Source organism: Musca domestica, unplaced genomic scaffold (assembly GCF_030504385.1).
Source record: "Musca domestica strain aabys unplaced genomic scaffold, Musca_domestica.polishedcontigs.V.1.1 17, whole genome shotgun sequence".
NCBI lineage: Eukaryota > Metazoa > Arthropoda > Insecta > Diptera > Muscidae > Musca > Musca domestica.
In genome coordinates, this window is record NW_026712230.1 from 1,662,885 (window position 1) to 1,723,832 (window position 60,948).

General features: G+C 36.9%; 2 long non-coding RNA genes across 3 annotated transcripts; both read left to right on the plus strand.

Annotated features, from left to right (window-relative positions):
- Positions 1-52,828: 52,828 nt before the first annotated feature.
- LOC131801563 (uncharacterized) lies at positions 52,829-53,432 on the plus strand. The gene is made up of 2 exons (XR_009341859.1): positions 52,829-52,967; positions 53,037-53,432. It is a non-coding gene; the product is annotated as an uncharacterized LOC131801563 (long non-coding RNA).
- A 552-nt stretch (positions 53,433-53,984) lies between these two features.
- On the plus strand, positions 53,985-55,628 carry LOC131801562 (uncharacterized). Of its 2 annotated transcripts, none has more exons than XR_009341858.1 (3): positions 53,985-54,448; positions 54,512-55,021; positions 55,386-55,628. It is a non-coding gene; the product is annotated as an uncharacterized LOC131801562 (long non-coding RNA). The 2 variants fall into 2 exon arrangements; XR_009341857.1 differs by having other exon boundaries at positions 53,987-54,448; positions 54,512-55,026.
- Positions 55,629-60,948: the final 5,320 nt, after the last annotated feature.

The window sequence follows — 60,948 nt, forward strand, 5'->3', positions numbered from 1 at the left end:
ACAACATCGGCTGAAAGTAACCAAGGCTATATACATTTTTGAAATTCCATTTGGAACTGGAGATATAGCATCAGAATCGGAGGTACCTCCAAAAAATGTAGATTTCGTATGCACACATCTATTGATCAGTTACAGACAAATTTGAAATTAGTGACAGAATTTGGTACAAAAATGAATTTGCCAAATCATATTAAAATCGGTTCATATTAGGTTATAGTCCCTATATATATTCTCATCCCATTTAACATACGTGCATCAAACACGATATGTATGTCCGACTCCAAAGAAATTTAAAAAAAGTGACGGAATTCGGTACAAAAATGAATTTGTCACATAATATTGAAATCGCTTCAGATTTAGATCAAGCTTCCATATAAATTTTCGGTCGATTTTAAATATTTGATGCACCAAACACGATATGTTAGTTCGATTCCAATGAAATTCGAAATGAGTGACGGTTTTTGGTAAAAAAAAAAAAACAATTTTCCTAATGATGTGAGGTTTAGAGGTTGCTTCCGTATATATTTTCGACTAATTTTGCATAGTTGATGCGCCAAACACGCTATATATCTCCAATTTCAATGAAGTTGGGGATGTGTGGCGGAATTTGGTCTAAAAATAAATTTTGTCAATTACATAGAAATAGGTTCAGATTTGGATATCATTTTATTACGAAACATAGGCCCACCACGCCTTTGCAATGGCATAAGGCTAACAGAAACAAGTAAGCAAAGGCTACAGTCGAGCGGGGCGACCGTTGAATACCCTACAACACTATAATAATACAGTTTATATAGGCGAGATACTCGAAAGAATTCCACAAGATTTTGTGACAAATAATAAAAGAAAACCATCAGGTTTCGTTCTCTAATTTTCGAATAATAACAACTTAAACTAATTTGCTCATTTCCAATTTATTGGTGGATGTTGAACGTAAATGGTCTTCCTAGATCTGGAATCAATATTTCCCAAAGACCTATAATCTCTCAGAAGTGGCAAAAGGTTAACATTTATTATTGGTTTTTGACTGAAACTCATCAATATGAGATACAGACATTTAACTATATTCTTCAACGAAATCAGCGTTAACGAAATAGTCAGAAGTGCGTCTTTCATGTATTTGTGAATTCTCCAAAAAGTCACTGGAATAGACATTTTCGTATTTTGTCAACAAAAGTTGTGGGTGAGGGTCGGGCGATAATTACGACCTGCTGACAATTTTGCAGTTTTTTGGTCCATTTCAACCCCTAAATATATGGCGATCATATCCAAAAAGAATAGGCTTTTATTCTGACCCTCATCTTATCTCCATGCAAAATTTCGTAAGGATCGGGCCATAAATACGATCTGTATATGATATCCTGATATCCTAACTACTTAGTTTTGTTAGCTGTAGAAATATTACCAAATGTTTAATTCAAAATGAAAATATGCCAAAAATATGACAAAATGGAAAAAATATGAGAAAATTTTACAAAATCAATATTTTCATCTTTAGAGAGATATTTTTATGCGATTTTTTTAGACGTTGTTTCTTTCCTGCCAAGAGGCCATTCTGAATTAATGAGAACTGTCGAAATCAGTTCAGCCGTTCTCGACATATAAGAGATTTTTCAAGCATATATTCTTTGATAGACATATATATCGCACATATTTTGCTATATATCCGTTTTGTTGGATGTTAACATCAATGTAAAGATCAGAAGTAACCTTGTCATGGCTTTGTGTTTTCGCCGGGATTTAAAATATTCGCGGTTTAATGAAAAATTTTGAATTTTTTCAACACAAAATATATGATCTATTTTACCGGCTAAATATTATCCGATGACCACCCAAATTGGTAGGCTTCTTCCCCGCCCTAAACTCTAGCTACATGCGAAATTCCGCGTCGATTGGTCTACAATTGCGACCTGTATAGCTACTGCAAAATCCGACATTTTTTCAGTATTTGGTCCATTTCAACCCCTAAATATTATGCGATCATCTCCAAAAGCAATAGGGTTCTATTCTGGCCCTACCCGCACCTCCATTCTAAATTTCGTGAAGATCGGGCCATAATTGCGACCTGTAGAGTGATTACAAATTAACATGGACAGACGGACAGACGGACAGACGGACGGACGGACATACATAGCTAGATCGACTCAGCTCGGCGAGATAGGAAGATGTGGGAAACGCATATTTCGAGGTGTTACATAATTTTTGGCCCAATCAAACTTATAATACCCCCAACACATAGTGTTGTAGGGTATAAAAACTCAATTAAACTGTTATGTAGAATATAATTGAGGCTACAATTATTACGAGGAAGTATGTAGGTTCAGTTGTATGAAGAGGAAGTATGTAGGTTCAGTTGTATGGCTACATCAAACCCCTCTAATAGCAACAGAAATACCGTTCAACTTAAAACAATGCAGTTTTCTTGTATATAAAGTGAGCTGAAAAAACTTCAACCAACTTTAGACTGCTGTCATTTCTAAGGCACTCGTCCGACAGCTGTTACAATTATTCCAGTGACAGCTTCTTATATTGTTTACAAGCGTACAAAAGCATTCTGTTGAGAATTTTCGAGAAAAAAAGTTATTCGTGATGGAATTTAAGCGTGATATTTGGCTGGAAAACTACAAGTGGCTATGGTTAGAGCACTCCAGCATTTAAATGTGAATAAATCTTTTGTGTCTCGTTCCATCGCTCGTTACCGTGATAATGGTAGCGTAGCCCGACGTCCAGGAAGTGGACGGAAGAAAACAGCAACATCAGCAGAAATGGTTCCAAAAGTAAAGAAGCATAGGCCGACGTCCAGGAAGTGGACGGAAGAAAACAGCAACATCAGCAAAAATGGTTCCAAAAGTAAAGAAGCGACTTGATCGAAACCCGCGTTGTAGTAGCCGAAAAATGGCTCGTGAGCTGAACATATCGCAAAATTCCATTCGGCAAATATTGAAAAATGTGCTTGGGGTAAAGCCATTGAAATTCCAAAAAGTGCGAGAACTTACACCGCGGTGAATTGCCGAATTTGGTTTTCTCCGATTAGAAAACATTCGTTGTCCAGCAGTTTGTAAACAAACAAAATTATAGTGTTTACTTGCCAAAGAGGTCAGCTGAAAATGTACACCTTCGGTTAGCCACCAGAACTCATGGTGATGGTGTGGGCCGCCATAACAGCCGATGATCGCTCTCCGCTCGTATTAATCGACCGGAGGGTGTATTAGAGCCTTGGGCAAGCAAACATTTTGGCCGCAGACCACGCGCACTCAGTACGCGCCACCTAAATTAGGTTCCTCTCTTCATTTGCAGCGCACAATGACCACCAAAATCTCCGGATACCAATCCGTTGGACTATTGTGTCTGGAGTGTTTTGGAAAGCAAGGTTGGCACTAAAAAATTTCAAAGTGTAGATCACCTCAAGCAAGAGCTTCGCCGGGAATGGGCCAAAATACCGCAGAGCAACATTCCGCCTGCGTGTGACGGGTTCATTGGCCGGTTGAAGGCCATAACTTGTGCCAAAGGTGACAAATTCGAACAAATCTAAACTTATTCAAAAATTTGATGCTATTTATTGCTTTTATTCAATATAATTTAAAAAAATAAAAATTATGGCGTTTGACATCGTTGCAGTTTTTTATCTCAACCTGTCTATGGGAACTATATCCAAATCTGAACCGATTTCAATATAATTTGGCAAATTCATTTTTGTTCCAAATTCCGTTACGCATTCCAAATTTGGAGACGGTATCTGTAATCAATCAATATATATGTACATATAAAACCTAAATTTTTGAGAGGTACATTCGATTCTGATGCTATATCTCCAGTTCCAAGTGGAATTTTTCAATTTCAAAAATTAATATAGCTTATGTTACATTCAGGCAATTTTGTAGTATACTTTGACATTTTCCGGAAAATCTTTGCAACGGGTTTCGAGTACATAAATTACAAACAAACATTTTCCTCTTTTATAGATATAGAAGAGTATGAACGCAAAGAGTACCATAATTCAATTTAGTGGCCCTTAGGAACAAACTAATAGTTGTCCGAATAAACAACTATTCTACAGAGAAACATTTGCCTACCTATCAATGCAATGCATTATGTAAGAATTCAAAATCAGTCTCAATCTACTTCCCAAGTTTCTTAATTTTCAATAATTTATATTTTCTTTGTTTTTCGTCTAGAATTTTGGAACTTTTTATTTCTTGCGGAAATTAACATTTCCCAGAAAGAAAAATTTTGAAAACGTGTCAGAACAACACATACGATACTTTCCACATTTAACTCACCCTCATATTGCGTCGTATGCGAGACCACATCAAAGTGTCTTGTGACGATAAAACCTCAAAATCCTTTCACTTTAAATTTCCCCATTCATATCAACACCCGCTTAACATTCTCAGGGTGGGTATGTTTCAATATCTCTATTAAATTAAAGTAATACTTTCTGAATTAAAGCTTAACCGAGATTTAAAGATAAGACGATGACAATGGCCCACCCGCACTCACACACACGCACATACGACATCTACATCATCATCATGCTCAATCAAACTCAATATCAAAGAGTATTTTAAAAGAATTCTCCAAATGGCGGAATTGCTGCCGTCCGCAATGGCTATGCGGGCAATGTTCCCAGTTTGGCTGCAAAACGATTGCGACAAACAAATCAATCGACTGGTTCTTTGGGCGGATTTTTGCCAAATTAAATCTTAAACTTTTTCACTTGTGCAGACCGACCGACCGCCCTTGTCCCTAACCCGCCAAAAACATTTGCTCTGAATAAAAATTGGCAGCATGAGGAAGGATGAAAGTAAAGCGCAAACCATTTAACCGCATTTTTGTTGAAGCTTTTCACAAAAGTTATTCAGCCGTAACGTCAAACATTTCCAAGTGAAATTCTTCCTTGTGGGGGTACGTGTGTTTCCACAGGCACCCGTACACCCTCAGACATACGCACAAAGCCACATTAGCTGGCTGTAAAACTAGACGGGAGAAGTGTAAACAGTGGGATAATGCAGTTGGGTTTTTTAATTTGAAAAGAAAAGAAACGGCGGCTAAAACATGTCGTCGGCATTAATTTAAATTAAATTTCAGAAAGTTTTGCCATAAATTATGGCCACGGTAATGTTGCCGCTGGGCTATTTGCTCGTCATAATTCGCAGCGTTTAACCTTCACATCAGTCGCCGAGACGGGCATTCGTTGTGAGTTGCTTTACTTTTGCACTTCCCATGTCCCCAGATTGGGTCCTATGAGACACTGGCAACACAAGGCTGTCTGCATACATTAAGCTTTTCATGGGTGTGCATATGTGTTTGTGTACGTATATGTGTGTGACATACAGATTCGGGCCTGTGTGGAAGCATTGACAATGAGTACACGTTTGGGTGTGTGGGGGTGTGTGAGTAATTTCGCATGTGTTCCATCCAAGTTGAGGAATTTTAACAAATTCGGATCCTTAAATGAACACAATTATGTTCTTAAAGTGTCCGTGTAAGTGTCAGAGCTTAAAACTTTTTCTCAAGCCTTTTTGCAGCAAAATTATATTCGCAACTTATGATAATGACAGTTTGACCTTTATGTGTGTGTGTGTGTGTATGTGTTATACAACAATATTGCATCAAATATACTCTATGCTAACAGCTAAAGATGTATTTATGGGTTTTGAGTGTTACATGGTTTCGGTGGTGCTGAAGGGAAAAGGTTTCAGATTGAATTTCTTAAACTTGGAACAATAGACACTAGGACGAATATTCGAAGACTACGGAGTAAAGTTATCCATGGCGGGTAAATATTTATGTTGGGAATTTATGCGAAGTAAATCCTACCAACACTGGCTTAAATTGAAATTGGAGATGTAGCTGTATCTGTATCTGGAGCCTTTTGATCCAAACTTGGCAGATTTTTTTCTAGTCGAAACTTGATCGTATAGTCCAAAATTCAACCTAAATTTATGGGAATATTCAAAAAGATTTTACAATCGTTGAAACTGAGTTGCAAAATTCCATGCCTTTCATACCTTATAATATAAAGCTGAAAGGAACTAATATATTGGAGGTATATCCTCCTCCGAATTAATTTCTACTAAGTTTGACAGAGGCATATGTGTCTGAAGCGATATTTATCAAAATCCATTCCATTTGTGCTCATATTACACTTTTTAGGCATAATAAACGTAAAATCGGATGGATATGTATATGGAAGCTATATCCAAATCTAAACCAATCTCTATGAAATTTAGCAGTTATTTATATACTTTATCTGTTAGGTGGGACTAAATATCGTTATTGTGGAGAGAATTTAACGGCTGTGAGACACTTAAATACAAAATCCGATGAAATATATACATGTACATTTTTACCAAATACACTTTCTTCGAGGCTGAATTCTTTCGTATGGTGCATAATAAATTTTAAATCGAGTAAATATATATATGGGAGCTATATCCATATCTGAACCTATCTGAGCCGTATTTGAAATATTTTCTCGAATATCGTTGCTATGAAGTGCATATTATGGCTGTGAGGGACTAAAGTAACAAATTGGAAGAAAAATATATATGAGAGCTATAACTATATCTTAACCGATTTACACGAAATTTGAGATACTTGCTTCTATGCTCTTCTTGATTACATGTGCCGACTTTCTTCCTATTAAGCCTAGTATTATAAATTTGGTGCACAATAAAGACAAATCGGACAAAGATATATATGGAAGCTATATTCAAATTTTGAACGATTACCTCCACTCCACTTGAGCCAAACAAATGATTTTTGCAAAATTCCATCTCGATCGGGCAATAAATGCGACTTGTACTTTGTTTACCAAAATGCATGGACAGACGGACGGACAGGCATAAATCGACCCAGAATCATCGACCTATACAAATCATCAAAAGGATCTACAGAGTCATAGTTCCTTCTCTGTGTTACAAACAAATGCACAAAGACATAATACCCTTACCATAGAGTGGTGTAGGGTAAAAAAAAACGTGTAAAAATATGTTGAGACCGACAAGTTTTTTTATATTACTTACCATTTTCAATCTAAATCACGCTATGCAATAAAAGCAATTTAAGTACATCCTTTTTTGGCGGCATAGGTCTAACGATGATTCTTTGATAAGTCTATTATATCTCCCTAAAAATGAAGCCGACATCAAGAAGCAGAAGTTTCGTAATTTTGTTAATGTTTTTATAATCTGCGGATACAACAGGTGAATGACGTGAATTAATTATAGGATTATAGAACTGGTGATCTTACAACGATTGATGAATAGGGGATTTTTTAGCATTTATCTTTTTAGCAACACTGGTTTAAAGAGCTCACACAGGTTTCGTGTTTTGTTTCACTGTCAAAGATAGTCGGTTTCGTCCATGTTATTGTATTTATTACATATATATTAATGTAAACATAAAATTGGGTGCTCTGCTAAGATAGTTCGTCGTGTGCTTCTTCTTCTTCTTCTCTATATATATTTTTGTCTCAATGGGTAACTTACGTACTAGCATTGAATTGACGACTTTGGAATAACGATTCGCCAGAAGCCTGCAAAAGCTACCAATGCATTCAGAAAATTTACAAATGGCTGGAGTGTGGCATCCTTGCACCGTACCTCTTCAAAGATGCTTCAAATCTTAATGTAAATGTAAATGGTGAGCGCTACAATGAGATGATATCCAACTTTTTTACACCAAACCGCTCATGTCTACACAGACAAGTCCGCTTCAATTGACGCACTAGAAGACAAAATTGTAGTATGGCAAAATCGGACTAGGCAGATGGGTCATTTGAGGCGCAGTCGCGATCAACATTTGCACAAAATAATCTTAAAACATTCAATTGTCCATTCCCACCGTGGTCTCCGTCACCACTGATGTATTTTATACATACCAACAACAACCATACCAATATCTTTCCATCTCCAAATATCCAAAATATTTTTGGATTCCTTTTATATCTGTAATATGTTTGTTCGAGTGTGTTTTCGAATGAAAAAGTGCACTCAACACTTTTATGTGCTTTTTAACATTCATATAGCTCTTAAAAATCACCCTTTACCACGGAAATATGAGTATACTTTTTGAGAGTGAGGTGATGTTAAAGGAACAAGGTACTTTAAAAAAATATATGATTGCACGACTCTTCAACGAAACCCCTCTTTTTATTCTAACGGACACCCGTCTAGAATTTTCCAGGTATAGTTCGTATGGTCACACCGTCGCCATGAATGCTTAACTGGAATTAAAGACTAAACTGAATATCAAAATGCATTAATATCAGTGGGGAAGATAAAATCGAAGTCGAAACAATTCTACCTCATTATCGGTTTGATCTGTTAAAACCCAGTGCAGGTCTAACAGGGACATTAAACTGAGAAGTCCTCCAAGATTGGAGTGTTTGTCTGTCATGAATAAACGACCTACATAAATTCTCAGTCTTTGAGTAACTAGACCCCTTTTCTATCTTACACACTTCATTAAAAATATTTAATGTTCAGGATTGAAAACAGATATACGCTTAAATATCCCAGCAAAATTACTCATCACAAATCGGGTTATCAATCCATTATTTTCCATTTTAGCCACTAAAAGCTTTTTTATCGACTTAAGTGGTTAGAAAATAGCTATTTATTTCGTCCGCCAAACCATTTTTGGGTTGTAAACGCGATTTTGATATCCTTCAGCACTATGTGTTGGAGATATTATAAAATATTGGTCCAAGTAATAGCAAACAATATATGGATCTTCCTATCTCGCCGAGATGAATCGATCTAGCTATGTATATCCGTCGGTCGGTCCATTTTAAATTGAAATCAAGTTACAGGTCGCAATTATCGTCCGATCTTCACGAAATTTTGAATTGCGGTGGGGTTAGAGCCCGAATAGAAGCTTATTATTTTGGAAGATGTTCACAAAATATTTAGGTTTTAAAATGGACCAAAAGCTAACGACCAATTTTTAATGAGGTTCGAGTTTAGGACTACACTGAAGCTTATCATTTTGGATGGTCTTCAGATAATATTTACTAGCGAAATGGATCTCAATTGTCAGTGAAAAAATACTAAAATTAAAGAAATGACAAATACAAAAAAGTCGCACTTTTGACGTTTACATTGAGGGTGATTTTGTTGACGAATAGCGGAGATACAATAAATCATAAAGTGGATCCTAGATTTACAAATATTGTTTTGAATACCCTTTGACACAACATAGGGCGTAAATATAAAACTTTTGCGGGACAATGTGACAGTATTTTTGGAAGGAAATTAAAATAAAACTGTCAATATTTCATGCATAAACATTTTGAGTGTGAAATTTCTGTTCTTTCCGAGTGAGTAAATTTGGTATCTGACATGGTAAGAAAAAGTACTTAGTCATACCGATGCCTTTTTAGAGATCGTATGTGTTTGGAAGATATTGATTCCAGATCTATGATAATTATTCGAAAATAGGAGCAATAAGGTTCAACTTTTGCTTTTAATGTAGTAGATATGGCGATGTATCTTACGGGAATCTTCATTCTAATCAAAAGGTTTTAAGATCTGCAGAAACTTTACCGCAAATTGTAGTTTTGTAGGGTATCAAATGGTCGGTCCCACCCGTCTCCAGACCTTGCTTAGTTTTCAATGATTATTTTTACTGGGTTATTTTGTCTGCATTAAGAACCAGCAAATATTGCATCCTTTCCATTTCATTGAACAGAAAATGACGTTAATTAAAATAAAATTCTAAAATTGACGTTATGACCCGTAATAGGCAATAAAATATTAAAATTAAATTTGTTGCAATAATTCGGTACTTACCGCATTAATTAGTCGAATGTTCCTAATGGGGGCTGTTGTTCGCTGAGCACCAACGAGCAGTTAGCCAACAGCAAACAATTATTGTAAAAATAATAATTTTGGTAAGCTCGCAATTGGAATTTGGTTAATTTATGCCTTTGATAGTTGCTAGCTGTCCACAGCAAGGGCAATAGAAAGTCTGATCCAGCTGACGAAGAAACCAACGATGCTGAGGCTGGTTGTGATGATGATGATGATGATAGACTCGTGATAATGGAATTCTATTCAACAAATGACAGCCAGACTATCATCCATCATGTCACGAACTGAAACAGTATTAAATCCTAGTGAGCAATGGTCCATTGAGCAGATGGCCGGTTGGGGTGGTAACAGTGGCAGCAACAACAGAAAAATAAATAAACATTCGCACGTTGGCCTTAATGGAGCACCATTAACAACAATCACCAGTCAGTGAGCGAGCGAGAGAGCCTGTCAGACCGCCAGTCGAATAGTCGATGAATTTAATTTGTATTTATCCACACTCTCGGACACACACGGAGCAGTGTTTAATTTCGAATTAATTCACTTTTGTTTTATTTGATTCTGAATAGCAATTTTCTTATCCCATAAAAATTGCGAAATTACAATTTATGTTGTTTTTCCGATTTTCCGATTCTCCGCCTTTTCTCCTTTCGCTTTTATTGTTTACATGGCCACGGCGGGATAGATTCAAATAGTTGAGATTTTTTATTTCTATTTTGATTTGAATTTTGATTTCAATTCAATTGTTTCTGATTTTTTTCTTTCTTTGAAAAACTAAAATGGCAGAAAAAACAAAGAAAACAAACAGACATTTATAATTGAACGGAACTCAGAAAACAGAAGATTCACTTTTCCAATATTTTTCTTTTTCGAAAAGCAGGCACATTTTGCAGTTTATAGTTGATGTAGTTGTTGTATTGTTTGTTTGCTATTGTTTTTTTATTTTATTTTATTTTTTTTTTTTTTTTGCTCTCCACTCTGTGTTTGTTTTATTTTATATCAGTAGTTTTGTTTGTGTGTTTTTGTTTCACTTTTTGTAGGGTAAGTGTTCCAGTAGTCGGCACTTTTAGGATTTTCGGGTTTTTAATCGCTCACCATTCTGAGTGGAACTTTTCAATTATTACAAAGTTAATTTATTCAGATTCGAAATTTTGTATAGTTTTTGCAATAATAAATAAAGTTTTAATAACTTTTTATTAAATTTCATAAATTTGTAGTTTTATTAAAACAATGCTTTTTTGCCAGTAGTCGGCACCACTTGCCAATTGTCGGTATTGCATTTTCCAACAGTCGGCATACCAATTTTTTTGTAAGAATAATTAATAATAATAATAAATTAATTCATAAAATATAATATTTTTGTTTAGTTAAACTGATTCTACGTCTTTATTGTACTTTTCCTAAGAATATGGATTATTGAGGACCTTCACAGACAAAAATTTAATTTTTATTAGAATAAATCATCTTTTCTTAGCGAAATTGTACACAAAGATAGCTGACAATATATTTGAAGTAAACAAAATACATTTAGTTACAATAGTTTCATTTATTTGGGCTTAAAAATAAAAAGTGCCGACTACTGGGACATGCCGAACTAAGGCGCACTTACCCTACATGGCAATAAAAAAATATCTACTTTGAGTCGATTTTCCGTATTTTCCGTAAACAAAACACTTTTGAGTTAAAGAGACCCGTGATGTTGCGATGGATTGGAGGCACAGTGCGTAACTCCAAAAAAACTATCAAGAGTTTTAATCGGAAAATAGATTAACTAAAAAATGCTTTTTGTCAACAAGTTAATTAATCATAAACCTAATAGTGGGAAAATCGATTTTAATGTGGTGTTTCTTAATAATTCCATTTCACTTAACTAGAAAAGGCTCCTCACGGTACATTTTTTAGCCAAAGTAAGCAATTGTAATTAAATTTTCGGAATCTTGTAAAGTTTTCTTACATAGTGCACAATGAAAGCATAGATTACTTAGCAAGCATCAAAATCGGTTTAGAATTTGATTCCTTATTGGTAAACTATATACCAAATTTGCTATATTTGATACCATTTCATATTCATGTGGAGGTAGTTTCGGAAGTGTGTACTCATGTATACGAAAAGTACTAAACAGTACTAAATTTGGTAAAATTCGAATTTGGAGGCACGAATGGAGTTGGAATCCTGAAATGTGTAGGATTGGGATATAGAGGTAGTTTTGGAAATTTCTACTTATATGTACTAATACGTACTGAATTTGGATTTGGGTAAACATACACAGGGTGAGATAAAAAAAGTGCAACAAAGTCAAAGGCATGATAATTTTTTACATTTTTTTTAAATCATCGAATTTTAGAATAAATTTTGATATGTTCGAATTGGTCACCTTTGGCACGAATTATGGCCTTCAAACGGCCAATGAAACCGGAATGAGCTACAATTCTTTAAAAAAAACGGAATGAGCTACAATTCTGAAATTTGGAATGAGAGTCATTGATGGAGTGCAAAATAGATGCACCAAAGGTTTTTGAAATATGAAATTTGTGTATGAAGGTGGTTTTGGAAAAGTGTACTAAGTGTGCGAACTGTACAAAATGTTATTAGATTTGAAAGAGTTTGGTTTGGGATGAACAGATGAAGCTGGAATTTTGTAATTTTGAGTTAGTGCTTGAAATCTAACATTTGGTATTAGGGCCGATGTATATGTGTGGCCTGGGCATATGGAGGTGGTTCCGGAAATGTGTACTCTAAATGAACGAAAAGTACTGAATGGCACTATATTTGGTATTGGTGATAGGGCTGAAATCCCGAGATACATGTCACTGTTGCTGTCTGTGTTTAAGATATGAAGGAGGTATTGGAAATGTGTACTATACATATGTGGGGGACGTTCTAGAAAAAATGATCCGATCTCTACCATTTTTACAACAGATCTTGTGTTGATAAAAATAATGTCGATTTTTCAAGGGTTTGGATGTTAATTTCGCATTTTATGTGCTTCGTGGATATTCCAAAAATTGACTCTTTGTTGGTGTGGGGGGTGGTGTGTTGTTGGGTTACCAGATGGAGTGGACCGATACTGTCCATTTTCGCACCTGACCTAGTACTGATGGAAATATTAGGATTTGCAAAGTTGAAGCAAAATCGGATTATGCTTTTCCTTTCTGTGTAGTTAAATATATTTTTGAAATTTTCGACCTTTTGTGGGGGATGTACACGAAGAAGTGGACCGATATTGCCCATCACCGAACTCGATCTAAGTTTGACAAAAATATTACGATGTACCAAGTTTGGACCGAATCGGATACTACCTTCGAGAGTTATCGTGCGCACCAGCCAGACAGACTGAGGGACGAACGAAACGACGAACATCACTAGATCGACTCCAAATGTCGTGAAACGGATTTGGTCCTAAAAGACCTAAGGTCTAATACCATTATTTCGATGAGACACATTTTGGTCGTATCAATTGATCTATCCCATTTCTAGCCATTTGGCTGAAGGTATAAAAATCCGTTGAAATCATAAAAAAATACCGATACGAAAACGCATAAGCAATTTTTGTCATATGCAACTAAAATATTCAAACACGGACCTTGAAAAATTTCGGGGAGGAACGCCGAACATTGGGACGTACCGTTATATGGGGACTACGCGAAGACGTTTTTTTTTTTCTAATACAGGCTGTAGTACCCATTACGAACTTGTAATAGAAAATAATAAAATCATCAAAATACTTAAATTAGGGAGGTACCATGGACCTGCATGAGCAATATTTTGCCATAGCCTGGGTTCCCATTAGGAACTTCAAATTCCAAATGTGAAAAATTTCCGGTGAAAGTGTGGCACAATACCGAATATCTGGAGGTAAAGTTATATGGGAATTATAGCAAAACTCAAAGTTATACTGATAGTTCTACGCAATTGCCAATTTACAGCAAATTCGGGTTAAAAATGTGACTAAAACCCTTTAATCTGGCAGTACAGTTATATGAAGGTACACCAAAACGCTGACTTTATATAGTTTATTTTCAGTACTAAAAGTCCTGCAGACCTACACACACATCTGAGTAAAAATTTATTTTACCTACTTCATTTTGTTCGGAAGTTAGAGTGAATTCCACAGACGGACGGACCAACATCGTTCGATCGACATAGATTTTGTGCTGATCAATAATAAAGTATATATTAAAATATAATTAAAATGTATATTTTGAGATGTTACAAACGGAATGATAAACTTAATGTACCCTCCGTATGGAAATTAATGACTTATAACTTTAATTTGTGACACTTAAAGCATGTCGTATTCTGTAATAGAATTGTATACACTAATAAATAGCTCCATTAACAGATACCATTTTCATTAGTTTTTCATGCCAAATATTTTTGCACGTTAAAGCCACCGTGCGCCGTGAAGGAAGGCATTTAAATATGTTTTACTGAGTCATAAAGTAATTATTCTCATTTGTTTTGATTGTAAAGTTTGTTTCTTAAATAAATATTTGTTTTTAGCTCTTTCTCTCACCGTCCTCCGTAGTTCAGTTCGACATCCTCTCAGTTGCTGTTCGTTCATCCCATCGAACCACCCACTTGTTCCTACAACTGCAAATGGCCAATTCCAATCAGAACATTTGTTTTTCTTTCTGTTTCTGAGCAACACATCTACAGCAACAGCAACAATAACAATTGTACCTTTAACTTGGTGAACATGTGAAAGATCTGAAAGGATTGTCTGATTAACTTTGAGCCGCCTCCATCCATCGAAGAAGAACAATTAACACATGGCCATTCGAAGAATTCCATGAAGAGTTTATAATCTTTAACATGGAAATGGGTTAATGTGTCCACTTGCAGTGCCAACATTTTGCAACTGTTGGAGCTTGTGTAAGTGGCAATATTTTTACCTAAAAATACTTTTTTTAATATTTCAGAAAAGGAGAGCTATGCTAACTAAGCATAGTTTCTGGTGGCAGTTTATTAGGAAAAACATGAGTATGCATTTTTTCCAACTATGTGTGGGTTTGCCATTCCATCCTTGTAGAATTTCTGATATGTCCTCCCTCCTGAATATCAAACTTTTTATATTCGCTAAAAAAATATTAGATAAATAATTAACAATTTAAAGCATATCTCAAAATAAAATGAATTATAAACATTTCTTATCAGTTGAAACGCTGCGTGATTTCATACAAATCTCCATCTTATATTTCCTTAAAAACGAGCAAGTTATTGCAAAACGTTGTAACGAGCCAGATAAAATAATGTGGATAAGCAAAACGAATTTTTGTGACGAAATAATTCTCGACTCACCGAACTGATTTAATAATTTTAAGTGTCATACAAATTAGTTCAGCTTAACTCAAAAGAAGGCGGTCTGTGGATAGTAAAAAGGTATAAAATATTCATGGTAGAATTTGGAAGGTGAAGTCATGCAATCGTATGTTTAAAATGATTTCATTTTTTTTTTTTTTTTGACAACAACTCATTGTCAAAATTTTATTTTCAAATCCATTGTATATACACAAATCAGAGATGGGAACAGGTTTCTTATACAGTGTAAATTGACAAAGTTCAAGGTCATTCATATCCATGACGAAGCTGGACTTTAAGGGCCTAATTACAGAACACTGCAACATAAAGGCCATGACATCCAAATGTGGGGGGGGGGTTGTGACGACACTGAATACTGCCGGCTTTGTCAGGACGAGGAAGAAACTGAGACGGTGGAGCACTTACTCTGCCATTGTCCAACTCTTATAGGAGTGATACAGTGGCTACTGGGTAAGCAAATTCTACCAGACCTGTCCTTCCTCTCCGACATCGAACCAACGGTCATTCTACACTTAGCCAGGAGACTAAAATGGCTAAGGACGACATACTGATTACACCGTGGATGCAAACCTACTCGCTTCTTCCCCTATCCGTTGTTGATTTCCTTCTCTTTCTTCTATTCCCCTATCTTCTTTAAATTAGGATGAACACAATGGTTCAAAAGATCTCCGAGTGGAGTGGTTGTTTATAAAACCGCGCATCCTTTAACCTAACCTTTCACAAAGTATGTTACAGAATATGCCGAGATGGATATGCTTATTTATAATGACTTCACATTCTTCATTCTACCATGAGTTATGCCCTCAGCCATATGGCAAGAGAGAGTATATATCATTTGATACGGTCAAAGCGTACCTAGTCGAAATAACGGTTTTGATCCCTAGGTCTCTTTGGACCAAATCCGTCTCAGGATATTTGGAGTCGATCTAGCAATGTCCGTTCGTCTGTCTGGCTGGCTGGTGGGGACGATAACACTCGAAAGGAATATGAGATTTGGTCTAAACGTAATACATAGTAATATTATTATCAAACTTGTTACTCTTATAAAATGTGTTGTCATAGTATGATTGCCTTCAAATTACACACATCAGAGTATTTTTATTAACCCAGTGTCTGGTGAAAAGATGGAATATATCGGTCCACTCCTTCTGGTACCTCGCCCACAAAGCGTCAACATTTTGAATATCCATGAAGCTCATAAAACGCGAAATTAACATTCGATTCCATGCAGGCTTAGCACATCTCAATATTTCTATCAATACGAAATATATTATAAAGATGGTAGAGATCGGAAACTTTTGAGGGTAAAACTTTCTCTTCATATTTCACAAATCCCATTATTTCTAATAACACAAGATCTGGTGTGAAGATGGAACGTATCGGTCTACCACTTCCGGTACCTCACCCACAAACGGTTAAAATTTTCGATATCCAAGAAGCTCATAAAATGCGAATTTTTTGTATTAACACAAGGTATGTTATAAAGATGGTAAAGATCGGACCATTTCTTCTGGTATAACAAAGGTCAAAGTTTTGAATAACCAAAGCGCTCGTAAAATCCGAAATAAGCATCTGGTTCTCTTCATATTTACAGATCCCATTATTTAAAATCGAAATTAAAATCTGATTCCGTTCAAACTTGGTACATCTTAATATTTTCATCAATTCAAGATCTGTTGTAAAGATAGTAGAGATCGTACCATTTCTTCTGGTACCTCAAGTTTAAGATTTTGAAAAACAAAACGCTCAAAGAAAGCAAAATAAGCATCCACCTCTCTTCAAATTTCACACACAAACATTTTTGCTAACACAAGATCTGTTGTGAAAATGATATATACCTGCGAACCACTTCTGGTATCTCATCAACAAAGGGTCACAATTTTCAATACTTTATCCGTCATAACTTGCGAAACAAGTCAGCGATTCTTTAGAACTTACTAATTCTAAATATTTCTCTCAAGCTAAAATCTGAGATGAATATGAATATATGAATATAAATGTTCGATTTTCTTCGAAATTTTAGCATTTTCAAAAAATTATCACATACAGGGTTGCCCATATTCGAGAAGTCAATTGGGAAAACTCAACGTGCTTTTAAAACATTAAAAATTGTGAGAAGTGCGCCTTCTAAGAACACCATTAAGCGTTTATACGAAAAATTTTCGACTGGTATTGCTCTTTCTAATCCGAAGAGGCCATATAAAAGTCGACCAAGGCGATCGGCCGAGAATATCGCTGCCGTACGAGCCAGTGTTGAGAGGTCCCCAAGAACATCCCAAAAACGCCGTTCTCAGCAGTTGGGCATGGCTCGGTCCACTTTACAACGGATTATTCGCATTGATTTGCATTTGTTCCCGTACAAAATTCAATTGACGCAAAGAATGTTGCCTGCGGACAAGCCTCGTCGATTGGAATGGGCCCAAAGGTCCGTCGAATATGGGCAACCCTGTATTTCACATAAAGTAAAGGAAGCAGTCGATATAGTCCAAACCTGGAACGTCGCAATATTTATGACATATTTATTAAGGTCCGATACGAAATGGCCAATATTGGTACATTCCTTTGGAATCTACTCCATAGAAGGTCAACTGTTTAAATAATCATAACAAAAGTAAAAATATATTGAACTAATCTAACATTGGTTGAGGTTACCTTGTCTTCTTTTAAAATTGCAATGTCTGAGACAGGATAAATAATATATTCAACAGAATCAGCAGAGGTTAATTTATTGCGTGTTTGCTCGAAGACCTTTTAAGAAATCCAATCTCCGAGAAGTTTACCTTTAAATCAGCATGAAGCAGAGATGACAATTTTATTTCTTCCTACTTTTGCCTCAACATGTCTTAAAGGTACTGCGTAGCTGATGGAAAACCCCTCCATATCGAACTTGTAACCTAAAAAAAAACAGTTAATCATTTTACCCACTGAACCATTTACATTTAATTGATGAATTTCCAATCAAATATATTTATACGTGTATTTTGCTGTTCAAAATAAATTACTTAGAACTGTTGCATGTAAACATTATTTTCATTTGCATAGACGAATTAATTCGTTCAACTTGCAGTCGCTTCTCCCCCTCTGACACCGCTCTCATGCACTTGAACTTATCCGCTGTGCTTGTGGGTGTGCGTGTGTGTGTGTTTGTTTAAAATGCAATTGATTGAAAATGCGCTCATACTAATTTTGTGCATATTTTGTATCTAAAACAGTTCAAATCGATTTTTTCCAAATCCCCCGCAGCCATGGAGTGCATCGCTGCAGGGCGGTACGGTCGGTTGTGGTTTAAATAAACATGACGGAAAACATGAAAAGACGAGAAATTGCAATATTTATTCTTTTGGACGGCTGTAAAGCAGCGGCAACAGCCCCCAGACCCCAGCATTGGCATCGGCATTACACCTTCGATAAAGTTGTTTCATTCGTTTTGAAATTAAACAGAATATTTTATTGAAATGGAACGTAACTCGCTCGGCTGTCAATCGGGGGGGTGGGCAAGGGTATGCGTCTGTGTGAGTGAAGGAAAATTTTATATTGAATGAGTTGTTGTAGTTGCTGTTGTTTTTGTGGGTCTCATGAAATAAACAATATAAACCGAACGCACGGAAATAGATCGACCGATCGTTGCCACAAAATATTTTAACTGGAAAGGAGGGAGGCGGAATAGATGATTAACTTGGCTGGTCGGTGGTTTACGTTATGAAAATTGTACAGCGTAATTGAAAACACAATTATTTTGACTGGAATCTGCAATGCACAAGAACAGATATTGGATAAATGAGAATATTTTTCTTCTCTATCTCTTCGATAGCCATGGCAGCTGATTTATAAAAAAAGGTGATGCTAAATTCAGAACTTTTTTAGTGACAGACATACATTTTGTTAACTATTTAAAAACGGCGTAAACTTGGTTTCGTAACCTTCATCCTCTGTCAAAATTGTCGAAATGTGATAACATTTGAATAGAAGCGCAACATTTAAAAACTCTAACTGTAGAAGAAATGGACGGGTTATAAACGGACTCTAATGTAGGCCATAGACGAAAATCTAACTCGAAAATCTAGTCTGATCACAGAACACAGTGTGGTCAGCTCGATGGTGTGGGATTTAAAGTACAGGTATATTTAGCTTGAAAACCACAAGTGGCTATCGTTAAAAAAGAGTTGCTTCGCTTGACCGCAAGTGGTGAACTTCCGAATTTGGTTTTCTCCCATGAGAAAACATTCGTTGCCCAGCAGTTTGTAAACAAACAAAATGATCGTGTTTACTTGCCATAGAGGTCAGCTGAAAATGTGCACTTTCGGTTGGCCACCAGAATTCAAGCGCCGGCCATGGTGATGGTGTGGGCCGCCATAACAGCCGATGGTCGTGGCATCAGATTAAATGCAGAATATTATCGCGAAAATATTCTGGAGGGTGTATTAAAGTCTTGGGCAGGCAAACATTTTGGCCGCAGACCTTGGACATTCCAACAGGACTCAACACCATCGCACTCACCACACGCCACCCATGAATGGTCAAAAAATGAGGTTCCTCGCTTCATTTCCAGTGCACAATGGCCACCAAAATCTCCGGATACCAATTCGTTAGACTATTGTATTTGGAGTATTTGGAAAGCAAGGTTGGCATTAAAAAATACCAAAGTGCCGATCATCTCAAGCAAGCGTTTCGCCGGGAATGGGCCAGAACAACGCAGAGCAACATTCGGGCAACGTGTGACAGTTTCATTGGCCGTTTGAAGACCATAATTCGTGCCAAAGATGGCCAATACGAACAAATCTAAACTTTGATACTGATTTGATATTGTTTCCTACATTTTTTGCATTCATTCAATAAAATTTAAAAAAATGTAAAAATTATGACGTTTGACTTTGTTGCAGTTTTTATCTCACCCTGTATATTGTTTGATGCGGCCAAAACGTGCCGTGCGTGGAAAATTATAATTCTTATAAAATATTAAAAAAATTGTCCAATTGTCTTAAAATTTTTATTAACACAAGATCTGACTTATACACTGGTGGCCAAAACTAAAGCAACTTAAATCTCAAAGACAATAAATGTCCTGTAACTTTTACAAAAATAAACAAATCGTAATTATTTTTCCAGTTTTAAATGAGGGGTTTAATTTACTTTCAAGAAACTAAAAATAAAAATACAAAAATAAGTTTGAACGAAAAATAATATGTGGAAAACTAAAGTGACCCAATTTTTGCTTGGTCAAAACTAAAGCAACTTTTAATTTTTTATTTTAAAATAATTAAATTTTGGCTAGTAATCGATAGCATTACCATTATTTTTGATAGCAGCTGCACACCTACGAGGCATTGAATCTATAACACGCTCAATTTGATCCTTGGGTGTGCTTTCCCAGGCACCCCGAATTCTTTAGAAAATGTTGTGCTTATTTATTTCCGAATCTCTCTTGATCTTCCTATCTACGATACTCTAAAGGCTTTCTAAGGAGTTTAGGTCAGGTGATTGTGCCGGCCATAACAAAATATGAATTTTTGACTCCCGCAACCAATATTTGACAAGTTTTGATACAAGTTTGGGATCATTGTCATGCTGAAACACACAAATCAGCCCAATATTTTACTCAGCGTAATGGAACAACGTGATGTCCAACACATCTTTGTAAACAAACGGATCCACAACTTCCTTTATTTTATGGATAGACCCAAGTCCATAGAAAGAAAAATAGCGCCACGCCATTTTTGACCCTCCCCCATGCTTCACTGTACCTTTGCCACACTGCGGCTTGAGTCCTTCATTTTTTGGTCTTCTCACCGTAAAATTTTTCACGTCTGAGCCTTTAATATTAAACGTAGACTCATCCCAGAAATAATGTTTTTCCATTCAGCTTGATTCCACTTAATGTTATCGTTTCCGAAAGCCTTTTTGATTTTTTTCAGATATAAATGGTTTTTTGATGTCTTACGGGCACGCAGACCAGCTTCCACTACTCGTCTACGCACTGATCTCGAGCTTATATCCAATGATTGCTCTCTCACCAATCCTGTTGAACTCTTAAATAGTTGTTTTTTATTTCTCTCACAATTTGTGGATCAGTATGGGCTGAAGTTCTTCACGGCCTTCATCCGTTATGGACTGTTACTACTGATCCAGTTTCAAAAAACCGACTTAGTGCACAGACATAATTATGAAATCACATAAATATTTATGAAATATTTCTCGGAAATCATTTTCTGTGATATGTTGTTTTGATAATCACTGATAATTTGCTGTTTTATTCAGGTACAGTATTTGCTTCTAGCCATTTTTAATTTTTTTTTTTTTTTTGGCAGTACTTAAAAAACGAAAAGAAAAACACATACTGTTGTAAAAAACTTCTCAAAAAGGATTTATGACAAGCGAAATTGTCGAAGGAAGCAAAAAGCGATAAATATCATAGTAAAAACCACTGAAATTGCAGCGGTTATATGAATGTACAACAGAGTTGCTTTTGTTTTGTCCAAGCCAAAATCGGGTTAATTGACTTTACCAAACATTATTTTTTATATAAAAATGAATTTTGGTTTTATGTTTTTAAAAAGTGAATAAAGTACCTAATTTAAAACAAGAAAAACTTTCTCATTTTCTTAATTTTTGAAAAAGTTACAGGGCATTCATTCTCCTTGTAATTTCAGTTGCTTTAGTTTTGGCCACCAGTGTATATCGGTCCACTCTTTCTAAAACCTCCCCCACAACGGACCAAAATTTTGAAAAATCATGAAGTACGTAAAACGTGAAATGAGCATTAAATTCCTTTCGAACTCGGCACGTCCCAATATTTCTATCAACACAATACCTCGTATAAAAATGGAATATATCGGACAACTCCTTCTAATACCTCTTCCACAACGGGTCAAATTTTTGAATAATAATATCTCTCATAAAATCCGAAATAAACATCAGCTTCTTTTCAAATTTCACACATCCTCATATTTTTACTAACGCAAGTTCTGATGTGAAAATGATAGATATCGGCCTACCCCTCTTGTACCTCTCCCACAAATGTTCATGGTTTACAATACTTATATCTCTCATAATATGCGAAACAATTCGGCGATTCTTTTCAAATTTTGTATATCTATATATTTTTCTCAATCAAAGTACTGATGTGAATATGGAATTTATCGGCTCACTCCGTTTTTCACCTGCCCCGCAAAAGGATACAATTATGATTAACAATTATTCCCAAAAAAATGAGTAAACATTTAAAAATTTTGATTTTAATTTTTACCTCAAAAACAGGTGAAATTACCTATTTGGAATACCTATAGACGAAAATATTCTATACATATTATTATTATCGGCTATGTTATTAAATTTTTCCGTTCACCTATTTCTAAATCATGTGATACACGTACATTTTATTTAGATGACAGTAATACTCGCTTTTGACTGGTTTTGTTAGCCTACTTTCTTAATATCATCATCAGACACCGACATTCTACTACTCAATATTTCTAAACACAATATATTGAAGCCTACAACCCAAATAACAGCTCGACTTCAACGGAAATCCCCCAAAACACCAACACAAACATAAAGTAAAATCTTGATAAAATACGAGTGGTTTGAGAAGTACAACGTCGCCAGCGTTTTTTAAAAAACGAAATGGGCCATTGCCATAAACAAAATGTAAGCAGGCTAGAAATTGCACTATATCTTACATTGGCAGAAATATTGGGATTTACGAATTCTGAGGTATGGAAGCTACTGGAAAGGAAAATCGTTGAGTTATTTCATATTATATCGATAATATCAGACGAAATGCCAGTAATTGGAATTGTGGAATATATTGGAAAGTTTGAAACACGCAGCGGTTTTATATCAAACAAACGGCTTTATTTAAGTTCTTGAATGGAATGAAAAAACATATTTTTTCATATAAAACATGTATACATACATATATATACAGTACAAGATATGGTTATACATTGTACACCAACACCCCTTCTCAATGTATCAGATATTGTTAACGTAAATACATGTATACATTTAAAGTTAGATAGTTAATCCAATTAAATTCCTAAATTTACAAATTTTAATTTTTTGTAACGGTTTAGTGAAAATATCAGCTAACATATTATCTGTTGGGCAATATTCGTAGCTTATTCTTTTAGACTTTTGCAAATCACGAACAAAGTAATATTTTACATCAATATGTTTGCTTCTTGGATTAATTTTATCTTCCTGCAGTATTTTGAGGCAACTTTGGTTATCTTCATACATTACTGAATTGGTTATTTTGATTCCAAAATCATTAATTAATTGATAAATCCATAACATTTCCTGTGATGCTTCCGCTAACGCTACTAGCTGTGCTTCTGTTGAAGACAATGTTAAGTTCGACTGTTTTCTACTTGCATAGCTTATGATGGCGTCACCAAGTTTAAACACAAAACCGCTAGTAAATTTTCGGTCACTGACATCTCCAGCCCAGTCAGCATCAGCATATCCTTTTATATCCAAATTTGACTTAGAACCAACACACAATTTCAAATTTTGACTTCCTTTCAAATACCTAAACACTCGCTTGACTTCCGTCCAATCTCTTTGACTTGGTTTTTCCACTCTTCTAGATAATATAGACACCGCAGCTGAAATATCTGGACGCGTATTATTTGCTAGGTATAACAGATATCCAATTGCCTTTCTATACAAATGATTATCTTCCAGCAATTTATCATTACCATGTTGAGTGTCCTTTAAATATCCCGGGTCTATTGGAATTGAAGAAGTTTTTGCACCAGATAGTCCGAATTCTTGCAACATCTTAGTAATATAATTTTCTTGGCATAAATAGAAAACTCCTTCATTGTTCCGTGTAACTTCAATTCCCAAATATAATTTTATATCCCCTAGTTCAGTGATTTCAAAATTTTGCTTTATGGTTTTAGCAACATTTTCAATTTCCTCGTTACTTTCGCTGGCAATAATTATATCGTCTACGTAAATTAAGACATAAACAGGTGAATTGTTCTGTTCTTTTACGTAAAGGCACGGATCAGCTTTTCCCCTTCTGAATCCAGAATTAACTAAAACATTGTTAATTTGCAGATTCCAACAGCGAGCTGATTGTTTTAGACCATAGATGCTTCTTTTTAATTTGCATACCAAATTTTCTTTGCCCTTTTCAATGAAGCCCTCTGGTTGTCTTATATAAATTTCAGAATCTATCTCGCCATTGAGGAAAGCTGTCTTAACATCAATGTGTTTCACTTTCATATTTTTATAGCTTGCCACTGCCAATGGAGTCCTCAAAGTTGTTTGCTTTACCACGGGCGCAAACACTTGATCATAGTTTTCTCCGTACTTCTGGGAATACCCCTTTGCTACATATCTGGCCTTGTACTTGGCTTTGTCATTAATGGTTTTCTTTACCTTAAGAACCCACTTACAACCAATCAACTTGTGTCCTTTAGGCATTTCCACAAGATCCCATGTTTGGTTGTCATGTAGCGACTTGATTTCATCATTCATGGCTTTCACCCACTCCTTATTGTCGGATCTAGATACAGCGTCTTTGTAAGAAACAGGATCATTTGCATAGGAAACTTTACACCCATATCTTTTAGGTGGGACGCTTTTGTTCGTTCTTGTTGAAACTCTTCTTTCAGTAGTGTGAGTTGACGCAATATTTTCATGAAATTCTCGTTGTGATTCATCAGAAGATGATGCAGACTCAAAACCATGAAATTCCTCCTCGTCTTCTCCACTTGATATGCCTTCGTTTTCCATATCAGAATTTGAAACTTCCAAGGGTACACTAACCATATTCTCTGGCATTCTTTCAACTTCAATTAAATCACTACCGTTGTGACGACAATAGCGTTTGTTTTAGTGTTGAGTAAACGATATGCTTTCGATTCATGACAGTAGCCAACCAAATTGCATTTGACCGCAACATTATCCATCTTTCTTCTCTTTTGTTTGTTGATATGTGCGTATGCAACCGATCCAAAAATTCGAATATGACTTAAGCTTGGTGTTTTGTTGAACCATAGTGAAAAAGGAGTAACATTTGCAACGGAAGTTGGAATCCTGTTCTGAACATAACTTGCTGTGTTCACAGCTTCCGCCCAAAATTTTACATGAATTTCAGAATCATTCAACATGCAGCGAGCCATCTCCATCAAACTTCTATTCTTTCTTTCGGCTACACCATTTTGTTCCGGAGAGTAGGGAGCAGTTAGTTGATGAATTATCCCCTTTGATTTTAGATATCCTTCCATTTTCTTGCTACAAAATTCACCTCCACGATCAGATCTTAATATCTTCATTCGTTTACCAAATTGATTTTCCGTCATTTCAACAAATTCTTTTATTTTATCAAAAACCATATCCTTGGTTTTTAAAAAATAAACATGACAGTATCGGCTGTAGTCATCTATCATTGTTAAAAAGTAACGATTACCACTCGGAGTTGTATTCTGCATTGGTCCGCAAACATCCGCGTGAATTATTTCCAAAATAGTTTCGGATTTTGTTTCTGACACTTTTGGAAAAGACTTTCTTGTTAATTTTGATTGTGAACATACCTCACAAGCAGACGAACATGAACATTTCTTTATATTCAATCCAGCAGCTAGACCTTCACTAGCAGTAGTCTTGATCGCTTGAATATTTCTGTGACCTAATCGACGATGCCACTTATGAATGCATTCCGCTTTGTCACAATACAATTTATTCGCCATTTGACTACTATTAAGGATATACAAATTATTCCTCAAACTTCCTGTAGCACAAACTTGACCATCCATCAATATTGAACAGCTATCCGAATCAAAATGCACCTTGTAACCTTCATTTGTCAATTTCCTTACTGACAGTAAACTTCCATCAAGTTCTGGAACGTACAAAACACCTTGTGCACATATTTCTTTGTTTTTACAAACCAGACGACATTCACCAATACCACTTGCTTTTAATTCGGTACCATCAGCCAAATATATTGAATCATTTTGTTGCTTATTCAATCTGTAAAATGACCCTTCATCGCAGCACATATGGCAAGTTGCAGCCGAATCTATGAACCAATTATGTTCCTTTCTTTTCGACGTAACACCGAAACAATGATTTTTATTTTCTTTATTCTCCGCAACATTTGCTCGATTTACATTCGGTCTTCTGTTCGGACAATTTTTCTTTATGTGTCCCATCTTACCACATGAGAAACATTTTGGCTTGAATTTCTTTTGCGTTTTAAAAACAGTATCAGCCATTGGAGCAGCTTCAGATTTCCGTTTAAATTCTTGAAGCAGTTTTTCCTTTACCAAATCCACGGTTAAATCAGTCTCCGGACGCATCTCCAACGATGAAACCAAAGAATTGTATTCCTCCGGCAGGCTTCCAAGCAAAAATGCCACCGTCTTGTGCTCACTAATTTCCTCACCAAGGTCATTTAAACGATCCACAATATCCATAAATTCCGTGATATGTTCTTCCATCGACTGACCTCCTTGTATTCTCTTTGTTGACAGTTGACGTAGAAGACTTACTTTATTTGTTAAATTTGACTTCTCGTGGTGCTTCTTTAGAACATTCCAAAATTCTTTAGCTGTCTTAAGCTTCTTGATATGAACTTTTTGAGATTCTTCCACCGCTAAACCGATTGTCGCCCTTGCTTTTCCGTCACGAATTAACCATTTCGCATCAGGAGTACTTGGCACTTCTTGAACGATGATATCCCATAGTTCCCGTTACAGCAATAGCAGCTCCATATTGAATTTCCAATTATGATAGTTGGAATTTGAAAGCTTAGGAAATTGCACATTTGTTCCATTCATTTTTGCCGTTAAAAACACGAATTACTGATTTAAATTAATTCTCGCAAGACGAATTTAAATTCCCGATATATTCCACGTAACCTCTGGGCCTATAACCTATTGGAAAGTTTGAAACACGCAGCGGTTTTATATCAAACAAACGGCTTTATTTAAGTTCTTGAATGGAATGAAAAAACATATTTTTTCATATAAAACATGTATACATATCAATGCCTACTACATTTCTAAACAAGGTAGATATATATACAGTACAAGATATGGTTATACATTGTACACCAACAGAATATTAAAAGGTTTTTTAAAACATTTTTTAAACATTTAAAAAAAATTATTTGGTTACAATTTCGATAATCAACTAAATTTGTCGATAAATGAACGACGAAAATAGAGCAGTCGCCAAGATTACCGATATAAACAATGTTCTTAGTTATACCCTCCACCTTGAAAAGTGAAATTCTAAGTCGATTTAAAGATGTTCATCTGTCTATATGTGCGTATGTCTGTTGAAATCACAGTACAACCCACATTATTAGACGTAGAGCTTCAAAAATTGTCAGAACAATTTGTATAGTGTCTAGGATGGTTGGTATTGAAAATTATGAATAGCCGCACATATAACGATACACACCGATATTCTGTATCCTAGTCACATTTACCCACGAAATTGTTTCACATTTGGTATTAAAAAAGATTTGTTAAGAAAAAGAAAAACATTTTCAATGACTGGACGGAAGAATGCAACTTGCAAGAGTTGGATGCTTATATCGCTTTCTTTGAGCGTTTTGTTTTGGTAAATCTTGAACCCTATGTGGGGGAGGTACCAAAAGAAATGGTCCGATCTCTACCATCTTTACAACAGATATTGTGTTGATGGAAATATTGAGATATACTAAGTCTGAATGAAATCGAATGTTAATTTCGCGTCTTATGAGCTTCATAGATATTCAAAATGTTAACCCTTTGTGGGGGTGGTACCAGAAGGAGTGGACCGATATATCCTATCTTTACAGCAGATTGCTTGTAAGTAACAATAATTGGATGTGTGAAATATGAAGAGGACCGGATGTTTATTTTAGGTTTTATGATTGTTTTGGTAAGTCAAAACTGTGACCCTTTGTGTGGGTGGTACCAGAAGGAATGATCTTTATAACAGATTTTGCGATTATGCCAATCTAAATGGAATCGGATGTTAATTTCAAGTTTTATGAGCTTCATCAATATTCAATACGTTGGCCCTTTGTGGGAAAGGTATCGGAACGAATGGACCGATATATTCAAACTTCACACCAAACCCTGGGTTAATAAAAAATATTGTCATGGATGTAATTTGAAGACAATCGGACTTTTACTTCACATTTTATACGAAATTGTCACCCTTTGTGGGGGGTTACTTGATGGAGTGGACTGATACTGTCCATTTTAGCACCTGACCTAGCACTAATGCAAATACTAGGATTTGCAAAGTTGGACCAAAATCGGACCATCCTTTCCTTTCTGTGCAGTAAAATATTTTTTTGAAAATTTCGACTTTTTGTGGGGGAGGTGCAAGAAGGAGTGGACCGATGTGCACAACTCCGAACTCGATCTACGTTTGTTTCCATGTAGCCGATGTAGGTCCACGTTTCCATATACCTCCCGATATTCGGTATTTTGATAATTTTAGCGACATTATTCACCGAAATTGTTTCAAAGTTGGTATTTGAAGTTCGAAATGAATACTACAGCCTAAGACCGGAAATTATCTGTGCAGGTCTTGCACGTCTTCATATAGCCCCCATATAACGGTACCTCCCAATATTTGGTATTTTGATGATTTTAGCTACATTATTCACCGTTTATTTCATGTTTCGAGTTTGAATATGGTAATGACTTATGACGAACTAAGCCTGTGTAGGTCCACGGCTATATTCGGGATTTTTAAGATTTTAACAGAAATTTTAACGGATTTTATTTTTTGAAAATTTCCAAATTCGTTCCTGATGGTGGAGGATATTCAAAGTTCGGCCCGGCCGAACTTACTGCTTTTTAACTTGTTTAAATATATAATTAAATCAAATTTACGACTTCTTTCTTGCCACTAGTGACTCACAAATGACAAGCTCATACAAAATGTCTATAGGAAAAAAGCATTACTTGTCTACACTTGGTCAGTAGTACTGGTCTGTTTTTTTTCTACAACGTAGGTATCAAAATTCGACTTTTATGGCAGTATTTATATATTCTATATGATTGCACTTGTAAAATATTAAAAATGTTGGCATTTTATTGTTTAAAAATAATCGCACTAGATCCGAGTTTAAATATTAGTACACAAAACTTGGCGGACCATTTTTCTGATAAAGAACAAGGCAATTTCCAATCGCCAAAAGTTTTTGTCATTTATTGTCTACTGACAGTAAGGAAGACAATTAACCCAGTTACTATGTTGTAGTAAAACGCAACTCAGATTACTACCTCATTGAGCTCTTAGACCACTTCAAATATGAATGAAAAACTCACGATTTTACTCAAAATATCGAATGTTGTAGATATCGATAGTTTGCCCGATCTAATTAGTGTCCAACTAGTATCATTTCCTACAGGGCCATTTAAAAAGATCACAACCGATTACCACATGCCAAATTAAAACAAAAAACAAGAGCACAAACTATAATAACAATATGAATGTGATTGCTGCCACAGACAGCACAGAGATCGATATTAGTAGCAGCAGCAGCGGCGGCGGCAGCATCTCTCCCATGCCCCCAAGACTCAATTAGGAATTCCTCTCAAAATTAAAATAAAAACACTCGCACAATATTTTTTACTTTGTTTTTCATCTTGCTTTTTGTTTCTGTGTTTTAATTGTTTTACACCTCACACGCGCCACACAATAATCATGCGAACACAACTGAGAACATTTTTTTTGAAAATATTTCTTATTTTATTCACTGCTGGCTCATCAATTGTTGTTGCCTAGCCGCTGTATCATTCAAAACATAAAATTGGTTGGTAGGTATTGTTTATTTTATTTATTTGTTTTTTTTTTTTTTTTTTTCTCTTTTTTATTTAATTTTATTAATTTAAGGTCGTTTCTTGCCACAATGTAGATCTTGTTGTTTCAATTGATTTCTTGTGCTTCTCGCTTCCGATAGGAATTCTTAATTCACACTGGGTGTATTATTCCCACATTTCTGATTTCTTTAACGATTTCATTTTCATACTTTTTTTTTTGCACTTTAAGCAATTCTCCTTCTGCGTTGCATTTCCGAGTCGATTCGATGCACGTTTTATTTAAAATTTTGTCTCCCACATTTGTTGTGATATTGAGAAAAACTATTAAAAATAGAGAATTAAAACGGATACCGTCGGGCGTGCTATTGCAAACACAATAAACGCCAGTGTTCTTTTCTTTTTGTTATTTTTTTTTATTGCCTTTTAGTTTTGAAATTCTTATTCACTGTTTGCCCGAAAGGAAATGACGAACGAACTGAACGCGGCGAACTCCAATTTGCTAATGTGAAACGTCGTTCAATGCGAGAGAGCTCCAACCATGGTAGAAATACCAGGTAACAACATAGGCGAAAATTACAACAAAGCAACTTTTTTAGAAACTTGATATGTCAAAGTTTTAACCAGGGCGAATTTATTTGAAGTATAAAATTTGGGGCAAATTGGTTTGCACCAATCAGAACTCTTCATTCTGAAACATTGAATAAGTTTGTTTTGGTTTATTCATATGTATATATTAGTTGAGATTAGTATATTTTTTAACATATAAACTGAAAATACTACAATAACTGGAAGTGTATACGTATTATACCATCAGTCATATTGCTAGAGAAGGTCTGTATAATTTCATATGACCAAAATGTATCTGATCGAAATAACGCCTCTTTCGACGAAATCCGTTTCAGGACATTTGGAGGCGACCCGTCCGTCTGTCTTGCTGGTGCGTACGATAGCTGTAGAATGGATCATCATCCAAACATAGTGCATCGCAATATTATTAACAAACATATTGCGGAGATGGGCAATGTCGTCCCACTTCTTCCGGTTCCTCCCTCACGACATTTTTAACAGCACAGAATCCAGTGCGAAAATACAAAATATATGTTATGTTATCACTTATTTTGTATTCTCTTAATAAAATAAATAATTCTCCTTGTAGCATTAGATATAGGTTTTTAAGAAATGTGTAAAGATTCCAAGTTATCCTTTTGTATTAGAATTAGGGTTGATGCTTTGCCATTAAAAGTGAGTAAATAATAAATGTACATATATGCGTGGAACTTGTGAATTTAAACCTGTGTGTAACTACGGTGGATCTATCGGAATTGTGTACAATATAAAGGTCCACACTTTATTGGTATTTGAAATCTTTAACTGCATTCTCCTACCGATCTCAGTCGTTTTGTAGTTTAAAGTGGAACATGTTTGAATCCAGATACTTTTGTATAAAAATGTTTTCTTAGGTAATGGTGGAGGGTATTCAAAGCTCGGCCCGGCCGAACTTAATGTTTTTATACCCTCAGCCATATGGCTAAAGAGGGTATATATCACTTGATACGGTCAAAACGTGCCTAGCCGAAATAACGGTTTTAGACCCTAGGTCTCTTTGAACCAAATCCGTTTCAGGACATTTGGAGTCGATCTAGCGATGTCCGTCCGTCCGTCCGTCTGTCTGGCTGGCCGGTGCGCACTATAACTCTCGAAGGGAGTATCCGATTCGGTCCTAACTTGGTACATCGTAGTATTTTTGTCAAACTTAGATCGAGTTCGGAGATGGGCAATATCGGTCCACTCCTCCTGGTACCTCCCCTGGTACAGCGCATGGTAATAATTTCATTCTACAACTTATGCCCGATATATACTTTGGGTTGAAGTGATGAGAACATATTTTGGTGTTTGGGTTTAAAGTGATTCCACAAATCGCACTCCACTTCAACCTCTTCGTCTCTTCCTTGGGTACATTGAAAAATGTTGCTTGTCGTTCACTATCCTTTCTTTTGCAAACAGCACAGCACCTCATATTCTGTTTTTTTTTTTTTTTTTTTTTTTTTATTTGAATTATATCACAAAATTTGATTTTTATATTTTTGTGTTTATTTTTTCCTCTATGATGTTTGAATTTCTGTTATGTATTTCTGCGGCGAATTCGAATTACAACAACTTGTTTGACATATCAAGTTGACTACAGCTGGCCTGAAAGGGTTACCTTGTAATTCTACCATGGCTCCAACCGTTTCGTACGAGTATTTTCGGGGGGATTCTCGCATTAACCGAAGTTTTGTTTTGTTTTGGTTTCGTTTCGTGTGGTGCGTCTGACGTACAAGTTGTTGTAGTTGTTGTTGTGGGTTCGTTTGGTGTGTGTGAGTTTGCTTGCTTTTTCGTATTATTTTGTTTATGTGCAGTGGGGGGATTCATGGTATCCCCGTATCCCCAATTCCATGTTTGCACTGACATGCCAACAGCTGTTCATTGTTGTTACGAGCAACACGGCGCGATCTGCCAATAGCGTTCTGCTCCATATGATGTGGAAGGCAAGAATATCAAAAACATAAGAGGTTGCCATTAAATCTAACTTGCCATATGTTTCTTTTTTTTTCGTAAGCTGTAATGTAACAGTCAAATGTTTGAATTTTATCGTTACGTATTAGATTTATCTGGTTGCACCAAAATTTGTTAACATTTGTGTGTAACGGAAAATCGTTTGTTACAAAAAAATTTTTGGAAAAAAGACAGTTCTTTTACTGAGAGTTTGCAAATTGTTACCGGAATTCTACCTTTACTTTTATTGTACCCAGGATACAATGAAAAGGTTAGGTTGAGCTACCAGCTGATTACAATATTTTCTAAGTATGGCCTCCTTCTGTCAATATTGGGTCTGTTCCAGAACTGTAAGAATATAAACCACGTTGTGATATCGTCGATTATGATGTGATATAAGCATTTGCATATGTATTTTTTGTTTTTAAAAACAAAATATTTTCATAGTCAAAAGATTGGAAGAAATCTATATTGCAGGGCGCGCATTAGAGATATTAACCAGTTTTGATTAAACAGTTTGGATCATATTTTTGAAAGAAAATACAGACATTTCATTCATTTTGAATGATAAAAAAATATGAAATAAATGAAAAAACTTGTTGCATAAATATTTGAATAATTCTGACAGGAAGCGGTTATAGCTTCAGGGCTGTATTTGTGTCGTTTTACGAAACTGTTGTACCTCCTTTCTGTACAAAGGTTGAACCATAGGCAGACCTATTTATATAAACTAGAGTTTGGGTACATGGCCCAATTATAAAGTTGACTAGTAGACGAATTATCCAAAACAACAACTCTTCGTCTTCATTGAGGGTACATAAGCAGTCTGTTAAATTATAAGGGTAAACGACGGCAGAATCCGCGTGCGGCTCTGCCACCCCTTAATGATATGTGAAAAAATATGCCATGCAAAGACTTCTAGCTGCTTATGCACTCACACCTTATCTTTTCGCCTCGGCACAAGAATAATTCAGCAAATTTCAGTTTTGCTTGTTTTAGATAATAAGAATTTTGTGTAAAATGCGAAAAATAGAAATAAGCTACGTTTAAGATTCTTTGTCGGATTTCCATAACACGGGTCTAATTATACCGTTATAAAGGTGAGAATACATAAAAGGCTTCTGTGACTGGCTTCTTTGGAGAAGAATGAAGGAGCGTGAGGTGAACAAGCATAAATGATGGGGCCGAAATCGAACTAAGTCAACCTAAAACTTCTTCACTCCGATGATTTAAACCAGTCAAGAAAGCGTTTTATTTATTCTTACCCTAAGACATGCAATATTAACTTCAACAAGCAACATTGCTATTATTATTGTTTTGAAAGCCATTAAAGAAAATATGGGCATCTTTATGAAGCACTTGAGATCCTGAGTCCGACAAACTTAATTCCACCATAACACAATGCGGGCTCCCAACCAATTGCATGCATTTGGGAAATCAATACAAGGTAAGATGAAAAATCCGCAACCCACTTTAGACTGCTGTCTTTCTAAGCCCTGGTCCGACAGCTGTTAAAATTATTCCAGTGATAGCTCATTATATTGTTTACAAGCGTACAAAAAGAGCATTTTGGTGAGAATTATCTAGAAAAAAAAGTTATTCGTGATTGAATTCAAGCGTGATAGTGTGATTTCTTTATATTTGGCTGGAAACCCACAAGTGGCTATCGTTAGAGCACTCCAGCATTTAAATGTGAATAAATCTTTTGTGTCTCGTACCATCGCTTGTTACCGTGATACTGGTAGCGTAGCCCGACGTCAAGGAAGTGGACGGAAGAAAACAGCAACATCAGCAGAAATGGTGCGAAAAGTAAAGAAGCGACTTGATCGAAACCCTCGTTACAGTGGCCGAAAAATGGCTCGTGAGCTGAACATATCGCAATGTTCCATTCGGCAAATATTGAAAAAAGAGCTCGGGGTTAAGCCATTGAAATTCCAAAAAATGCAAGAACTTACACCTCTACAGAAAGAAAATAGACTCAAAAGAGCTAAAGAGTTGCTTTGCTTGGCCAAAAGTGGTGGACGGCCGAATTTGGTTTTCTCCAATGAGAAAACATTCGTGGTCCAGCAGTTTGTAAACAAACAAAATGATCGTATTTACTTGCCAAAGAGGTCAGCTGAAAATGTACACCTTCGGTTGGCCACCATGGTGTGGTGTGGGCCGCCATAACAGCCGATGGTCGCTCTCCGCGTTTTTTTAAGTGGCTTAAGTCATCGGCTGGCTTCTTTGTAAAAGAACAAGGGAGCGTAGGGCGAGCAAGTATGAATTATTGCGGAAATTGTCAAACTAAAACTCTTTTACTAATTTACGTAGGAGCCTGCCGATGTTGAAGCCAGTTTAAAAAGCTTTTATGTATTCTCACCTTAACAAATGAGAACATTTATTGAAAATATCAATCATTGCTTAGTTAGCAATTATTTTTTTTTTCGAAATCATAAAGGAAAATTGTGTTATCGTGGTAAACATTTTTATATTCTGGCATTTCCGGAACAGAGCACTTGTTTAAATTCGTACAGTTCTGGCACAGTTCATTAATAAAGACAAAGTTCCAGAACTGCAAGAATGTAAAAATTTTTACTACGTTAACCGAATTTCCTTCCTTAATTATTTTGAAAAAAATTGAAAAAAAAAAAAAACTAGTGGATTGTTGCAGGTTTTGGAACAGAACAGCTAATGATCATACCCTCCACCAAAAAGATCCATGTTTAGGTCTAGTCCCCATATAACTGTATCCCCGATATTCGGGGTCGATGATTTGTGCCACATTTTCACCGGAACTGAATTAAATTTTGGTATTTAGAGTTTGAGTACCGTTACCTTCCTATATTTGGTATTTTGATAATTTAGCTCCATTTGTTAGCGGAATTATTTCAAACTTGGAGTTCGCAATGTGTACTATTCCACATTTTCATACAGGTAAATATTCGTACATAACTGATATTTGGACGTTTTAAAATTTGTGCGGCATTTTTCGTATTTTACATTTTGCAAGTTCCTTCCAAATGGTGCAGAGTATTGAAGGTTCAACGGCCGAAATTGGCTGAATTTTTACTTTTTTTCAAAATTGTTTCTATTTTTAGTTTTTTTTTTGTTTTTGTATGTTTATGAGAGCGAGTAAAGATAGTTTTTGAGTTACTGAGAGTTTCCATATTCTTACTGGGATTGAAAACAGCTGTTGTGTGACCGACAACACTACTTAATTAAAATCCAACTACTTCATCGTTATCTCACTCTACTTTTCTCCTGGGTTTTAAACCTGTATTGAAAATGTTTGATACTACGTGTGGTTAAGTAATTGTCAGTGCTTGATGGTTCATGTGATAAATCAATTCGATGTTTTGGCAGGGAAACTTATATATAAATTGTTTCAAATTACATTTTTATACCCTCCACCATAGTATGGAGGGTATATTAACTTTGTCATTCCGTTTGTAACCCCTCGAAATATACATTTAAGATCCCACAAAGTATATATATTCTTAATCAGCATTAAATTCTATGTGGATTTGGCCGACCGTCTGTCCATCTGTCCGTCCATCTGTGGAAATCACTCTAGCTCCCAAAGAAATGAAGTAGGTTGATAAAATTTTACTCAAATGTGTATTATGTCTGCAGGACTTTTGGTATTGAAAATAGTTGATGTAGGTCCACGTTTTTGGTATTTTGGTGATTTAAGCGACATAATTCACTGGGAATGTTTCAAATTTGAAGTTCGTAATGGGTACTACAGCCTATGACAGAAAATTGTATGTGCAGGTCCACGTCTTCGTATAGCTCCCATATAACGGTACCCTCCGAATTGTATCAAAATTGGTGTTTGAAGTTCGTAATGAATACTACAGCCTAAGACAGAAAATTGTCTGTGCAGGTTCACGTCTTCGTGAACCCCGATATTCGGTATTTTGGTGATTTAAGCGACATTATTCGCCGGAAATGTTTTAAATTTGGTATTTGAAGTTCGTAATGGGCACTACAACCTATGACATAAAATTGTCTGTGCAGGTCCACGTCTTTGTATTGCCCCAATATAACGGTACCTCCCTATATTCGGAATTTTGATGATTTTAGATACATTATTCACCGATTTTTTTTAAATCAAGTTTCGCTTTGAATTTTATGATGGTTTATGACAAAAAATGTCCATGCAGGTCCACGTCGGCATTTTTCGTTCGGTATTTTTAAGATTTTAACAAAATTTTTAACGGATTTTTTTTTTTGAAAATTGCCAAAATCGTTCCAAATGGTGGAGGGTATTCAAGGATTGGTCCGGCCGAACTTACAGCTTTTTTACTTGTTGGTCATGCTTAATTTACAAAAAAATAAATATTTCAAAAATCTTTCAATATCAAATATCATTTAAAATTTGTAGATTTTCAGATACATTTCAGAATAATTTTGAATCTTCCTCTAAAACACGGATTAAAGGATTTTAATTGAAAAACTATTGAGGAAATTCTAGAAGAAGTACTATTAAATAAATTATTATTTTGACCGAGGTTAGTATATGGTAAGTTTGACCTATATTATTTAGTATAATTGAATGTTTTTTCAAAAGAAGGCACTAAATGGAGTATTGGTTTTTAATTTAATTTTATTTTTCAGTAATGTCCTTTAATAATATAAATTCAACAACACATCAACACACTTCACTTGAAAACTTTGCCATTCGTTCTTCTTTTATTGAATATCATTTAATCATACTTCAAGTTGTTCTATAATATATTAAACTCTATTCGATTACAATTCGTATTTTCAAATATCCGATCCGAGTTGACAGCACGAAAATCCGCAAAGAACTGATTTCGGTTTCATGCAGTACTTTCACTATCGATGAGAATGGGAGTTCTGCTTGGAATTTTGGAGGCTCTCACAAAATTATAAGGACATGCGCTTGGCATGCCGACCTTCTCCCTCCTTTTTTTGAAGACATAAACAAAAGCAACAATGTGCTTTTTTGTCTAAAATGTGCCAATGTGAACTGATGTTTGTTTGTCCACCTCAACCCATCATTCCAATGAGCAACAGACACGCTCAAAAACAAACAACATGCCAACAACGCGGAGTATAACGAAGAAGGGTAGGCAAAAAAGAATGAAAAAGTGAAAATATGCATTTCCGTACAGGTATCCTTGAGACTTGAATGCGGCAGCCTAGGTTATGTCGACTGCCTTGTCTGAGTGTGTATTGGTGGCACAATTAGTATAGACGGAAGTTCTCATTTCCGTTTGCACCCATTTTGGCGCACGGAAGCAGCCAAAGTGAAAAGTAATATATGGTAATGGCTTTCCATATCAGCGATGTCCTTAATTCCGATAAAGTTTTGTTTGTATTGTTCCAAAGAGCACTCACAAACACAAAACCGAACACCACCAATGCCAAACCGCCACATGATTTTCGAAAAGCACGTGCATTCGCTTTACTCTCTTTACTTTACACTCTCGCCGTGCTTGTTTGTGTGTGAGTGTGCAAGTCAAAGGAGGAATTCCATTGGGTTTTGCCGGGTTTAGTGGAGGGAGGGAGGGACGCAGGCTTACAAAAAAACTCAACAAATAATCCATGACCTAACACAACCGGAACATTGTTTGCGGCCATTGTTTTATGTTTGGCTTTCTAAGCTCCACGACTCGACCATGCCAGCCAAATATAATTTTTGGATCACTGTCCAGATGGCAGGCACCCGTTTTCTTTTTTTGGGTTAGTGGGTGGCTGGTTGGCCAAATGTTTTCCAGTCACTGTCACTGGCTGCCAAGAAATCTGTGAAAAGTGAAAATGCTATGGAAAGTTAAAGCCTGTGTTTATATATATCACCAGCAACCAGCCATATTGAGTCCTTGTCGGCCTTTAATGGTGGCAGTGACGTCACTGTTGGCGGCACACAGTAAGCACCACAGGCCTGTTAAGTTCGATCGAAAGCGTGACGCTTAAAAAACACACACATACACATACAAGGTCGAGCGAGTCACATCAAACAAGGTCGAGCGAGTCACATCACAGCACGACACAGGACACATCACAAATGAAACCAACTTTTAGCAAGGATATGAAAAACTTATTTCACATAATTTCCAATTAGTTGAGCTGAACTAATGAACAGCGAACGTAGAGAAGATATTTGAAAAGAGCTTAGCTGTAATTACGGAGAGGAACTTTGAAAGGGCAAAGCCAAATGATTTGCACCACTACAACTTTTGTCAAGGGAAGCAGGTGACGATTTGAGAATGTCGCGAACACATTGAAGTCAGCCATGCAAGGACATCCGTAATGAAGACACATTATGTCATTGACACACTGGATTTTGGGTTCTTTGAGGTGAAGTGTTTTTGAAAGAATAATTACACATTTGCATAGGCACACGCAGGCATGTGAATGTGTTCAATTCTGGTATGAAGGAGAGAGAGAGAGAGAGAGAGTGGCAGCGATGCACATATGGTTACTGAATATAATAATGCGACCCGGATGTCTTTCAAATATCCTATCCTATACCATCACAACCGCACAAAGCTAAGTGAATAAACCGAAAGGGGGAAAAAAACTTGATTGCAAAAAGGTAAGGTAGAGCTACCAGCTGATTAAATTTTTTTTTCTAAGTGTGTCCGACTTCTGTCAATTTTTTGTATGTATTAATTGTTTTGAAAAATAAAAACAAAATATTTCCGAAATCAATTATAGGAAGAAACATAAATAGCGGAACGCGCATTAATGATATTAACCAAATTTGCCACGTGATTGAAAGATTTAACATTTAGGATCATATTTTTGAGAGAACATCTAGGCATTTCATTCATCTTTCGCGCTATTTGATCATTAGAAAAATAACCAAAAAGTATCAAATAAATGGAAACAACTTGTTGGATGTAATTTTGAATAATTCCGACAGGAAGCGGGCATAGCCTCAGGGCTGTATTTCTGTAGTTTTACGAAGCTGTTCTACCTCCTTATTGTACCATTTATGCCACGATTCTTTGTTGCAATAAATATTTGCATCGATGCACTGAATGGAGGCGTCAATATATTAAAATGTTTCATTAGTGCTACGAGAACTTAAGGTGAGAATACATACACTTTTTGACTAGCTTAAGTCATCGCTTGTGTTTCCTGGAAGAAAATATAAAATGATTTACTGTTTGAAATTTCTATATACTATCATGGTACAAAAAAAATAACAGCTGACATTTAAAATGTAGATCCTCTGCGGGAGAGCTACCAATAGAATAGAACAGTATTGTCCATTTGGCTTATGGCCTTAGTCTGATATAATCGTTGGAGGTGGCAGGTTTGGGTAAAGTGTATATACATTTTTAAAATGCTCAACTTTTTCGGAACGTTACCAGAAACAGCTGGTCAACATACCCCATATACCTGATTTTTGAAGTAAATCGCTGATTTACCTCACATGTATAAAAGTTAAATTTATTCATATTCATAAAAAGTGGGAAGGTCCATGGGAGTCGGCCCATAAATCTCATATTCAAATCAAATCCCTTGTTGCTAAAAATATTGTAATGTACAAGGTTTGAAAAAAAATCGTTGATGTGTTTCGCATGTTTTGAGAGTTATAATTATTCAAAAATTTGACCCTTTGTGAGGGAGGTGCCAGAAGGAAAGTACCGATATATTATATCTTCATAGTGGATCTTGTGTAGTATAAGGCTGTTTCAAGTTGCCTCTTGTTTGTTTATATTGATCCGTTGTGGGGGAGTTCGGGGAGTTGTGGAAAATTCGTTCTATATGTTTCTCATGCCTGCTGTTGTGTTTGTAAAAATATTGGGATTTGAATACAGTAGAACTATTATTTCACGATTTATAATAGTTATTATTATTCAAGTAATTGACCCGTTGTGGGGGAGGCATTAAAATGAGTGGGCCGATTTATCCCATCTTATTCAAAATGTTGACCCTTGTGGAGAAGGTACTAGAAGGTGTGAGCCGGTATATCCCATTTTCACAACCTATCTTGTAATGCTTAAAATATTGGGATGTGCGAAATTTAAAATGAAACTGATGCATATTTTGCATTTTATGAGCCTTATAGATATTCTAAATTTTGACCCTTTATGGGGAAGGTATTCATCGGACCACTCCGATATATCCCATCTTCATAACGTATCTTGTTCTGGTTGAAATATTAGGATGTGGTAAAAATATTGATATGTGTGAAATTTGAAGGGAATCTGCAGCATATTTCGCATTTAATGAGCGTTTCCGATATTCCAAATTTGGACCCTTTTTGGGGGAGGTACTAGAAAGAGTAGTCCGATTGTGTTCATTCTCGCAATATAACGATGTAAAAGGTTTGGACCAAATCGGATACTCCCTTCGAGAGGTATCGTGCGCATCAGCCAGCCAGACAGACAGCCGAACATCGTTAAATCGACTCCAAATGTTCTGAAACGGATTTCCTAGGGCCTAAAACCTTTATTTTGACTATGCACGTTTTGGCCGTATTAAATTATATATACCATCTCAAGCCATATGGCTAAAATATCAAATAATGTTTTCTTATAGCACCTTAGCACCCCATTAACACTATCTTTTAATAATTCTTTAAAATTTGGATACTTCCCTTCTCTTTGGAAGAAATCTTACTTAATTCCATTGTATAAATCAGGTAGTTTGTCCGATGTATCCCATTATAGAGGTATTGCAAAATTGAGTGTAATTCCAAAATTATTGGAAAAAAGAATAACTGACATATTTTAATACAAAGTCGAGCCCATTTCATGTCTTTAACAACATGATTTTCGGGCGAAGTGGTCGACTATAAAAAAAAAAAACTTATCCAATTTACCTCCTTACCTTTTAAATAGATTTATCAATGGTATGCAAACAGATAAAATCTGTACAGATTTTAGAAAAGTGTTTAATCGTTTCAATCACTAACTTTTAATGTATAAACTAAATCACATAGGTTTCAGTAATAAATTATTGTCGTGAAAATCATCGTATTTATGAGATAGGACACAATTAACTTTTTTTGAGGGTTACCAATCTAGTTTTTTTTTAAAATACCATCGAGTTTTCCGCAAGGAAGTCATCTTGGGTCGGTCCTTTTTCTCTTATTTATAAACGGTTTGTCGACTTCAATAACATACTCCAAGCTACAGATGTATACAGTAATGATGTAAAGATATTTTTATAATGATGTCCAATTTTTAGAAATGGCTTGTTTTCGTGGTACAATTTAAATTTCATGGATTTAAATCTTAAAAAATGTACACATACAGGGTGAAATAAAAAAATGCAACAAAGTCAGACGCTATATTTTTTTATTTTTTTCTTTAATTTTATTGAATGAAAGCAAAAAATGTCGGAAATAGCATCAAATTTTAGAATAAATTCAGATTTGTTCGAATTGGTCACCTTTGGCACGACACGCTGCCCGAATGTTGCTCTGCGGTATTTTGGCCCATTCCCTGCGAAGCGGTTTTTGGTATTTTTTAGTGCCAACTTTGCTTTCCAAAATAATCCAGGCATAATAGCCCAACGCATTGGTATCCGGAGATTTTGGTGGCCATTGTGCGCTGGAAATGAAGCGATTGTGCTGAGTCCTGTCTGTCCCAAGGTCTGCGGCAAAATGTTTGCGTGCCCAAGGCTTTAATACACCCTCCAGAATATTTTCGGCATTTGTTCTGATGTCACGGTCAGTTAATACGAGCATCGCTCTCCGCTCGGAGGTTATGGCGGCCCACACCATCACTATGGCCGGCGCTTGAATTCTGGTGGTCAACCGAAAGTGCACATTTACAGCTGACCTCTTTGGCAAGTAAACACGATCATTTTGTTTGTTTACAAACTGCTGAACAACGAATGTTTTCTCATCGGAGAAAACCAAATTCGGCAGTTCACCACTTTCGGTCAAGCGAAGCAACTCTTTAGCTCTTTTGAGTCTATTTTCTCTCTGTTGCGGTGTAAGTTTTTGCACTTTTCGGAATTTCAATGGCTTTACCCCGAGCTCATTTTACAATATTTTCCGAATGGAATATTGCGATATGTTCAGCTTACGAGCTATTTTTCGGCCACTGCGACGCGGGTTTCGATCAAGTCGCTTCTTTACTTTTCGAACCATTTCTGCTGATGTTGTTGTTTTCTTCCGTCCACTTCTTTGACGTCGGGCGACGCTACCAGTATCACGGTAACGAGCGATGGTACGAGACACAAAAGATTTATTCACATTTAAATGCTGGAGTGCTCTAACGACAGCCACTTGTGGTTTTTCAGCCAAATATAAAGAAATTACACCATCACGCTTGAATTTTATCACGAATAACTTTTTTGTCAACAAAATGCTTTTGTGTGCTTGTAAACAATATAAAGAGCTGTGTCTGGAATAAATTCAGTAGCTGTCGGACGAGTGGCTTAGAAATGACAGCAGTCTGAAGTTTGTTGCAGTTTTTTAATCTCACCCTGTATGTGGCATTCACGATCTATTTGTTTTTATCGGCTGTAGATAATATTAACGCGAACATTTTAACACCCGTTGAATCCTTTGTCGATCATGGCCTCCTAATGTGTCCCAAATTGTCTTTTAATAATTATATTATATCTATGATTAATAAAGCAAATGGTGTTTTACGATTCAAAAAACGCCGGGCTATAGAATTCTCTGATCCGTGTATTATAAAGCAATTATTTGTATCGCTTGTTTGGCCTATACTAGAATATGCTTCATTTGTATGGGATCTTAGTTATGCAATCTACTTTGATAAAATTAAATCGGTGCAAAAACAATTTCAGCTTTTTGCGCTGAGAGATCTTTATTGGAACAGTAGCTTTGCATTACCGCCCTATACTAGCATACTAAAGGAGATAATACATAAACCGCTTTTCTGACTTACTTAAGTCATATGTTGGCTTCTTCGGAAAAGAACAAAGGAGCGTAATGCCATGTTTACGTTAGAACTTTTTGTAGGGTTAACCTACTTTGAGAGGATTTATTTGAAGTGTAAGTAATGGATATGACAATTTTAATCCAAATCCAGTCGGTTAACCCATTTATATATAAACGTACTTTAAGGCCAAAATCGAAATAAGTCAACCTAAAACTCCTTTGTTTCTCTACAAAGAAGCCATCAGATGACCATTTTGCACATATGTTTATTTTTCCAGTACGCAGGTTAAGTTCGTAAATGGGCCATGTAGGTCCACGTTTTCGTATAGCCCCCATATAACGGTACCTCCTGATATTCGCTATTTTGATTATTTTAGCGACATTATTCACCGGAAATGTTTCAAATTTGGTACTTAAAGTTCCTAATGGATACTACAGCCTATGACAGAAAATTGTCTATGCAGGTCTTCGTATAGGCTCCATATATCACTACCTCCCTATATTCGGTATTTTGACGAAATTGTTTGAGATGCCGTATTTGAAGTTCGTAATGGATGCTATAGTCTGTGACAGAAAATTGTCTATGCTGGTCCAGGTCTTCGCACAGCTCCGATATAGCGTTACCTCCTTATATACGATATTTTGTTGATTTTAGCTATATTACCGTATATTTCAAGTATCGAATTTGAATATGGTAATGGCTTCTGACAAACAATGCATATGTAGGTCCACGTCGTATAGACCGAAATATAACGGCTATATTCGGTATTTTGAAGATTGTAACAGAAATTATAACGGATTTTATTTTTTGAAAATTTCCAAATTCGTTCCAAATGGTGGAGGATATTCAAAGTTCGGCCCGGCCGAGCTTAAGCTGGGAATACATAAAACGCTTATTTGGCTGGCTTAAGTCATCGGTTGGCTTCTTCGGTAATGAACAAAGAAGCCTAGGGCCAAAATCGAACTAGGTCAACCTAAAACTCCTTTGTTCATTTACGAAGAAGCCAGCCGATGACTTAAGCCAGCCAAATAAGCGTTTTATGTATTTCCAGCCTTACTGCTTTTTAACTTGTTAAACACTGATTTTCACCAAACTAATTATTCTATGGGTGTATCCATGGTAGAAGAATACAGGTGGATGCATCAATTGATATGTGAAAATTTTTAAAATATTGTTTCGAAAATAAGTAAATTTTTATAAGTTTTATTTTACGACACCAATCGGAGGTTGTTATGATAAGCATTTTTCAACAATTTTCACAAATTTTTGTAATTTTTCATTTAACAGTTTAAATTGGTTCGACAATTCATTGTCCCAGCAGCTGTGGCGATACGACTACCTGTATTCTTCTAGCATGGGTGTACCTACAAGTAGAATGTATGTAGATTTCAAATCTTTGTATGATATTGTAGATTTTGGTACTAATATTGAAAAAATAACATCTAGAATATTTATGTTTTTAAATGAGTAGTGGTAGATTTTTTTCACCGGCTGGTAAAATATTTTTTGTAGCTGTCATTTCAATGCCTAAAGAGAGTAGTAAAGAGTAGCGTTGGGAATGTTCGAAATAAAAAAATGAAAATAACTTGTTGCATATAATTTTGGTAATTCTGACAAAAAGAGAGCATAGCCTCAGGGTCTCATTTCTGTAGTTTTACGAAGCTACTCACTTCTCATTGCAGCATGTATACTATAAACAAATTTGTAATATAAAGTCACAAATGGTGTGAACAATGTTGATCTCAGAAAAAAAAATAAAATTATAAGTACTTTTACCGAGAAAGTGGCCAGATTAGGTCGTTTTAATGCACTTACATCAATATAAATACGCTCATGAAAAAAAGAAAGAAAAAAGTTTAATAAAAAAAACTGGCCACTCGCCTTGCCTATCTTCATGCCAAAATTATACCATGTAATCTCATGCTAAAATTAAAATTTGTAATTTCCTGCTTCGAGATGTATGCACAATTTGTATTTTGTGGCAATAACCATAAAATTGTTTATAATTGAAAAATCTCGACATCTACATAGTGTAATATAATAGTCGCGAGAGCAATACGCATCCTAGAATAGAGAAAAGTATCATTTTACGTTTTACCCATGGTAAAATTAAGAAGGTAAAGTCATTTCAAATGAGCATATCCATCATTGACTTTACCTTATTAATTCTACTATGGTTTTACCCATGGCAGAAGAATATAGGTAGACACATCGACACAGCTGCTAAGACAATGAACTATCAAACCAATTTTGGAATTGAAAATGTTGAATGAAAAATTATTTAACTTTGTGTTCGGCTCATGAACAAAATTCCAGCATTACCACATACAATTTTATTTAGATAGGAAAATACAACTCTGAAGTATGATAGGGACATGAAAGTGTGCTTAAAGCATGAAAAGATAAATATGAAAAATCCAGGCAAAAATAAATTAGGAATAAAGATTGGCGTAGTTTTTAGCCCTAAAAACGTTTTGTTGTGTGCAAAAATCATTTTTTCCATTGGCAGGAATAAAAAAATAAATAGTGTAACAGTTTTATTTTAAATTTAACACCAAAAGCATTTGTTTGTTTTATTGTGCGGCAAAAACAGATATAAGAACTGGTGTTTCATGGTTTAACGGTCTATAGTAAAATATTTATTTTGTGTTGCTCTTTTACTTAAGCGAGTGCTATATGTTCCCATCTTTCGTTTTCTGAATGAAGGTGAGAATACATAAAACGCCGGGTAACAGCAAGTGTTGTTGTACAAAAGTCGTAACAACAACCATATAAAAATTAGTTTTTGTACGTAATACAAGTGTCAGAGTTATGTATCCAAAAATGTAAACAAAATAATTAATTTTCAATAAATTATTTTTATTTCGAAAATATACATTTTTTGAATTTGGATTATTAAATTGGAAATGCAGAAGAATAGTTCTTAAAATATTTAATCTTTAAATGATGTGAAAGCATCATTTCCCTGAAAGTATAGTTGTTAGCTGTTGGTCCTAATCTCTCAGCACTTTAAGCAATCGCTAGAAAATCCCGAAAAGGCAACATCACTTTCAAGTTGTAACCAAACAGCATACATACATAAAGTATTCTACATTTTGCAATTTTAGGAAACATGAAATATACGAATAAATTATCTAACGTGGTGTCGCTGTTCATTAACCGCAAAAAAAGTATCCGAACCACTGCCTTTAGCGTTTTGTTAAGTACAACGGCGATTTTTTCTATTATTAGGCATAAAATATGTTCACATTGCCCTGCAGTAAAATTTTATATCAAAAAAGGTTATACCTATTATATATCAAGAAATGGAATTAAATCACAAAACGTCATAACGAGTTTGACACTAGTATTACTATAGAGTCAGATCACCTGGGACTTGCAGTTACCTGTAATGATCGGAAAACGACAAAGGTGCGTGGGCCAAAGTCGAACCAAGTCAACCTAAAACTCTTTTGTTCCTCTGCGAAGAAGCCAGCCGATGACTTAAGTCAGTCAAAAAGCTTTTTGTGTATTCTCACCTTTAATGCAATGGAAATTTTCTATCTAATTACAAATTTTGCATACGTTTGTTACTGTTTAAAAATGATGGAATTTTTTCCTCATGGTAAAATTAAAAAGGAGAAGTCAATTTAAATAAGCATATCCATCTCTGTGTTTTCTGTAATTTACTTCGTCAAATTTCACTGCATAAAAACTGGATTTCCATCTCTGATTTGTCTATTTACAATAGATTTGTAAATATATATTTTAACTGTGAGATGTTGTCAAACGAATAATTTTGAAACAATTGTAAACATATGTTTGCATAACTTTACCTTCTTAATTCTACCATGCTTTACAGATACAAATTGTATATCTTCTAATAAGTCGTCGTAGAGGAACGAAGTAGCTTTAGGTTGGCCTTACGCTCCATTGTTTTTTTTTTCCGAACAAGACAGTCAGAAAAGCCTTTTATGTATTCTCACCTTAAAAAACTTGTTGTTAACACGAGAAAGAAGTGCGTTTACATTAGAGCTATTTTCAAGCTTAAACTCCTTAATAAGATTTTATTTAACACATATCATGGTAGAATAATATAGATAGATGCATCAACGCTTGAGAAAATTGATATGTCAACAACTTTTAAATGTTTTATCAGAAATAAGTAGATCTTTTAATGTTTTGTTTACGACGCTAATAGGAAGTTGTTATAATATACATGGTACAAAAAGTAGGTAGAACAGCTTCGTAAAACTACATAGGCTTTGTCCGCTTTCTGTAAAATGTCCATACAACAAGTTCTTTTAATTTATACAATATATTTCCGCATGAAAAAATGGGAAAAATGAATTAAACGGCTGGATTTTCTTTCAAAAATATGATCTAAACGTTTCTATCTTTCAATTCTATGGCAAAACTGGCGAATGGCTTTAAAGCGCGTCTCGCAATGTACGCGTCTTCCAATCATTGATTTTGGAAATATTTATTTATTTATTTTTCGAAACAATAAACACATACCTAAAATTCGCAGAAGTCGGGCACACTTAAGCTGGGAATACATAAAGCGCTTATTTGGCTGGCTTCTTCGGAAATGAACAAAGGAGCCTAGGGCCAAAATCGAACTAGGCCAACCTAAAACTCCTTTGTTCATCTACGAAGAAGCCAGCCGATGACTTAAGCCAGCCAAATATGCCTTAGGCTGGAAATACATAAAGCGCATATTTGGCTGGCTTAAGTCATCGGCTGGCTTAAGTCACACGCGAGCTTCTTCGTAAATGAACAAAGGAGTTTTAGGTTGACGTAGTTCGATTTTGGCCCTAGGCTCCTTTGTGCATTTCCGAAGAAGCCAGCCGATGACTTAAGCCAGCCAGATAAGCGCTTTATGTATTTCCAGCTTTAGAAAAAATTGTAATCAGCTGGTAGCTCTACCTTACCTTTTTATTGTACCATGATAATATACATTTTTCAACAATTTTTACAAATTTCAATAATTTGTCATTTAATATTTTCAATTCTAATATCAGTTTGTGAATGCGATTACCTGCCCGACTACTACATGATCAATCCCACGGCAGCGGGTTCTAGGATACCGGATTGACCCGAAACAATAAGGTTCCAGTTTCGGCCAGCGGCTGCCAACCCAGTATGTACATGTACATGTTTGTGTTTGTTTATTTTTCTGCATTGGGAGCAGCATATCTCGGAATGCTTGCTCCGGATTTTATTGGTCCGTGCCGGGATTGAGGAAAACCCCGGACCTTGGTTCTGCTCGGTTTGTCAGAACGTCATCCACCACAGATCTGTCTCGGTGCGATGTAATGGATGCAGAGAGTGGGTGCACTTCAAGAACTGTTCCGGATTAAGGCGTTTGCGAGACTACAGCGAAAGGGATTATGTTGCGACTTGCTGCAGTAACGTAGTCCCCAGCGAGTCCTCTTCTTCGTCGTCCTCGTCAGAGACGTCGGAGTATGGCACTCCACCGCAGTCTCCAGAACAGCAACCAACACCGCAGCACCTAACGTCATATGTTGCTGTTCCAACTCCGGATTGTGCATCATTCTTGCAATTCAATTGCAACGGACTCCGAGGTAAAATAGATGAGATAGTGGAATTTATGAGTCGGAGGAATATTAAGATCGCAGCGGTGCAGGAAACCAAGCTCAATGAAAATTGTAGCTTACAACGTTGCAATGGTTACAACGTATTGAGGAAAGATCGCACCAGAAGTGGAGGTGGGGGATTAGCGTTCCTGTTACACCATTCTGTTCAATACAGACCTATCTCGCTTGAGCTAGTCTCTAGTGACCCGTACATGTAGTGTATGGGGGTAGCAGTCAAGTGTGGTACTGCCGAGGTAGAGGTGCTTAATGTGTATGTCCCGCCGGTTAATAGCTGTGAACCGCGTTACTTGCCTAATATAAGCCCACTTTTGGAAGGCAATAACTAGGGGACTTCAATGCCCACCATGAGTTGTGGCATTCCGTCCTAGGTAATGACCAGAGGGGATCAGCGTTGGCAGAGCAGATTGACTGCTCCACATTTTGCACGGTAAACGAGGATGCCCCCACCCGAATAAGAGGAGAGTGTCACAGTTCGCCAGATTTAACCATCGTGTCACCCGGTCTGATAAATGACGTGACTTGGCAACCCGTCATTTCTCTTGGCTCCGACCATCTCCCGATAATCGTCTCCATCAGCAGATCGCCCGATTTCATAACCTCTGAACGCCGCACTTTCCTTAACCATGGGAAAGCCCACTGGCCCGAGTTCAGAGAGTTCACCAACCTTCGCTTCAGAGAACTGCCCAATCCTTCTGATGTTCGGGTAGCTGAAAGGATTTTCCGGGACATCATCAAAGCTGCAGCCGCTCGCTATATACCTGCTGGTCGAATACCCGAGAAAAGACCAAACTTCCCAGCAGAGGCAGCGGGATTAGCAAACGAGCGTGATGATCTCCGTCGTACCAACCCTACTGATCCTAGAATCAGTGATTTGACAGTGGAAGTCAACCGGTTGGTACAGGAGCATAAGAAGAAAAAGTGGCTAGACCATCTGAAGTGCTGCAACATTGGAACCGATATGAGTAAGCTGTGGGTAACGGTTAAGTCGCTCTCGAACCCTGGAAAAAAGGATGATAGGACCTCAGTCACTTTTAACGACGTAACGGTGACTGATCCGAAGAGGTGCGCGGAATATTTTAACCGACAATTTGTCGAGCACCCCGAGAGCGATAGGGCGAAACGAAGAGTACTACGTCGTATCAGATCTCTTCCCGCCGAGGAGGAACCACCACAGTTTACGATGGGTGATGTTGCAAATGTCATCCGTAACGCTAAGTCATCCAAAGCGTTGGGCCCGGTCGGAATCTCAATGGTAATGTTGAAGCAGCTGGATACGCCGTAGTCGAGTACTTAACGAAAGTTCTCAATTTGTCGCTAGCCACCCACATAGTGCCCGAAACCTGGAAAATGGGCCGGGTGGTCCCGCTACTGAAGCCAGGCAAGGATGCCAGTAAAGGCGAATCGTACAGGCCGATTTCGCTTTTGTCGCCAGTAGCAAAGCCTCTTGAGGCTTTACTCCTCCCCAGCATTAGAGGAAGCTACACAGTTGCCAACCACCAGCATGGATTCCGTCCACAACATAGTACCACAACAGCATTACACGCCATTTCCACACATATTAGTAGAGGACTGAACCAGAACAGGCCGTGTGACAGAACAGTGTTGGTAGCCCTTGACCTATCAAAGGCATTTGATACGGTCAATCATGCCACACTGTTTGAGGACGTACAGAGAACTACCCTCCGGCCAAGTTTGAAACGTTGGATAATCAACTATATGTGTGGACGCCAGTCGTACGTGGAATTCCGGAACAAGAAGTCCAAAGCCCGTAGAGTGAAACAGGGAGTTCCCCAAGGCGGGATGATATCTCCGGAACTGTTTAACCTCTACCTTTCCGGAATTCCTCGCCCTCCAAACGGCATTGAGATCGTAACGTATGCGGATGATTGTACGATCATGGCGTCGGGTCCAGTGGTCGATGACATATGCGAAAGGTTGAACCCCTATCTCGCGGAGCTTGCCGCATACTTCCACGCGAGGAATATGAAAATATCCGCCACGAAATCAACTCTTTACCACATGGTCTGCGGAGATGAGAACACAGCTGAATGTTCAGGTCGAGGGGAATCTAATACCGACCACGAACTACCCCAAGATTCTTGGGGTAACGTTCGACAGCATGTTCAAGTCGTCCGCGCAAGCCACAGCTATCTGCGACAAGATGAAAAGTAGGAACAAGGTCCTCAAGGCGCTAGCCGGCAGCTCTTGGGGTGCGGACAAAGAAACCTTGTTGACCTCTTATAACGCGATAGGTCGGTCTGTGGTAAACTATGCGGCTCCAGTGTGGTCTGCGAATACTAGTGCTACGCTGTGGAAGAATATCCAGACCTGCCAGAACGCTGCCCTGAGAACTGCGACAGGGTGCCTCCTCATGACACCAGTGGACCATCTACATGAGGAGGCGAAAGTCCTTCCCTTACGTCAGCATAATCATATGCTTTCCTTGCTGTACCTGCTTGGGTGTTACCGTGAGAGTCATCCCAACCATCATATGGTGGATAACTCTCCCCCACCCAGGCGTGTCAGGAAGGACATACATGATCTAGAGAGGGAGGTCCAGCGCTACAAGAGAGAGCCTCTAGATCAAGAAGCCTATCAGGCAGGTCTGAGTGGCGTTCACACCGATGCAGTCGCGGATGCTATTAGCAGTTATAAAGTGAATGCCGTCCTCGGAGTCCACCCCCCATCCATTGCAGCCGAAGAACGTCAACTGCCTAGACAAACCAGGGTAGTTTTGGCGCAATTACGTTCAGGATGGTGTAGTCGCCTCAATTCGTATTGGGCACGAATTGATGAAGATGTGCGTGACGCCTGCCCGGCGTGCGATACAGGCCCGCACAATACGCTACACCTTTTTAATTGCTCAGCCAAACCTACCCAACTCACTCCAGAGGATCTCTGGCTACAGCCCGTTAAAGTAGACGAATTTCTAAACCTGGAGCTGGAACCAGATTAGCAGAACACAAACACACACATGTACTACTGCTACAACAACAACAACTACTACATGATAATTAAAATCGTTGTTCAACTTCTGTTTAGAAAATTACGTTAAACTTCTAAAATATTTTCATGGTAGAAGAATATAGGTATACGCATCGACACAGCTGCTGGGACAAAGAACTGTCAAACCAATTTTGGAATTGAAAATGTGTTATGTGTGCATATGCTCGGCATACGATTAGGCCATCCGACTGTCACAGAGACTCCCAGGGCTAGGGATCTCAACCCGCCAATCGAATCCAACACACTAACATTGAAAGGGGACTTTACTACAATTGCTCTACTCTACGATATACAAAATAGGAGTCATCATACAGGGATCTCGGTGGATCGATCCCACACTCGCCCACCCTACCTGGATCCAGTATTTCCATTTCTTGCGTTTCTCTGAATCCCCTTGAACCACACGCTTCGAATCACACACTTACTTCATACCACCTTCCCCCCAAGTTATACAAATTTAGCAACACATATTAGTATCTACTGTTTACAAAAGAATCATTTTTAATTTTATTAAAAAAATAAGTTAGCTTTAAATATTTTCTTAATTTTTTTCTCTACTATTTTTTTTTCTTACACTAAAATTGACAAACTGTATGGTATAAAAAAAAACAAATTAAGAATAATACCGGGCTTTCTTAAATCTATGGCTTTAATTACTCGGTAGAAACCAATATATTATCCTTTGCCTTGCTTTTCCCGCGCAATATTCACGCGTCTATACGAAATTACTAGCCACCTAAAAGAGCTCTCTTAACCGGCCTAATTGCCGCTAAAATTCCACGGCCTAAACTATCAGATCGAATCACAAGGACTCAAGATAATTTTACTGTAACACCTCCTAGCCTTTGAAAATAAACGCGGTATTTTTCCCTTACAAACTGATTATTACTTAAATCCTAAGAACTATAACCTATCTTATTACTAAATCTTTATACTGAATATTATATTTTTTTTTCTCGAAATTTATGATTATTAACTCTTTTTTTCTTTTCTTTTAGTTCCAAAAAAGGAGACAGCAAATTTTATGGACGTCACATATATATAAATATATCAAGGACAACACAACGGTAAGACACCTTTTACCTGAGCAGTGATGTATAACGTTATTGATTAATTCTTCTTATCTCTTCTTCCAGTTTACGCTTCTTTCCGGAGGAAACAGATTTTGAACGCCAGACAAACCCTCAAATGAAGCTGGACTTGTTGACTGGTCCTTTTACAATGCCGGCGTTCTGGGCGGGATCAATAACAGGCACAGCAAAAAGCTCAAAGTTGCAGCTGGCCAGTTTACAATTCAAATCTCCACACCCTCAATGTAACTTTTTTTGGCTTTTTTTTCCTGTGGACAACTTGCCACTACCTTGCGTTACCAAAAAGAAAAGGCAATTTCCCGCCGTTGTGCTGACCAAAACCGGACAATTTTCGGTGCTTCCAAAAAAGCTTGATACACCACCGGAATATTCACAATAAAAAAAATCGCAACACACAAATTAAATTTTTCCACTTCTGCACTGCTCTCTTGCTAAGTTTCACCGGTAACGTCTTATTCTTCTTTGGCTTTTCTTATGCTCGCAGCCTTTTATACCCCTCTTCTCAGTGAATCCCGCCAGACGCTCATTTTCCACGAAACACCATTTTCCTGAGCCATTTTCAATTTTCATTCCTTTTTCTTTTCAACTGTCAATAGCCATTTTTTATTCTATTGTGAATTCTCATTTCACCTCACCCCTGAGTCTCTCATTTAAAAATCAACGGCTGTCTAACTATTCGCCCAACCCTTTTCACATACGTTACCAACTCGCCCAAACAACGCCAATTTCCTTTAACCTTATACGGCAGCGAGACATCAGCAAAAACATTTTAATATTTCTCTCGAAATCTTTTGTTTTTCTATTCTTCTGATATTTCTTAAATTTTTATTTCAACGTGCCGTTTTTTTTTTTTTTTTTCATAATCATTCATTCAAATTGTGTCTAAACAAATTTTGATCATATTTATAGTAGGTTCCCACCTACTCAGCAATCATAGGGCTGCCTAGTCACTTCTTAGCCTGAGTCACCCTGTCATTCACTACCTTTATAATACTCTTTTACTCAACCCTGTTCGAGCCTAATTTCGTACGTAGCGAACCCTAACAAACCATTTCCGGCATTTTGATCCCATCGCCACCCAGACTACACACCCCGCAGAAATTACAAGCAAATTGAAATCTCGAAGCATCCTCATCATCCTCACTAAAATCCCAGGAAAACTGAGCAGATCCATTTGAGGACCAATTATGGGATGCACTACCAACAGAATTGGGATAATTTCTGCGGTGGTTGTGGACAGGTTTTGCCAAAAAACACGGCCCCATATATTTGTTGCCTTTTTGCGCCGCATGTGAACGGCCTGCAACAAAACTTCAACTTCGGCCAGAAAATCGAGGACGGAGGTGATGTGCACGGCCGCATTACTCATTTACGTGGGGACATCCCACTCCCTGAAGGTCTCATGCCGGGCATAAGCTCCGAACAGCAGGCTGGTCAAAGCCCTCCCCCTCATGCTGGTAAATATCCCCCATCGAAATAGAACCACATAAATTAATTTATTTTTCTAATCTGTCCATCAGATCTGTGAAACATGTCTTGCTGGTTCGCCTGATAATTCTCGATCCGACACCCTGAAAATATCGTGTCACTACCGAGTCCGGGAAACTCGCTGGTAATTCCCCTATAGCAGGTCAACATTTGGGAAGATCAAAAACGCTCATAAATTTTACAATACGCATTCGGTTATTTCTAAAATCCCTTATTCAGTATTTCTACTAAGACAAGCTCAGAGGAACGGATGTGATTTATCGGCCCACTCCTTTGGGACCTTCACTACAAAAAGGTAAACATCCGGAACAACCCAATAATTCTATCAACCCAAGACCTTGTGTGGAGTTGGAATATATTTGTCCTCTCCGGCGGATCTACACTGATAATACCCACCAGCTTTCAATGAAAAATTCTCCGATTCCATCAAAATTTCACACATTCTTCTTGGTTATGGATATAATCTTCAAAGTTGGAATCTATACGTACTTTGATACACAAATAATTTGATCAAATTATTGAAATCATGGTACAATAAAAAAGTAAGGTAGAGCTAAAAGCTGATTACAATTTTTTTCCCAAGTGTGCCCGACTTCTGTCATTATTGTGTATTATTTGTTTTGAAAATAAAAAAAATATTTTCAAGGTCAATGTTTGGAAAAACGAACACTGCGTGGCCGGCGTTCAAAATATTACCCTGTTTTGTCCTGGAATTGAAGGATTAAACAGTTTGGATCACATTTTTAAAAAAAATCCGTGCGTTCAATAACGCATTCAAAAAATAACAACAATTATCAAAACATTTTGTCGCATACAATTTTGACAGAAAGCGGGCATAGCCCTAGGAATGTATTTCGGTACTTTTTTGTTTGTTTTGAACATTTAATAACTTTCATTCCTTAATAGGTGGTGAAACATTTTGCATGCGGAAATATTTGTGCCTATGCCTGTCTTGTCGTCGTGGTTGCCGAAGAACGGATTTTATATGCGGTATATGCTGATGTGATTGATAGGTAAACAAATACCATAATCGTGGTGTCTACGTGATTGTCTGGTAGAATGTAGTTTTATGTATGTTCGCTTTTTATGTATGGGAATCTTTCATTAATTTATGCCGGAATAAACCAGATTGTGCTATTTTTATCGCCACCGGGGGTGTTTAAGTACATTTTTTTTTTTTCAAATTTGTATGTCGCGTAGAATATTTTGTAAAAGAAATTAGACAGCTGTGATAAACGTGAAACTAGAGTCTGATTAACTTGAATTACCCAATTAGGGGAACAGATCAGCTGATATTTTTGAACCTTAATACGAATGAATTCAGTACGAAGGTGATTTTACTATCGTATTTAGTTTCCTCAGACACATTTTCTATGTTTTGTTTTGATTCATTCGATTTTGAATTAAACCATTGCTGATAAATGTGATATAGAATTGGTAACAAATGTGAAATAGTTTTTGAGAGTTATTTTAGAATTCTTTTTATAAAAATTGGATTGGAAAAGGGGATTGAAAAGACTTTCTTTTCCACTTATCTTTTAAGATCTTTTGAATGACAGATTCCAATCGCCTTTCCATTTAGATCTTCGAGAGAATACATATTATTTCCTATGGGCTTTACTATACGACACTTCGTAAATTTCCGGGCAAACTTAGCATTAAAATTTTTCCCAAAATCGCTAAGAACATAGTTTCTTTTATATACCTCTTGACCCGGAGAGAAAATAATCGTACGAGCCCTTGCGTTATACCTTTTTGCGCTTTGTTGATAAGCCTGATGCATATTCTGTCTAATTTTATTTCGGATTAGTTCCATCTTGTCGTTACGATCTAAATGTATAATTTCATGGTCTGCCAATGAGTGGAGCTTCCGAGCTAATTTATAATCTGAACCATGGGTATACATACTATGACCAAACAGCGCGAAAAATGGCGTTACACCAGTTGCAGTATGAATCGATGTTCTTAAGGCGCACTCTATGTCTGTTAGATACAGGTCCCAATCTCTGTGGTCATTTTCTAGATATGCCCTAATCGCCGCCAATACTGATTGATTGACTCTCTCAGATGCATTCGACTGCGGAGCATATGGAGCTGTTTGGATATGATTGATTCCATATGTTTCAATCATGTCTTTGAAAGTTTTAGATACGAACTGTGCCCCATTGTCGGAATGTATCGTCTCGGGTACGCCAAACTTACGAAATATATCCTCAACCATAAATTTTACCACATTGGAAGCTGTTGCCTCTTTCATTGCCTTAAGAAATGTAAATTTGCTAAAGTGGTCCACCACTATAAATATAAAGGCGTTGCCACTTTTAGACCGGGGGTATTTCCCGAGGAAGTCAACGTAGAGTTTCTGGAAGGGAAGATTTGTCACGACTTCATTTCCGATCTGAGGCTGAGTATTTTCATTGGTAGGCTTTGTCTCTTTGCAAACAGTACATTTAGACACATATTGCCTAACCTGGGATACCATTAGAGGCCAGTAATATTTTTCTCTTAAACGAAAAATGGTTTTTGATATGCCTCCGTGAGCTGACGTAGTTTTATCATGGGCTTGCTCTATTAAAGAATGGGTCAAAGACTCTGGGACCCACAATTTCCACTGAAACTCTTGTGTTTCTGGGTTATAGGACTTGTGATCTCTTTTAAATACCATATTGTCGACAATCTTTAGATCGGGGAGATTCTCCTTTTTATTTGCTATACTTTCTCTAAGCTGTTTGTACGAATCACTTTCAAACTCGGTGGTCTCGAATTCAAAAACCCGATTCATGTCTATTTCGTCGGCATTGGGTAGGCGGGATAGCATATCGGCGACAACATTTTCCTTTCCTTTTCGGTGCTCGATTTTGAAGTTAAATCCCTGAAGTTGCAATGACCAGCGAGCTAAACGACCACTGAGGTCCTTTAGACTCATCAGCCATTGTAAACTAGCGTGATCTGTTATCACGGTGAATTCCATTAGCTCCACGTAAGGACGGAAAGTTTTGATAGCCATCACCGCCGCCAAGCATTCCTTCTCTGTCACGCTATAATTTCTCTGACACTTATTGAGTTTTTTCGAATAGAAAGCGATCGGATGCTCATGTCCTTCGGCATTCAGCTGAAATAGAACAGCGCCGATGCCATATTCCGAAGCATCACATTGAATAAAAAAGGGTTTGGAAAAATCTGCGTGGCGTAACACCGGTGCGGAAGTTAAGGCCCTCTTTAAGTTTTCAAATGCCTCCTTTGCCTTTTCCGTAATTACGAATTTGGGCGATTTCTTCAGGGTATCAGTAAGGGGAGCTGAAAGTGACGCGAAGTCTTTAATAAATCTTCGGTACCATCCTGCTGTACCCAGAAAACTTCTCACTTCCCTAGCACTTTTGGGAATTCTAATTTTTCGAATTGCTTCTACTTTTTCGGGGTCAGTACGCAACATGCCTTCTCCAATAATAAATCCCAAATATCTCAACTGACGAAAACAAAATTTTGACTTGGTTAACCCGATTGTTAAATTCGCTCGGTCAAGGCAATCGGCTACTTCATTCAATAGACGAAGATGCTCGTCGAAATCACTTGAAATAATCAACAGGTCGTCCAGGTACACAAAGACATTCTCCTTGAGTCGTTGAGGAATGACTTTGTCCATCAGTCGACATAACCTTTGTGCAGCATTACACAATCCAAACGGCATCACACGGAATTGATACAATGGACGACCTGGGACCGTAAAAGCGGTGTACGGCTTGCTTTCTTCGTCTAATTCGATTTGCCAGAACGCATATTTAAGATCCACGCTGCTAATGTAATGAGTTTCATCAATGCGACTTAGTATTCCTTCAATGTTTTGCAGGGGGTATGCGTCCTTGACCGTGAGCTTATTTAACTTTCGAGCATCCAGACAGAAACGATTTTTTCCGGGCTTTCGTACGATAGTTGTACGATTGCTCCAAGGGCTTTCACTTTCCTCAATAACATTAAGTGCTAACATATTATCGACTTCTTGGTACGTGATAGCTTGAACCGCTGGAGACATTGGATAGTGGCGGTCTTTAACCGGTTCCGCACCTTCCACGAGCTTAATCGAATGCTTTTCTAAACTAGTACAACCTAGCCCATTTTCTTCAAAGGTCTTGAATTTTTTTACTATGCATTTAAATCGATTCTCTTGATCATTTGTTAACTCGTGAGGGTTGAGTTTGTAGTCGGGACCCGTATCAGTCATATCCCTGAAAACTTTTTCTATATTAATTTCAGCAGCTCCTATCACATCAGGGGCTAATTCGAATGTTCGCCAGAAGTCTATTCCAAGATATAGTTCTTGTTCCAATTGAGGACATAGATACAGTGTCATAAATTTTTCCTGCTCTTGGTATTTTATGATGGCTTTAATTTTCCCTAAAACATTATACTGTGTACCTCCGGCGGTGGTTACCCTGCTGGACATTGGTATAATTGGAATGCCAAGTTCTTCTATTATCTCTCGGCAATTTTTACCTAACATAGTAACCGAAGCGCCGGTGTCTAGGAGCCCATTCATGATTTTTCCTTGCATACTGATTTCCGAGAAAACTCTGGGATCTGAGGCAATACCAGTTACTCTCGAAATCGTTTCTATCAAATATCTTCGCTGCTCACGCCACTTCTTGGATTTTTGTCTCAATTCAATAATTTTTTTCGGGATTACAGTAAACTCTGAGTTAAAAATTCTCTCCTTGACCTTAGCATAATTTCTTTGGCGATTTTCTAATGGAATGTAATGCCTCTGACCTGCAGAAAAATTTTTCGATTCTACACTACTCTTATCTCTAAATATATTATCGTTGTTTTTTATTAAAATTCGGACGTTTTTGGGTGCTAATTCTTCCGATTCACAGGGTTCTCTGACGGGTGTGTTTCCCCTGTCACTTCCACACCCCTTCGCGAGTTTCCCTGTTGACAGACAGGACACTTTGGGGTTACTGTGTCCGGCTTCCCACACCTATAGCAGAACAATTTCCGGACTTCTACTGGACAGTCCATAAAAACATGCCCCTTTTCTCGACAGTTCCAGCAGATAATTGGGACTCTAATTTGGCTTTGTATCCGGATAGCTGACAGCTCTTCACCAATATTCTCCTCCGGTACTTCTACAGGCTTTTCATAAATTTCATCATATATTTCATTTACTTGGCGTATAGGTCGCTGGGGGAACGTTACAGCTCTATTTTCGCGCCTAGGGAAATTTCTCTCGGCTTCAATACATTCTATTCGTAGCTGTTCAACCGACGAAATGGTCATCTGATATACATGTCGTTTTATATCTTCACGTATATTTCCCCTTAGGATCTTAATCATTTCGTACTCGTAAATAGGTTGAAGTAATCTAGATCGCAAAATTCCCATCTCGTGAAAATAACTATTGATGCTTTCATTTGGCCTTTGTTTCCTTTCTAACAAATCCCTGAGTATGTCGAATTTGGATTGTGGGGTTTGATACTGGCTTATCAGCGCTTCTTTAAGACCCACCCAATCGGTGTAAACATTACTTTGTCTATGCAGCCAATACCATTCTCTGGCTTGACCAGAAACCAGAAAGGCGAAATCCCTCAACACTTCAGACCATGGAATGTTATATTGAGCCTGCATGATCTCTAACCGCTTAATAAAATCCACAACTCTTAAGCCTTTCGGGTCACCACTGAAATTTAAACCAAGTTTATCAACTCGTATTCCTAGTGGTTCCACTCTAAACGTATTCGTTATCGGGCCAGTAAATTGATCTGATAATGGAGTTTGACTAGCACTCGGAAATTGGATAATTGGTGGCATATTCCTATTTACTGCGTCATTATTATTGTTTGACGTCGGATTAGCATTACTATTTGTAATAGAATTAGAGGCTACTGTGGCCGTTGGGGGTACAATTAATTGTTTACGCACAGTGTCAGATAGTTCTCTCATGCCTTTTGATAAAGAATCTATCATTTTCTTTACATCAGATATTTCTGTTTCGACCATTTTTTTAACTTTATCTTCCAATGACTTCTGGACAGACGCTGCTTCATCTTGTACCAGTCCATGTAAGTCGGAAGTAGTTGGACCATTATTATTCAAATTATCACTCACTGTTGGCACATGATTGGTATTCTGATCTCTTCGCATTATCGTGTCTGCTAGATCGATAAATTGCAAAGCACTCATATTCCTATCCTCATTCGCCATTTCGTCCGACCCTATTCGTCTTTGCTTACTCTGCTCTGGAAAATAAGTCGATCGGTTTAGGTCAAAATTTTCGGGTCTGCCTCTCTTATTTCTTTTACTATTGCGGGTATTGTAGATCATGACCTATACCCAAAATTTATCTTCTCATTTGTTATCAATTGAATCTCGGACGAAACCTTTTCTTGTAAGTAAGTTTTAAATTCAGTTAACCTTTTTTTTTAAATATGAAACATTTGCAAAACAAATACTTTTTATAAATACATTCAATTAC